Raw genomic sequence first — 61,355 nt, forward strand, 5'->3', positions numbered from 1 at the left:
GTTTTGCCTCAGGGTCACACAGTGAGTCACAGAGCCATTCTAACCTCCTTGATGCCCACAAAGCCCCAGGCCAGCTGGTGCAACGTGCAGCTGCTAAGATAATTGTCCTTGCCTTTCCTACTGCCTGCGCCAACCCCTCTATGCTGGCTCCTTCTCTTGTGCGGCACCCCGTTCCAGCTTCCTGTCTTTGTCTTACAAGCCCTTCATAGCTGTGTCGTCCCTCCTTACGTGTCCTCATTTCTTTCCACAGCATCCCCTCCACTCTGCCAGTGACACTTGCTCCTCTGCCCCCTTTCCTCTCCGTGGCTTGGCACGGCCTTCCTGCAGCGCCCACACAGCCATCACCCTGGGTGCGCCCAGGCCCAGGTACCAGAGCCCCGGGGATGCCTGCCAGGAGCTCGCCATCCAGGCCTGGGCGGTGGAGGCAGTGCTGGAGGACTGCGTATAATTCTCATATAAATTAAAGGCCAGCGGCGCTGCCAAGCATTGCATGGTCTTGCCCAGTGACATTTCTGACAGCGGGTCACTTTCTTTCCCTGAGAGCATTTCCCTCCTTCTCCCCTGACAACCTTCGTGGACAAAAAATCTGGTTTCATTCCCCCCCCCCCCCCCGCCATCAGATATATTTTTTTTTAAAGCAGCAGCAGCAGCCATTTTTTCTTCTGGTTTGTTGCCAACCCCTCCCCTCCCCCCCCCCCCCCCGTCAGCTGTGGGGGGTGGCGGGGAGACAAAACCCAAATCCTTGTTACAAGTGTGACAACAGTTTCATTTACATCACCAATTTTCATGGAGAAAAGAGATTCCCAGGGGGCTGCATTGTGTACATTCTGGTGGCACCTAGGGTCAGGGCCCAGGTGTGCCGGGTGCTATAGGAACAAGCAATAAGACAGTCCTTGCTCCAAAGAGCCCGGAGAGACACAGCATAGGAGGGAAAAGAACTTGCCCAGGGTCGCACAGCAGGAAGAGAAGCCAGGTCTCCTAACGCCGGTCCAGAGCACTATTCTGTCTGCCATGCAACCTTCCCTCCTACGTTGTACCTTTCCCCTGACCCTTTCAAGCTCTTCACAGCACGGGCCATCCATTCCTGCATGTTTGTACAGCACCACGCATGCTCTGGACACGATCGTAATACAATTAATAAGAGCTGGGCGTACAGCCCACTTATCCCGTCTACTGGTTCCTCTCTCCTCTGGGCTGTGCTTCCCCGTGGTCATCATCACTCGTATACATCTTTCAGTATGGTCTCAGGGCCCTAAGTTAGGTCTTGATCTCATCATGCTGGGCACAAAATGTCTACCCTTAAGAGACGGTGTAGTCACAGGCCAGGAGAAAGAATGGATTATCCCCATTTTATGGACGGGGCAGGGATGCTTGGAGTAGCTGTAAGCACGCATTGAAGCCAAGGAGATTACTCTCATGTTTTACGAGTGATGCCCATATGTAAGTGGTTTGCTGAACTGAAGCTGGATATTCAGCCTCCCTCAGTTCCCAGTGAGCCACATTTGGGGACAATGTATACCTTCAGATCAGCGGCACTGCTATGGGTACCCGCATGGCCCCACAGTATGCCAACATTTTTATGGCTGATTTAGAACAACGCTTCCTCAGCTCTCGTCCCCTAAAGCCCCTACTCTACTTGCGCTATATTGATGACATCTTCATCATCTGGACCCATGGAAAAGAAGCCCTTGAGGAATTCCACCATGATTTCAACAACTTCCATCCCACTATCAACCTCAGCCTGGTCCAGTCCACACAAGAGATCCACTTCCTGGACACTACAGTGCTAATAAACAATGGTCACATAAACACCACCCTATACCGGAAACCTACTGACCGCTATTCCTACCTGCATGCCTCCAGCTTTCACCCTGATCACACCACACGATCCATCGTCTACAGCCAAGCTCTGCGATACAACCGCATTTGCTCCAACCCCTCAGACAGAGACAAACACCTACAAGATCTCTGTCAAACTTTCTTACAACTACAATACCCACCTGCAGAAGTAAAGAAACAGATTGATAGAGCCAGAAGAGTTCCCAGAAGTTACCTACTACAGGACAGGCCTAACAAAGAAAATAACAGAATGCCACTAGCCGTCACCTTCAGCCCCCAACTAAAACCCCTCCAACGCATTATTAAGGATCTACAACCTATCCTGAAGGATGACCCAACACTCTCACAAATCTTGGGAGACAGGCCAGTCCTTGCCTACAGACAACCCCGCAACCTGAAGCAAATACTCACCAACAACCACATACCACACAACAGAACCACTAACCCAGGAACTTATCCTTGCAACAAAGCCCGTTGCCAATTGTGCCCACATATCTATTCAAGGGACACCATCACAGGGCCTAATAACATCAGCCACACTATCAGAGGCTCGTTCACCTGCACATCCACCAATGTGATTTATGCCATCATGTGCCAGCAATGCCCCTCTGCCATGTACATTGGTCAAACTGGACAGTCTCTACGTAAAAGAATAAATGGACACAAATCAGATGTCAAGAATTATAACATTCATAAACCAGTCGGAGAACACTTCAATCTCTCTGGTCACGCAATCACAGACATGAAGGTCGCTATCTTAAAACAAAAAAACTTCAAATCCAGACTCCAGCGAGAAACTGCTGAATTGGAATTCATTTGCAAATTGGATACTATTAATTTAGGCTTAAATAGAGACTGGGAGTGGCTAAGTCATTATACAAGGTAGCCTATTTCCTCTTGTTTTTTCCCCCCTTCCCCCCCCCAGATGTTCTGGTTTAACTTGGATTTAAAGTTGGAGAGTGGTCAGTTTGGATGAGCTATTACCAGCAGGAGAGTGAGTTTGTGTGTGTATGGGGGTGGGTTTTTGGAGGGGGGTGAGGGAGTGAGAGAACCTGGATTTGTGCAGGAAATGGCCTAACTTGATTATCATGCACAATGTGTAAAGAGTTGTCACTTTGGATGGGCTATCACCAGCAGGAGAGTGAATTTGTGTGGGGGGGGTGGAGGGTGAGAAAACCTGGATTTGTGCTGGAAATGGCCTAACCTGGTGATTACTTTAGATAAGCTATTACCAGCAGGACAGTGGGGTGGGAGGAGGTATTGTTTCATATTCTCTGTGTATATATAAAGTCTGCTGCAGTTTCCACGGTATGCATCTGATGAAGTGAGCTGTAGCTCACGAAAGCTCATGCTCAAATAAATTGGTTAGTCTCTAAGGTGCCACAAGTACTCCTTTTCTCAATAAGAGGCCAGTTTTTCCTAAGGGGTATCAAATCTGTCCCTAGGTGTCTCAGTAGAAACTGCTGGCCACTAAGCACTTTGGGAAATCCAGCTCTGATTTCAGAGCTGAGCTGTGGAAAATCCAGCCACACGTGCCAATCTGGCCCAAAGGACTTGTATGCACCAGAAAGTTCTATTGCTACAACAAACTCCAACTAATGTGGACACAATTAGACTGGTATTCAAGTGAGCAATTTCTGTATGAACCACACTGGTATAAGGTCCGTTATATGGGGAAAACTGGGTCCACCCTGAGGCTTTTACCAGTATTATTATTGTGGTAACAACTCACAGCCGCCTCTGGCATCATTCTAGCAGTAAAACTTGTAAGCCAGCCCGGCCAGAATGACTTGCCCAGGGTTACACAGGCGGTGTGTCAAAGCCAAGAATCAAAGCCCGATCTCCTGGGTCCGGGTCCAGTGCTCTGACCACCCAGTCTCTGTCACACACTCACTCACTCACACATCCCACCTATCGCACACACGTAGCCCATCTCGCTCACACACGCACACCCCACCCATCACACACAGCCCCTCTCTCTCGCTCGCTCACACACGCACACACAGCCTGTCTCTCTCGCTCTCACGCACACACCACCCATCACTCACACGCACAGCCCATGTCAATCATATACACACCCAAACCCCGCCCCCCTCACACACACTCGCACCCGCCCAGCCCGTCTCTCTCTTACACACGCGCGCGCGCTCCCCGGCTCGGCTCCCCCGCTGGGCTCGGCGCCGCCCCCTGCTCTCCCGGCCGCGGCCGGCGGTGGGCGGCGCTGGAGGCGGGCAGTTCCCTGGCCAGCCCGGCGCTGGCGGCCAGTCGGCCGGGGGAGCGCTGCGGTGCGGAGCTGCCGAGCCGAGCCGAGCCGGGCCGGGCCGCGCCGCGCCGCCTGGGCCCGCGGGACGATGCGCTGACGGGCCTGGGGCGGGCAGCCTGCGCCGAGCGCCGGGATCGCGGCTGTGCGGCCGGCGGGGCCCTGCCGGGGCCGCCCGGGGAAGATGAACTACCTGGTGAGTGCCCGGCCTGCGCCCCGCCCCGCCGGGGCCGGGGCCGGGGCCAGCCGGAGCCGCCCGCTGCGCAGCCGGGGGAGCGGACCGGAGCCCGGCTGGAGCTGGCGCTGGGGTCGGTGGCTGGGGGTGCCCGGAGCGGGGCCTCTCTGCCCGCCCGCCGGGCCCATCCCCGCTGCCTCCCGGCGCCCCCAGAGCGCCCGCGGCGGCCCGGGGGTGTCGCGCTGGGGCGGCTGGAGCTCGGCCCGCGGACGCCGCCGCGCGGAGGCGGATTCCCAGCCCCGCCCGCCTGCCCCGGGGAGCCGGACCCAGCTGCAGGGACGTGCCCGGGCCTGGGAGCTGCCGGGCGCCGCCCCCCGCGCCCCCCGCGGAGACAATGCGGAGCCCCCGGCGCTGGGAAGCCCGAGGCCGCGGCGAGTTTCCTGCTCCCGGCTCGCCCGCTGGCCGGGGCCCCAGGCTGCCTGCGGTTCCCGGCGCCCGCGGGGCCGGCCGGGCTGTGCCCTGTCCGCTGCGGTCCGGGACGTTCCCGGGATCGGCTCTGCCGGCCCCGGATCGTGCCCCTCTCGACGTGGCACGAGCCGCCCCGCGTGGCTCCTGCGGATCCTGATCTGGCCCCGGGCCGCCTCCCTGGTGAAGCCAGGGGCCAGGGCGGGCGCCTGGGTGGCAGCCATCCACAGCTGGCTCTAGTCCGGCCATGCCAGAGGGCGTGCGGGGGGCTGGGTTTTTCTCGCGGTGGGGGGCTCCGAGTGGCAGGGCTGCGGAGAAGTTGTCACAGCTACGGGCAGGGGCTGGTTTCTGTGCCGGGGGTCAGGATCTGGCCCAGCAGCCCGGAGGGGGTGGGGGACGGTGTTTCCGAGGTGTGGAGCTGCGCCTTTGTCCTTTGAAGGAGATCTGAAACAGAAACCAGTGGCTAAATCCCCTGGGCGAGGCTGTTGCCGGCCTGTGGCTGCTCAGGGACCTCCCTGTAACGAGTTTGTTGGGGTCTCAGGCCAGTTCCTGGAGGACCTGGCATGGCCTGCTCTAGAGCCCTCCATTTGCTCCCTTTGGTGCCCCCTTTGCCCCCGTGAGCTCCTCTCCCCCAGTGTCAGGGCAGGCACCTGCTGTACTTGCCCCTTGCATGTATCTGCCTCATGCCAGCAGTGCGCTAGGGTCCTCAGTGCTGGCTACCGTGGCAGCAGCGGGTGCAGGTCAGGTTTGCTTGGTGCTGCCCCTGCCCTAGGGGTGTGTCTGGGATGGGAAGCCCCAGCGCTGTCTGCCCAACATTGCAGTCCGCTCCGTGGATGTGGGTTTACAGCCTGGGTGACTGACCCAGGTGAAGGTGACCTGGCTGTGACATGGGCAATTAGCTGGGCTAAGCTGGGAGGCCAGGGGGCATATTTCCCCCATAGGATCCCCTCTCCCAGCAGCAGTATGGACCATTGCCCTGCCCCAGGCTAACATCGGCACCTAGCACCTGCCAGCCCAGGATCTCAAAGCTCTTAATGAGGTGATGGCCACCATCTTGGCTGAGAGGCCAGGACTCAAACTGATCACCTCCAGGGCTAACTGTGTGTGTCATATTCACCCATGACACTCAGTACCTTCATCTCCCCCATAGGGAGGGTCAGGGTCGGTATCCCCGGTTTACAGATTGGGACCTGCGGCTCGGAGAGGAAGTGACCTGCCCGGAGGTTGTGCAGCACGTCCGGCCAAGTGCCTTACTTCCAGGCCCTGCTCTCACCACCGGCCTGTGCTCCCTCCCTGACTCGGCCTCGTCTGGGATAGCACAAGACTCTAAGCAGGGGGCATTGCTCCCCACTCCCACCCTGCTGGTGTGTTCCTGGGTTACCCTTCAAACCCTGCCCCCCTCTTTTCTCTCTGCCCCCCAGGGAGCCCTTCCCACCACCGTCAGCTCCCTGTCATTGGGCTGCGAGTGCTGTCTGGCTCTCAGCACCACCCCATAATCAGCCAGGAGTGGGTGCCACAAGGCACTCCCAGCCCCTCTGTTGCTGGCCCCAGGAGCAAGGCCCAGGCCCAGCAGCACCCAGACCTCACTGGGCCACAGGGGCCAAGGAGGCGGGCCTGGAACCAGGCAAGCTGAGCTGGGAGTCTGGGGTCTAGAAGCATTTTACCATCCAAAACTGAACAGCTGGGCCTAGCAGGAGCCTGGGACTGTGCAGACTTGGGGCAGTGGGGCCCCAAGGCCCGTCAAGGACGGGTGCTGGATTTCGCCCTCCCAAGGCGAGGTTTACCATTGGTAACTGAAGGAGGAAGGAGGGAGCCGTTCCTGGGAAGAGGCCAACTGGGGGTGAATAACTGGCATGGCTGGTGGCTCGTGTGAGAGCGTAAGAGCTGTGCCTGTGCACGTCAGCCGGCCCCAGGGCACGTCGTTAATGATTCACCCGGCCGATAATCAGCAATCTCCAGGCCTAACTGATCCGGCTGTGTGAGTGCAGTACAGGGCCGGGAGAGCGGAGCGAGCTCCTTTCATGTCCGATTACAAGGCAGTGCTGAGTGGGGCGGCCGGAGCAGGGAGCCATGCGGCGCTAGCAAACTGTGAGAAGAGATGTGCCCTTGTCTCACCTGCCTTCCGCAGCGGCTCCCCTGGCATGCAGGTGGCATGCCCCTCAGGGCAGCGCCTGCACCTTGGGCTGGTGCTGAGCCATGCAAACCCACATGGGCCAGGCCTAGTGAGCGGGATCTTCCCCCAGGGCAGTGGTCTGTACACTCCCTTGCCGATCAGCGCTCCTGTGACACTGCACGCTATGGGCTCTCGTCACAGAGCGGAGTTCTGCGGTCTGGGAGTTTTTGGCTAATATACTGGCTGGTCCCCTTGCTCTGTTTAGCAGTTCTCTGTTTAACCCCTTCACACCCAGATTTGCCCAAGGTTTGCTTGAGCAAGAAGGATCAAACGAGTAGCAACTAGTGAGTGGAAAGGTGGGGTGGGCTGGTGGAGGGGGTGGGAGCCTGGGTTTGCTCCTGGCTCTGCCAGTTGGGTCCATTTCTTCTCCCACGTTTTGCCTTGTTCAGATTGCAGGCTCTGTGGGGCCGGGACTGTCTGTCACTGCGGGTACATACAGTGCCCAGCACAACGGAGCCCTGAATGCGCTTGTTACCATAATACACACCAATAATGAAGGGGGAGTTTGGGGCCTGTTGAGTTGATGGTCCCCCAAATGGAATCCATTCTTCTGCCTGGGCAGAGACGATAGACGCCTGTCAGAGGGCACGTGTTGGCTGCTAAGAACATGAGAGCGGCCAGACTGGGGAAGACCAATGGCCCACCTCGCCCAGTGTCCTGTCTTCTGACAGTGGCTAGTGCCAGGTGCTTCAGAGGTCATGAACAGAACAGGGCCATTGAGTGATCTGTTGTCCAGTCCCACCATTTGGCAGTCGGAGATTTAGGGACACCCAGAGCATGGGGTACAGTACAGGGGAGGGGAGCGACTCCTTTCATGTCAGATGACCATCTTGGCTAATAGCCATTGCTGGACCCATCCTCCATGCTGTACTAGCCCTCTCCAGCTGCCAGCAGCTGCCGTGTGTGGCTGTAAAACCAGGTGGCGTGGGGTTGTTCCAGGAACAGGGCGTGGCAAGTGCTGAGCTTATCTGTGTCTCTGCCTTTCGCTTTGCTGGGAAAGTGTCGCTCCCAGGACCTGGCTCTCCTGGCTGCCCCAAGGGAGGGTGAGGTGAGTGCTGGGTGTGAGGCTGAACCACAGTGCAGGCTGGGGAGGGACCTGCCATTTGTATGCCCCAAGGGTGCAGCTGCTGCACAAGAGCCTAAAATTGCTGGCGTGGGGCCCTGGGCAGGTCCTGACTGGAGGCTGAGCAGCACCCGCTTCGTCTCATTGGTTACCCTGCGCAGCTCCCAGTGGGGCTTGCTTCCAATCCCTGAGTAGGGCTCATGGCAGACCCCTCAGAGAAGGCAACCAGTGTGGCTAGTCTTCACCAGACAGCCGGGGAGAGCCAGTCTTGGTGAGGAAGGATGGCACAGTGGCTTAGTGTCCCAGACTGGGACTTGGGAGACCTGGGTTCAAATCCCTGTTCTGCCACCAACTACCTGGGTGACCCTGGTCAAGTCACGTAGCTGCTCTGTGCCTCAGTTTCCCCATCTGAACAATCAGGGTGTAGTGGGGGGGCAGCTGCCCCACTCCAGTAAAACAGGTTAAAAACAGGCCTGGAGAGGGCTGTGGCAGGGAAAAGCTAGGCTGATTGGGGAAGCAGCCACAGCTGTGGCCAGCTCAGTTAGGTTCCAGCTGGCCTGATAAAAGGGATGTGGGTCAGAAGTTGGAGGAGTCTCACTGTAGCCCTGGAGTGGGAAGGGCTAGCTGCCTGGGAGCAAGGTACCTGAAGAGGGGGAGTGCTGGGGAAAAGGGCAAGAGGAGCTCCAGCCTGGCAACTCCCCTGACTGCAGGCCTTGTTGAAGGCCTATGGAGGTACTGGGGCTGCAGAGGTGTAGCCTGGGATAGGCAAAGGCAGCAGGTCCTACCCCCTTGCCAATGATGAGTGGCCATTACAGACTGCAGTCTGCCCCAGTGAGCGGGGGCTAGATGATGACTGGCAGTAGCCACTGAGGCAAGGTGGATTTAGAGGGTTGGGGGTTTGCCTGGGAGGGGAGACCTAGAGTATAGGGGTACTGCTGGGGCAGAACACCAGGGTAAAGGGCACAGGGGTCTGGGAGGGACACAGGGCCAGCGGCAGGCGAGACACCAACCTGCAGAGGGCGTGCTGTAAGCTGGAAAAGAGCTAATTCCTAGATGACCAGCAGGAGGCGCTGCACCGGTGAGTCATCGCTTTGCTACAGATGGTGTCAGGGTTCCCTCCCCCCGCTGAACTGTGGGGTACAGATGTGGGGACCCTCATGAAAGACCCCCTAAGCTTAGCTTAGGTTAAAAACTTCCCCAAGGCACAAATCCTTCCCTGTCCTTGGATGAGTACTGCTGCCACCACCAAGTGAGTTAGACAAAGATTCAGGAAAAGGACCACTTGGAGTTCCTGTTTCCCTAAAATATCCCCCCAAGCCCCTTCACCCCCTTTCCTGGGGAGGCTTGAGAATAATCTACCAACCAGATAGGTAAACAAGGTGAGCACAGACCAGACCCTTGGGTTTTTAGGACGCTAAAAACCCATCAGATTCTTAAAAAACAGAACTTTATTATAAAGAAAAAGTAAAAGAAACACCTCTGTAAAATCAGGGTGGAAGGTAATTTTACAGGGTAATAGGATTTAAAACATAGAGGATTCCTCTCTAGGCAAAACTTCAAAGTTACAAAAAACAGGGATAAACCTCCCTCTTAGCACAGGGAAAATTCACAAGCTAAAACAAAAGATAAGCTAATGTATTTCCTTCCTATTACTTACAATTTGTAGTCTTAGGTGCTTAGTTCAGGTATGGCTTTAAGAGATGTATTTTCCCTGCCCTGGTTCCTCGCTGACCCAGAGAGAACACACAGAAACACAGAACAAAAATCTTCTCCCACAGATTTGAAAGTATATTCTCCCCTTATTGGTCCTTTTGGTCAGGTGCCAACCAGGTTATCTGAGCTTCTTAACACCTTACAGGTAAAGGAGGGATTTTATGCTACCCTTAGCTGTATGGTTATGACAGAGTGTAATAGCATGGGCCTGCCTCCCAGGGGTTTGGGAGGTTACATATGGGCTCAGGTGCTGTGGTAGTAGGGGCCAGATAAATACCATAGATAAGTGAGCACTTGAGGGTTTATGCACTGTGTTGGACCCTCGCCTGGTCACTTGCCAGAGGTGGTGGAGCAGAGCTGAGCTGAGGCCACTGGGAGGTACTTTGGGCCAGTCTCGTAAGGCAGGAGGTCACCTGGTCAGGGCAGGCTCTGCTGTGGTCTAGGGGGGCAATGGCCAGAGGGCAGGCATGGGGAGGCGGAGCTCAGCGTCTGCTGTGGTGTGGGACAGGACACACCTGGTGTGGGACAGTGCGAGATAGGCCCTGGTGGACCCAGCGCTGGGGGCAGAGGGTGAAGAGACCGAGGTACGGAGGCCAAGGAGCAAAGGGCAGAGCAGCTCCTGGGACTGCTCTGTCCTCAGGGGAGGGGAGGCAGCCCACGTGGCTCACAAGCCTCTTTGCGAAGACCTCCACTAGAGCCTCCTTGCAGGTGCTGCTGCTGCAGTGACAGGCCGCAGCTCGTGTGACGGGCCTAGTTCGGGGGGCGTGCTCTGCCCCTTGCACACAGTGGCTGCCCAGGCACCTGGCAGCTGCCTGCTCCCATCCCTGAGAGGGACATACTCTGATGGCGTGATGGTGAGCAGACTGCAGGCCAGGGTTGCCCCAGTCCCGGAGGGGTAATGCGGGGAGCAGCCTTTCCTAAACAAGGGTCCCACCCCTGGGCAGCAGTGTCTGAACGAAGCCCAGGGCTCCTGGAGGGCTCAACTCCAGGCAGTGAATGTGGCTGTGGGTGTGAGCCCACTCGTGCCAGGGCATCCCCAGGCATGGGTGATCAGAGACTTGGCTCCCCCATCTCTGTGTGCGGCAGCTGGGACTGGGTGCTGCTGGGGTGGGGGCGAATGGTACCTGGGCAAGACGCCCCTGGCAGACCCCCCACGGCCAAACTGCAGCCAGGAGGGAGCAGAGAATCCAGGGGGATCCCTGAGCAGGAGTTGCCGAGGCCCTTCCCTGCCTGGCGCTGGACTACGCCTTGCCCACGGTGGGCACTGGGACCCAGCACCCAGGCTCCACGTGCTCCTAGCCTGCAGGCGCAGGGCAGGGCCTGTCTGCAGGAACAGCTCCTGCTGCAGCTGGCGTGCTGAGCTCCAGGGTCATGTCTGGGCAGGACGAGCCGGTGGGGGGGTGGTGCTCCCATCCGGCTGCCTCCTCGCTCGCATCAGCTGGGCGCACCTGGGGCTGGGTGAGCTCAGCCTGCAGTGCCCACCGGATGGCGCTCTCCCACGGGAGTCCCAGCTGTGCTAGTGCTCTGGACGGGGGCCTTTGCGGGTGGCTCTGGTGGCAGGTGTTTGTATGTGGGGGACGAGGAGGGAGCAGCCGATGGGGGAGGACAATAAATCTGCAGCAGCAGCAGCTGCTCTGCTGGGCTCCTCCTGCCAGTCAGATGCAGGGGGGAGTGGGGAGGGTGAATACAGTGCTGTGTCTACACAGAGAGCAGGGCCCAGACTGTTCTGGGAGCATCCGAACTTTGGCCTCAGCCCTGCTGCGGCAGAGGAGAGGGGCCCTGCGAGGGGCTGGGACGGTTCCCCAGCTGCCATGGGAAGAGCACGTGGCTTGGCTGCTGTGATCAGCACCGTGGGGTGCTGCTGGGTCCCATCTACCCAGGGTGGGCTGCGTTAGCCAATGAACCTGGCTCGCAGGCTGCTCCTGGATCCCGCTGGGTGAAAGGCAGTAATGTCCGGAGGTGGCCTTGCAGCAGGAGGTTGTATCGTGACTGCGGATCTCCCAGTGGCCTGGCAGCTGGAGCCAGCCTGGTGTCCGGGGGGTACCTGCCCTCACCTGCCCCCGGGGAGACAATCAGGGCTCGGAGAAACCCCTGATCAGACCCAGAGCGTTGTTAGATCCCATCTCTAGAGCTGAGTCCGGGGAGCCACTTACAACACAGGGAAACACTTGTGTAGAGGGGACCTGGCCACGCTGCCAGCACTAGGCCAATCTGGTTACCGGCATGTGGTTCGGTCCATGTGTGATCCCACTGGGAGCAGGCCAGGGCACCAGTGGGTGCTCATAGGGATAGTGAGGCCTGGCCCCTTGCAGCGGGTACCCCCCAGACACCAGCTCCGGAAGGGGGCAGATCAGTTGCCAGGGTTTGGAATGATTTGGGCCTCACTTGTCATCATTGCAAAGCAAGACGCACATGAACCCATCCACCCGCAGGCGCCCCACACATGCACCCAACTGGAGTCCTTCGTTGGGGGCTGAATCGCCCTGGTGGGGCTGGGCAAGCTAAGGGCAGCCCAAGACACCGTTGCTCTGAGTTTCCCTCTGCTCAAGCCTGCCTCCGAGATAGGCCCAGACCCTCTGCTGCCGCCCCTAGCACGGCATGATAGGCTCTTCAGTCCTTCGTCCCCACCTGGCAGCCACTATGAGCACCCTGAAGGGGCAGGGGCATTACCTGGGCGTGGTCAGCAAAGGGGTTCTCTGCAGCTCGGTGCCCAAGGGAAGGGCTAGAAACCAGTCATGGGAGTGGTAGAGTGGGGAAAGGAAATGCCATTATGAAGGTAACAGACCTCCCCGAGGGTCATAGCACTGGGCTGAGCCCCAAGCTGCTACTGGATTGTGTGCGCTAATGCCCTCTAGTGTCCAGAATTGGGCCTGTTTGGCAATATGCCATAGGCCCTATACTGCTAATGGCTAGTGGAGAGTCTCCTGTAGCTCAAGTGGCAGAGTCCTGTGCAGGAGATTCTGGCTTCTCTCCCCACTGCGCCCAGCATGTCCTGAGTGGCTAGGGCGGGCAGCGCCATGACAACCTTCAAGTCTTGGCAGTGGGGGAATTGTTATGATACCAAACCCAGTGGAGGCTCAGGTCTTTCCCATGGGTTCCTTCTGCCCCGTTACCACGAGTGCAGTAGTGTTCTCCCTCCTGGGAAGCTTCCAGTCCTGCCATATGGCTGCTGTGTTCAGGGCCTGCAGCCCCATCTTATGCGGGGAAGGGGATGGCAGAGGCCCTGGGTTACCCTCATTGGGTTGGGACCAGCCCAGCGGTGTGGCATATTGAGGCCCCTCGCCTGAGCTCGGAGGTGAGGGGGACTCCCCCAGCAGAGGGACTGGCTGGCTGGCTTAGCAGATGGAGGATTTACAGCCTGTGAGTTTGTCCCTGCTCTGAGACAGCCAGCAGTGTTTGGGTGGCCATGTGGCCCAGCCAGCTAGGAGCCAACCTGGCCTCTGGTCCCAGCTCTGCCGTTGACTCACGTGTGACCTTGGGCAAGTCTCTGAGCGTGTGAACCGGGCTTGCCAACGCTGGCCTCCCATGTAGCTCCATCCCAGGGAGGGGCGTGGTGTTGTGCCCGATGAGCATTGGCTGTGAGGGTGTCTGGGTCTGTTAGTGCTGGGATCTCTGAGAATTGGGGTGGATCCCAGCACCATGCATCTGGGGAGCTGAAAACGGTTCCTTAGCCATCCTGGGGAAAATAATCATCCTTGGCTCTTGCTCTGCATTAATCTCAGTGCACTTTGCTGGGGGTCAGTGTCATCTCCATTTTACAGCTGGGGAAACTGAGACACAGCGGGGAAGTGACTTGCCTGTGCTCACCCAGCAGAGTTGGGAATAGAACCCAGGCTTTTCAAGTCCCAGTTGACTGCTCTGTCCACTAGGCCAGGCTGCCTTCACCCTTCTTGTGTTTTCCCGTTGTTGGTGTCTCAAGGAAGGGGTACATTTGGCCAGTGTTGGCTTTACCACGGCATCAGTGGCTCCATGGTGCCGGGCCCACACTCAGAAGGGGCCCCGGTGTCAGGACCGTGGCCCCAACTCCCCTCCCCACTCTGCCCCGAGGCCCCACCCAACGCTGACTCCTCTTCACCTGCCTCCCCACTTCTGGCCCCTGAGTGTGGGGCCAGTAGTGCAGCTGGGTTGGGCGGGCTTCTGGGGCTCACATCCCAGGGATCTGATCCACTCTCCAGCATGGCTCTGGCTTAGGCAGTCTCTGCTGCCTGCCATCTGTGAGGCCTTGCCCACCTCCCCAGGCCAAACTGCTTGGGACCAGGGCATGGGCAGGGCTGTCTTGGGCAATGCATGGGTCTTGGCTGGCCCCTCCAGGCAAGTGGGTCCTGAGGGAGCCCGGCCCAGGCAGGCCCCACTCCCGCTTTGTCCTTGCTGATTGCACTGCTCCTGAGGGGCCAGAGCGATCCCCGACCAGCCCCAGCTGTGGTGCTGTCTCAGCCCACACATGGACATAGTCGCTTCCCAGTGGGCGGTGAGTGTGGCTGGGGGACAGGCAGGGTGTGGGGGAGTGGGTCTCGGGGGGATCTGGGGCAGGGGTCTGTGTGTGTGGGCGCTTTGGGCACTGGGGGGGGTCTGTGTCGGGTACTCCTGGAGGAATGAAAACCGGTCCCCCTGCAGATTTCTTTGCTTCCTTTTAGAAAGTGAGGGAGAAGAAAAGGGAAGCAGCCCTTGGGAGGAGCGGGGGGACTGGGAATGCCCATGGGCATTGCCCCCAAACAGAGGAAGGTGTGGGGGGCCCACAGGGTCACATGCCACTGCCCCCCCTTCTGTGAGTGCCGAGTTGCCCAGCTGAAAAAAGAGGCTGTTGCTCCACTGACTTTGCAGCTGGACCCCAGCGTCTCGGCCTCCTGCTGGGTGAGCCCCCTCCCCCCGCGCGTTGGGAGCCCCCTGTTTTCGGTGTGACAGAGTGACCCCTGTGGGGCGTGGCAGGGAGCAGGCTGGGGAGGGGATGGAGCGGTGGGGATGGAAGCAGGTGGGAGGGGGAGGGGAGGGGAGGGGGAAGGAAGTGGAGGGGAGGGGATGGGGACGGAGCGGTGGGGAAGGGACAGGTGGTATGGGAAGCGGGAGCCCGGCATGCAACATCCCATCAGCAGCAACTGGGACTCCCCCATTAAGTAGGCCCATCACACCCCCACCCTGACAAGCCCCATCTCCCCTGCACCTGGACCACTGGGATGAGCCCCCCACACACTCCCACTGAGTCCCACCAGCTGCACTAGGACCCCCACCCAAATGAACCCCACCTCCTCTGCACCCAGACCCCCCAGCTGAGCTCCCCACACCTAGATACCCCCCGCTGAGCCCCAACCACCTTCACTTGGAAGCCCCTGCAGAGTCCCACGGCCCCTGCACCTGGGACATTCCCTGTGCATCCAGATCCCCCACTGAGCTGCCCGCACCCAGATTGCCCCACACAGAAACCTCTCACCCCCACCTGGATCCCCCCCACTAAGTCCCTCTGCACTTGGATCCTGCTGCTGGGCTGAGCCTGCTCACCCACCCCGGTGCGCCTGGCGCAGAGGGGCAGGGCTCCAGGGTGTTTCTGGGGCAGGCCTGGCCCTTTCGCTGTGTCAGGGTCGGGTGCAGCCTCACTGCCCAGTCCCTGTCCCAGGGCTGGGGGAGGCTGCAGGGTGATCTCCCACCTCCATGCAACCGGTGGCCTCTGCTCCTCACTGCCAGGCTGGAGCTTCCATATTTATTGGCAAAAAAAAATTGCGGAATTTTAAAATATTGTGTGCGGAATGAGGGGGGCGCTGGGCAGTGCGGGGGGCGCTGGGCGGGCAGTGTGGTGTGCAGGGCACTGTGCAGTTTTGGTCAGAGGCCAGCAGGGAACCTCTCTGGGCGGGGGATGCTGGGCATAGGGTCAGGTCTCAGTGAGGGGGTGCTGGGCATAGGGATCTGTGGCTGGAGGTCTCTGGGCAAGAGGGTGCTGGGCATAAGGGCAGGGCACTGGGCAGGCTGGCAGCACAGGGCTGGGCGTGGCAGTGTGCGTCTGTGGCTGTAAGTATGTAAATGGTGCCCTCTTGCTGGGCTGCACGGAGCGCGGCTGCTCCTGCCATGCCGTGGCCTGCCTCATTGTCCCCGGCCGGCCCCTCACTCTGGGGACCGACCCCCCCCACCCCACCCCATGCCATATTGCTCCCAAGGGGGCCCACAAATATGTTTGGCGCTGGGCCCAAAAAAAGTTAATCCAGCCTTGCACCTGGCCCCGACTCCCTGCAGTGACTCCCAAGTGGATTCCGCGCCCCAGCGTCTGCCTGCTGGCTGCCTTCGCCCGGCTGTGTCTGGGAGTGACACCAGTTGGGTTTGGGTCGGCAGCACAGGGGGAATCCTCAAAACTGCTTAGCAAACAGCCCTGTGGGGCTCAGGCGTGCCTCAGGCCTCGCCTGATGCAGCAATCCAGCAGAGCTTGGAGCTTCCGCCCAGCAGTTTTCTGTGCCCCAGGTTTGTCCTGGGCCAGAGGATGAATGCACCTGAGCAAGGAGGAAGAGGTGCAGGATTTCCCTGCAGGGCTGCTGATGCTCCTCTTTTGAGAGCTACTGGACAAGCCCTGTGGCACAAACAGACCAGCTGGTTGAAGCAGGTTGGTTGCTGGTCCAGCTCACCATGGGGAGGGGCTGCTATGGGGCCAGCCAAGGGCTGGGGAGTTGAGCTGCGTCGTGAACGTCTGGCGCTGCCCCAGGTGGAGCTGTGTGCCCAGCTTTGCTGGGTGCTGTCTCTGGGTCAGGTAGGACCATCCCGGTAAGAACTGGCCCTACCTCTGGGACTGGCTGACTTGCAGGGTTGGTGATGAATTCCAGAGCTCCTCCAAGCCAGGTCAGGACTGAGATCCAGCCCAGGGCAGCTGGGCTTCCAGGCTGTGTGTCACGAGTGGGGAGGGTCTCGGAGCAGATCCCTGTCACTGAGACCTTCACCGCCACAGCTGGCATCAAACTGGTCCCTTGGGGCAGCCAAAGCAGAGGGGGCGTGTGCAGAATGGAACGTGGCCGTTTCCGCCTCGCCAGAGGTAGTGGCGAGAGAGGGCATCAGACTCTGATTTGCCACCCTCTGCTAGCAAAGGCAGCTCCGGCCAAGTCCTGCTGGGATTTCCAGTTTTCTCCTCCATCGAGTTGGGACACAGGATCCTCAGCAACATCCACTCCTCCCTATTGCTCATTCACTGGCTGCCCCGTGATGCCCCTCAGGACAGCGCAGCCCCCTAGGACGAGACTGAACGCCCAGAATCCCCGTCCTTGGCTTGCCAGCAAGCCCAGGGCCAGCCAGTGGGAGTTCAGGCTGCACAGAGCAGGTGCACCTGGGTTGTGCTGCCCATTCCCGGGGGCTCAGCAGTCACGCTGTCATGGCATGGCGGTTTCCCATGTTGTCGTAATAAATCACCCTCCTGACATGTAGAGCCGGGAGCCCTCCTGGCTGGCCAGTGTGAGGGTAGGGAAGAGGCCGTTACAGCGAATGAGCAGTGATCCGGTGGCTAATGTCCAATTCTCCACCAATCACAAGCTGGGGGTGGGCAGGGAGCAGTTCTTCATTGTGTGACTGGGCCGCGTCTGGCTCCCGGATCCAGGAGGTTGCTCTACAAACAGCCGTTTTGTTGTTCTACGTGAAATGTTCTTGGGGCTTTTCTCTCTGTGTTTCTGGCCAGGCGCCTGCCAGCCTGCTCCCACCCAAAAGGCCTACTCACCCACAGGCATAACTGCTCCGCTCTCAAACTGTGGCACGTGGCATGGCCCTGCCTGGCACGCTCCAAGCCTCTCCACCCAGGAGTGTAGGAGACGTGACCTGCAGCCTTTGCTGCCCAGAGGGTGGGAGAGGGTCCCCATTCATCGCAGACTGCAGGGCCGGAACAGATGCTGCCAGGGCTACGTGTGACTCTCAGCCTGCCCGCCCCATGGCAGCGAGTTGATCAGCCATCCCCTCTCGCCTGTATGAACTGCTCTTGTGCCCTTCCCTGCTGTGCCCAGGCTGCTAGTCAGAGCCCAGCCTGCCCTGCCGCCTTTGCTGGGTCTGCCAACAGGGCAGCAGAGTAAAGAGTTGCCGGCTGGGCTGGAGTGTGGGAAGGTGTTGAACTCCCTGCATTCTCTCCTCCTTCCTTTGAACAGCAGGAGGTGCCCCCATGGATCAGGCCTCACCCAGTCTGATTGTTGTTGAGGGGCAGACGCGTGCTCCCTTCCTTGCAGCAGGGAGGCAACGGGCCCAGGCTTGTGCCCTGCCATGCTTGGGGCATGGGGGCGGCTGGCTTGCTGCTGGCCGGTGGTTCCCCAGAGAAGCCGTGAGGCAGGAGCATTAACAACACACACTTGGGTCATACGCCTGGAGGCCCCCAGCAAAGGTGTCTGGGGGACCCGATGGTCAGGGGGAGCGATTAGCAGGGGGAGAGCTCCAGCGTGACCCTGGTGTTAGCAGTGCCAGGGCTGGCATTGGGGGCTACCAGTGGTGTCAGTTTCCGCAGGGCTCTAATTCCAGCAGTGCCGCTCCTCGTAGCAGCCGTGCTGCCGGCTCCAGGGAACAGCCTCAGAGCTGATCCCTGGCACAAACATGCATTGTTCCACGGGGCTGTGAGCAGGAGGGTCCCCCCACCCGTGCTTGGGCCTTGTGCCAGCGAAATGCCCTCAGTTAATCCTGGGCTGGATTTTTTCCTTTCCAAGGGACCTGTGAATGGTCAGGGGGCAACTGAAGGACTGGCAGGTTGGGGGTACCATTGCCGAGGCTGGTGTCGCGCCAGCAGCTTCCACCAAGCAGGGCAGCACAGGGTGCGTTTGAGTCTTCCCAGTCCGGTAGCCCTGGCGTGAATCCAGGGGTTCGGCTAGTGGACTGAATTCCAGTGGCCTTTAGGAGCAGTTGCTTTGCTGTGTGGGACGCCAGCAGGATCAGGCAGGGGTGCGGTGGTTGTGGGGAAGGGAGGGGGACATACTTCGGACATCTGTGGGGGAGAGGAGGAAATTCCCCCCATGCGGGACCTGGAGACCCCTCTGGGCAGCCACGGGAAGTCCTATTCCACTGGGAAGCCGTTGTTCTCTGTGACCTCGGCCAAGTCACTTTCCCTTGCTGTGCCTCAGTTTCTCCGTCTGTTACATAGAGGTAATGACTCTTCCCTAGGGCCCAGCAGTGAATGTGAGGCTGGACTCAGTGATGCTGGGTGGTGCTTTTGAGATAACTGGGGGTCATCCCTTTAGACAACAACACCCCCCGCCCCCCATCTCCTTGGCAGAGCATTGGGTCATCCAGTTAGATGTGGATTTCTGTTTCCATCTGTTTTCATACAAGGATGCACCCAGGGCAAGCTGCTGGTGACCACCACCTGGCATGGAGCCTTCTGTGGCTCCGATGGGCGAGCTGCAGGAAAGTCAGGCTGGGGGAGGGGTGAGCTGGTGAGCACGGGGTGCTCTTCCTGGTGAGTGGCATGCTTCTTGCTAAATGCCTGTGGAGGGCTGGGGGCGAAAACCTGGCCTTGGTTGTAAGTGCCGCTCACATAAAAATCCGGGTGGGGACAGACGGGGCTTCTGGCAGGTTCCTTTGCAGCTGTCTCTTTCCAGTTTTCCGTCTCTCACCTGCCATTCTCCAGAGGGGTTCTAGCCCAGCTGTTGCTGGTTTTCCAGCAATCAGAGCGGGTATTGAGCCATACTGTGCTGCCAGTCTTTGGGGGTGTCTTAAAGCCCCAGCTCCTGGGAGCATGTGATTCCAAGAGAGTCAGCTTTCATTCAGAAAGATAATTAACTGTCCCGTCTTCGTGGTGGCAGAGAGAGCGGGAGCCGTGAAGGCTCTGAGACAAGACAAATGAAAAGAACCTGGCTTTTCTTATCTAAAATGGAACAATTTGTACGCCTGGTTGGGGGGGCCATGGATTTTGGTTGGTGATGCAGTGACCCCAGGGGTGAAAGGTGTTTTCATTTGGGATGAACGCTGGCTACAGGATCCTGGGCTGCTATCACAAGCCAGGGCCTCACGCCCACGCTGGGCCAGGTCTGGAATATTCCAGTGCCCCAAGCGCTGCTCCCGCTCGGCTACCCGCCCTACCTCCCTCGCCTGCTACGCTGCCATCCCTGCTGACCAGCGTTCCAGCTGCCCCTCCCACCATACCATGCTGTCCGTGGGGGAAGCACTTGACACTTGTACAGGCCACCTGCCCAGGCGGTTCCCAAGGTGCTTTGCCAGCATGAGTGAAGCCCCTGTGTCTGTGCAATCTATAGGTGGGGAAACTAAGGCAGCAGTTGGCAGCAGAACCCAGGAGTCCCAGCCCCTTGTTCTCTGGTCTAATCATTAGACACTGGTGCTTAGTGCTAGTGAATACACTGCAGTCAGCTTTAGAGAGTTACTGGGGAACATATTGGAGACCCTCCTCCCCCCAAAAAAAAAAGTGTCCGGGACAGGGGCCAGCTAGGGTCCCTGTTCTGCTCTCAATCACATAGGCACAATGCCCTGGACAATCAGTGAGACCAACACCAGAATTGGGCCCTTCCAACAGAAAGTCATTGGGACTGGGAGTCGGGATTCTGGGGCTCTCTGATTCTGGGGCTTAGCCCCCCCCCCAGTGCCTCAGTTTCCCCATCTGTAGCAGAGGGAGAATGATCCTGGCCTGACTTTCTGAAGTGTCTCCTGTTTGGGGGGATTGAGAGGTCAGTGTTACCATCCATGAACCACCCCTCCCCCGCTCCTCCTGTCTGTGCCCCATTCCCATGGCAAGGGGCTGCTTTCTAGTGCTGCTGGGCACTGCTTCATGGTTCCGTGAGTCTGCAGCCTCCCCAAAGCTGCCACCAGTCCCCGATGGTGTCTGCTCCCCTCTCAAACGGCTCGGGCAATGTACAGCCTGACATAGGGGGCTGGCACAGCCAGCCTCGGGTCTGGGGCATCAAATGGGCTCCGAGCCTCCTGCTCCCCCACCCCACGGGCCGTGCCTAGGCTGCGAACCCAAGGGGCAAGGTAGTGGAAATCGGGCCCCAATTCTCAAAGGGCCAGGCCCAGTGCACATGCTGCAAGTCCCGGCCTTCGACCACATTTGATCTACCCCCAGGAGGCTGAGGCATTGCCCCCCCACCACACCCCTCCTGGCACCGCAGGCAGATGGCGGGCGCCGGGCGGGGTGAGCCGTGGGCCCCATTCCCGACCAGAGTCTGGCCCTGCGAGGCTCGGTGTGAGCAGGCTGTGTTCTCTGGGGTCGGCTCAGTGGCTGGGCTGGAGCCGGGGAATTCTCCCCACGCTGACTCACTGCCCTGGCACTTCCTGTCCAGCGGGCAGGGGCAGGGGGAGGGGGAGCCGGGCACCTGAAATGGAAGCACAAGCCGGATGGGAGCGTGACGCGAGGGGCCTCGCCTGCCGGCCCAGCTCCCTTCCCCTCCCCAGCTCCCTTTCCCGCAGGCGACTCTGGAAGGATGCAAGCTCTTCCTGGCAGGAAAAGCAGGCAAAAGGCCATATTAGGGAAAGCTCCGTCCTGGCCTGCTCCCCTGAGCCAGGCCCCCGACTCCCACTGTAGCCACTGCGGGGGCTCAGCAGCGCTGTAACGACCCGGCTCTCCCCAGCAGGCTGCAATTGGGGTTTACACCTTTGCCCGGGGCAAACAAGTGACTCTGGCTTTTCATAGAATATCAGAGTTGGAAGGGACCTCAGGAGATCATCTGGTCCAACCCCCCGCTCAAAGTAGGCACAATTCCCAATTTTTTTTTCCCCCCTCAGAGATTGAACTCACAACCCTGGGTTTAGCAGGCCAATGCTCAAACCACTGAGCTATCCCTCATATGTCCTCCACCAGGCTCTGCTCTGTCTCCATATGGCCCCCCCAACCCAAGGCAGCATTGGCAGCCCCGGTGCTCAGAGCCTCCCGGGGATCACAAGATGGGCTTTCCAATGGGGAATTTCGGTTGGCTTGTTGTTTGGGGCTTTTTGTGATTGAGCATCTGGCTTTGGTGTATGAGTCGCGTTTCTGAGCTTTTCTCTGCCGTGACGCGGGCTAGAGACCGGCTGGAAATAAACCAGAGCTGGGATCCTGTCATTGTCACAGGACTCCCGTGGCTTGGGGACCGCCTTCCTGCTCGTATCCTGAACTGGCGCTAAATGCGTGAGAGCTGGGCCTACCTGCCTTTGCTCTCCCTCTTCAGGGCCTGCTGAGCCTAGCTCTGGAGGTGGGTTTGAAATCAGTGGGGATGGGATGTCCCAGCTGCTGGCTTTGCATCGGTCATCACTTCCGCTTGGCTTTACACCAGTGTCATTCCAGTGGGGTCACACCTGATGGGCCCATCCTGCTAAGTACTCAGCCACCGGGGGAGGCCCTCAGCGGGGTAGGACCCTCAGTCCGGTGTCGTTTCTGATCTGGCGCTAGCTGCTCCCATATGGGGATGGGGCCTGCAGCCCCACTCAGCGCCTTGCAGGGAGTGAGAGCAGGATCGGGCCCCTCTCTGGGCAGCCCTGGAGTGAAGGGTCCTTTTCCTGGCTCACTTCAATGCTGTGAATTAGCCATGCTATAGGAGGTCACTGGGCACTGTCCCTGCTGCTTCCCCCACTGCGCGCCTGGGCCCCTCCCTGCCCCTCTCAAGGCGCCTTTGCAGTGGCTGCTGCTGGAGGAATGGCTGACCTCCGGCATCTGTCTTCCTCTGGGCCCGGCTGGAGCCGCCCACTGGTCCCTGGTTCCCTGTATGGTGGAGCCCTGCGCCCTCCTGTTTTCGGGGGGAGCCCCCGGCTGCTGGGAACCCCCCTCTGCAGGGGGCAAGTGGGAAATAGAGCTGGAGAGTCCAGTGCTGAGCAGTTGGGCTCTCAGGAGAGTGCAGGGAAACCATGTGCTTCCAGCCTGGACAGGGCAGACAGGAGCTGGGCCTGCTCCCCCCAGACAGCTCTGCTGGTGTCCCTCATTCCTGACCTGTCTCAGCCCTGGGCTCCCCCCAGAAGGCTCTGCCAGTGCCCCTTGATCCCAACCCAGAGCCCCCTGCTATCCCATCCCTGGGCTCCCCCCCGCTCTGCCAGTGCCCCTCACTTCTGACCCACAGCTGCGTGCAGTCCCAGCCCTGGGCTCCCCTCACACAGCTCTGCCAGTGGCCCTCAATACTGCCCCACAGCCCCAGCTATCCCAGCCCTGGATTCCTCTCTGCTCCTGCCCCCCAGATCTGCCAGTGCCCCCCAGGCCCACTTGGAACAGTTTGTTTTGCAGAATCACACAGATGGAGGTGTGGCCCTTGGTGAGATGGGCAGATGGGACGTGCCCCCATTTGAGCCAGTCAGGTCGTTCTGGCTTTACCCAATGAGGTCTGAAGGCAGCTGGGTCTTGGGGGGGAGTCCCTTCCATCTTGGGACAGTGGAGGGGCCGTGTGATGGATATAGCTGTGCCCCTTGGGGGGCCGTGTGGAGGAACCTGCGTATGGGCTCAGTGCCTTGTGTTCCTCTTCCCGCCTGGATCCCAGCCCCAGGCCAGGAGCAGCAGCAAGCTGGGGCTGGCCAGGAAGCAGAACGCCTGCCTGCAGCATGGCATGGGGGTGACTAATCCCCAGTCGGCGTCTCTGCCTGCGAACGGCCGGGAGCAGAGTGACTGTGCGTGGCTGTGTGCTGAGGGTTCTTTCCATCACTCAGCCCCTGGACCAGGCTGGGTTATATTTGGAAGCATGACCAATGTGTCATGGGCCTGAGGAACGCTGGCGAGTATTGGCTATCAGCGCCCCCGGACGGGGGAGGGAGCAGGAAATGGCTCACCAGGAGCAGGCTGCTCTCTGTGCCTGGGGCCTGATCCGGGACACTGCCAGCCCTGCAGGAGCCCTGCCCCGGAGCAGCTGGGCATCCCCATCCCCACCGCCAGGTGCCTCTGTGCCTCTCACAAAGCCTGTTCTCTCCAGTGCAAGCTGCAGTTGTCACATTCTCACCTGACTCCAGGAGCTGGGGCTTTAAGGAAATCACCAAAGACCAGGAGCCTCGCTGTAAAACCATGTGAGCTGGCCACACTCAGTGTGCTACCACAATTGTTTTCCCTCTTTGGACCCTTTCCCCAGGTACCCTTCGATACAAGGACATCCCCTGAGCTAGCATGGCCCTTGGGGAAGGATGGGAGTGGGGATAAAGCACTGCAGTGGGGCCCTGGCTTCCAGGCCCAGCTCTGCCATGGACTCTATGTGGGACCCTGGACAAGTCATGTTGTGCTGGGGTTCGAAACCCACTCGGCTCCGATCCCCCACCCCTATGCACAACCCAGATTGCCAGAAGCTCCTGCCATGTCTGGCTGGCTGCAAAAGCTGGCCCTAGCCTCTCATGCCTCAGTTTCCCCATTTGCAAAATGTTCCTCCGTTCTGCCTGTTTTGGGTCCTTATTCTAGGCTCCCTGGGGCAGGGACTCCACCTGTGGTGTCTGGGCAGTGTCTGTGCGTTGGCTGAGGATGAAAAACCCAACAGCAGCCAGGCTAATGATTCGGGTTTGTTCTGTGGGTGTGGGCATCACCCACCATGGGTCAGCCCCCACAGGGGTTGGGCTGTGCCCCAAAGGATTTGCACTCCAGGGTGAGATTCCCACCAGGTGCAAATCACTGCAGCTCCTGTGTAGCCAATAGGCTAGATTCTGCAGTGGTGTGAATGTGCTCAGGTCCATGGTGGTTAGCAAGGCTCCGATCTGACCCTTAATGTCAGATTCCCCTGTGGGAGGGGGGTCTAAATTGGTGGGACTGGGATGGGGGAGGACACAGGATCTGGGAGCCCAGCTCCGGTTCCCTTCAGTAGGCCCTGGGTGTCCATCCACAGTGGTTTGTAAGCTGGCAGTACCCCATTAAGGGGCAGGCGGAACAGAGGCCCTGCTTGTCTCCCAGCAGATCTTGGGCACCCGCTGCATTGTACCTGGGGGGGGGTTCAGCAGAGCGCAGGGCAGGATGGAGGGACGCAGGCAGGTGCTGGGAGATGCTGGTGGAGCCCAGTTAGTGGGTTTCTGACCAGGGTCGCTTGTTCATGGGGGCAGCCCTGCAGCCGGACGCTGGCACGTCTGTGTCCTGCTGGGGCATGGCTGGACCGGGGCTGCTGGCTGTGGGCTGACCCTGCAGTTCTCTCGGGCCACTCAGTGTCACCACACAGGGTCCTCTTGCTAAGGGCTGCCACAAAGGCCTTTTGCCGGCTGCATGGGCTCCGTGGATATCGTTCAGGGCGGGGGTCACCCCGCAGACCTTCCAGCTGTCCGGGGAGCCTGGCAGCAGTGGGCACCTGTGGCCGCTTTGCAGGTGCTGGGGCGGGGAGCTGTGGCTGGGGATCCCTCATTCCCAGTCTCGCTGCTTTGGGAGGGTCCAGCCCGGCCCGTACGGCACTGGGGGAGAGGAGGCCAAGGTCTCTTGGTGCCCCGCACCCAGATTCCCCAGCAACGGCGTTGGGCGATGCGAGTGGCATGGGCTGCCGAGGGGCAGGAGGGCAGGGTCCCTGTGCAGCCAGCTCACCCTCCCTCGTCTCTCCCCCCCAGAATGTGCTGGCCAAGGCGCTGTACGACAACGTGTCCGAGTCCCCAGATGAGCTTTCCTTCCGGAAGGGCGACATCATGACAGTGCTGGAGCGCAACACGCAGGGCCTGGATGGCTGGTGGCTCTGCTCGCTGCACGGGCGCCAGGGCATTGTGCCCGGCAACCGCCTGAAGATCCTGGTGGGCATGTATGACAAGAAGCAGCAGGCGGGGTCTGGCCAAGGGCAAGCACCTTCCCACCAGCACGTGCTGCACCCCGCCGCCCGGCCGCCAGGGGACAGCATCTACCTGATCCCAGCCTTGAGCAAGGGGCAGCCGGGCCTCTACCCGGGCTCTGCGCCAGGGGCGCCCTTCCCCTCACCTCCAGCCAAGCAGCCGCTGGCGTATCCAAAGCAGCCACTGCCCCACGCCTGCCAGGACATCTACCAGGTGCCCCCGTCGCAGAGCCACGTCCCGGACGTCTCCGCCAGCCCCCCACAGGAGATCTACCAGGTGCCCCCGGCTGCGGGGCTGGGCCAGGACATCTACCAGGTGCCGCCGTCCTTGGACGTGAGGAGCTGGGAAGGGCCGAAGCCCCAGGGAAAGGTAGGACGCATCCCCACACGGTTCAGGGCCCAGCTCTGCTCTGCAGATTGCCCAGGGGCCCCGTGGGGGGATCCAGGCAGCTCTTCCAGTGCTGAGGCAGGAGCTGGAGGTGGGCACGATGGGCAGGGGATGTTTCTATTCCGGATACCCCCAGGATAGGTGGGAGCTCCCCCGGCCTTTGCTTTCCGGAGAGTTTGGGGGCAATCCTTCCCTTCTGGGGGTGCTGTGGGGCACTCAGGGTAATATCCCCACAGCCAGGCCCCCGCCCCTTTCAGGCTGGGTTTGCGCACTGTTGCCCTCACCAGGGCGTCTGGGCTCCCAGCATGGGATGCTGCGAGTCTCTGTTCCTCTGTGCCTGGAGTCTGGGGAGGGGGCCAGAGCGGGCATTAACCCCGTGACACCTGCCTGGTCTCCATGCACGTTGCTGCAGCCTGTGGGCTGCCCTCCCTTGGGCTTATTCCATGGTCCCCGAGGGCAGAGAATAGCCGCAGGGTGCTCTGGACACACCCCTGCATGCGTCCTGTGCCAGTTGTAGGGGCAGTGTGCCTGCTCCCTGACACTGGGGGCTCTCGGGGGGCCATCTCCACCCCATGGGGCATTGTCCCTGGATGGACACCACGTGGTGCAGGGGCCTGGCAGCGCCGTGTGGCGGTTAGAGCTGGGGACAAGGAGCGCTGCATGATGTGGCTGGGTGATGTGGCCAGCTCCGGGCCACGATGGATGCGGGGCCATGCTCTGACGCTGCCTGACTTCGTTAGACCCACTAACGAGCTGGGCAGGGACATGTGCCCGCCCCCCTGCCCATAGTGATGCCAGCACCCGCCAGGGGGCACCTCTTTGCCCAGCGTTATCTAGCAGGGTCGTTTGCCACAGGGGGCCCAGCAGCTGGGCAGGGCTCAGATGCTGCTGGCAGGGGCTGGCACACCTGGGCACCAGAGCCCAGATACGGCTTTTCCTTGGGCTGTTTTCCAGGCTGTCATCCTGCCCAGCACCCCCTGGGGGTGCAGCTGGGGGGCTGGCTCCAGGGTCTCCTTGGCAGGGGGGTGGGCAGCATGGCAGCTCTGGGGAGAGAGACCACCACCTGGGCATGCAGCACTCTCCCCAGCTGCCAGCCTAAGAAGTGGGTCTCCTGTGGGCCGTGCTACGAGGCTGGGGGGACAGGGCAGGCACTGGGAGGCTCCGGGAAACAGTGTCCCCAGACCGAGCTGCTGGGGCAGCAGGAGGGTCTGTGTTTGGGTGCCAGCTGGTCCTGGAGGTGGGTTTGAGTCCCACCCATGTTTGTGGCACCCAGCCCGTGGATGTAGCTGTAGGGGGCGAGAGGCGCTGGCTGGGCTGGGCCCATCCCTCCTGCCTGTCTCTGGTGGTTGTGCCAGCCGCAGGGAAGGATTCATGGGCACTATGCTACAGAGGGAGTGAGGGTAAATCCAGGGGCCCCAGCTTGCATCTCTGCTCCCAGCGGTGGTCTGGTAGATGCTGCTGCCAGGTACCCAGCATGCCCTTTGCTCACAAGGTCGCAGGGTGAGAGTCACGGCTCCTGAACCACGCGGGCAGAGTGCTGGTGGCCAGGCACAGGGCCTGCCATGCCCCAGCCAGAGGTTGAGGGGCACAGCTCAGTGAGTGCTTTGCTTCTTGGGAAATTCAGCCCCGCAGGCTCCAAGTCGCCAGGCCCTGGGCAGGGCAGAGCCCTGTCTGTTGAGAGCTTTGTGGGAAGCCCTGAAGAGGGGCCAGATTTAAGTTGGGGTGTTACAGACCTGGAACATCCTCCTGGACGGGGCAAGGGGGCAAGCAGGCTCTGTGGTCCGACCACAGTGCCGGGGAAACCAGCTGGTGCCCCAGGGCCAAGCCAAGCACAGCTGGCACCAAGCGACCCCGGTGGCCTGGGGGAGGGAAGAAGGCAGGAGAGCATGCGTGGATCAGGGAACTAGGCGCCTCTCTGCCGTACACTGGCCATGTTGGGGTGTAGGACAGCTCACATCTTGGCTCAGGATGAGGCCCTCTGCCAGCATCCCAGCAGTGACAAGCAACGGTTATCTTGGGGTTGCTGGCAGCTGAGGTCTGGCCTACTGCGCCCCGGGTCTGAGCCAGTGCAGTGAACACACGGCCCTGTGGGTGGGGAGCCCCAGGTTCTGTTCGAGGCTCTGCTGATGACTTCAGCTGCCACCCTGCCTCAGTTTCTCTACTTGTCAAGTGGAGGCCTTATCAAGCTCTGTGATGGGGAGTGGCCATGCCAGCCTCCTGGTCTGGGTTTACGTGCCGGATGTAGATGTCATAAAATCTCTGGTCATTTCTGTACAAGCGAGCGCTCCCCAGGGCTGGGCAGGCAGGAAGGGCCTGTAAGTTAGCGAGCTTTTTGCAGGGCCCCGTTAATGCAAATCCCTAGCTGGGGATCTCAAAGCGCTTTCCAGTGCAGGGTCAATGTTGTCATCTGTAAGATGGGGAAACTAAGGCACAGAGGGGGGACGTCACTTGCCCAAGGTCCTCCAGCCAGCTCGTGGCAGGGCTGGGAATAGAGCTCGGGTCTCCTGAGTCATAGGCTGGGGCTCTGGCCACTGTGCCTCACTGCCTACCCTTAAAGCGCCTCTTACTCCCGTCCCCAGTGAGTTCTGCTGTTGGTGAATTGTCAAGAGCCCTGTGCCGAGGCTGCCCCGGGATGGCTGGGTAGCCGACAAGTGGGGGCTGCAGCCTCCCAGCAAGTTCTGGACACGTGTGGGAGCCATGAGGGGGTTCGGGGAGTGGCGGGGAGGCTGTGTCCATGCCTGAGAGCTGTTGGAAAGGCTTGCACTTCTGGGTGAAGCCAGCCTCTGCTGGGAGTGGGCAGGAGCCTGGTTCAGCTTGTGCCATGGCTGCTTTGGGCAGGGTCTAGCACCTTCCTCTGCTGCAGGCCCCTGCCCTGGGCTGGGCTGAACCTCGTCTCAAGTCCCAGCCACTCCCAGCTCGGCCGTGGCAAGGTCTGGGCTGATCCCTGAGAGGCTCTGCCGGGGACAGACGAGTTTAAACCCCTCAGGGCTGGCGAACATCCTGGGACCTCCTCCTACCTCTGTGTCCTCAGGCAGAGGGTTCTGGGCGCTGGAGGGGCTCTGGTGGGACAGGAACTGTCCATGTGAGGGGGCTGGATCTCAGTGAGACAAAGTGGTGTGGTTCTGCTGTGCCCATCAGCCCGTTCCCGGTGGGTGCCCTGGCATAGCACCCTGGGTGCTGAGTTCACGCCACCCTCACCCATTGCAGCTGGCTCTTCTGGAAGTCAGGCATTGTGCAAATCCGGCCTTGTGTCCGGGGGCTAGCTGGGGTGCAGCTTACCTGGGGGGGGTGGTCTCTTGGCTGTGCTGAGCTGATGCCGCCTCCTCCCCCTTCTCCCGAGGAGACGCCCACGCTGGCCATGCCCATGGCTGGGTTCTGCTGGCTGTCCTGCTGGCTCGCTTGCCCGGGGGCTCCGTGCCAAGGCCGTGTGCCCTGTACCCAGTGCCCCCACCAGGGCTCTCCAGCACCTGGCAGAGGGTGTCTCGGTGGGGTTGGCTGGGGTCAGCGCCGTCGTGCCTGGGACCCCAATCCTGCACTGCTCTGGGGTCCACATGGCTGTGCCGGGGGAGGGCTCAGCTGTGGGCAGGATCAGGGCCTCGATCCTGGTCCCTAGGTGTGGCAGGAGCTAGGCCATCCCCCACCCGCCCTTGCCCGGCAGCCTGACCTTGAGGCTGGGCCTGACACCGCAGCTGCCAAGGCCGAGTACGTGGTATTGAAGCTTGGCCTGTGACCAGCCGAGCCTGGAGCCTGTTACCTTCCTGTCCTGCTCCCAGCAGCTGGCTCAGCAGGCGGGTGCCAGCTGTGGCAGGAGCTGGGGGGGCTCCCTCTTCCCCCAGCTCACACCACAGTGGGGGGTGGCTCCACCTGGCTGTACCACGACTGGCACTGGGTGGAAAGGTGGGGGGCTGTGGGAGTGAGGGGCACTGTCATCCCATCCCGTTGGAGATTCTCAGTCCCCCGATCCCTGCCCTGTGGGGGACACGCCCCTCTGCACTGCCCAGCCCGCAGGCACGTTAGAGCAGCCTCAGGGCTGCTCCAGCTTGTGCTCTGCTTCCTGGGGAGCCCAGAATGGATAGATGGGGGGATAGAGGGCTGGGGATGGGTGGGGGGTGGCTGGAGGGGTGTGTACAGAGGTGTGAATGGTTAGAGAAAGGTCGGGGGGTGGATGCAGGGAAAATGTGATGTGTCTGGATAGCTAGAGGAGTGTGTACGGTGGGCTGGGGGTGGGTGTGGAGGGCTGGAGGGGTGTGGACGGGGGCTGGGGGGGCAGCGGTGGAGGGGGATAGAGGGGTGTGTATGGAGTGCTAGGGCATGAGCCAGCCGGAGCGGCTGGGTGGCTTCTCATGCCACCCCCAGAGCAACTGGGATCCGAAACCCCTGGCAGAGCTGGGATACGAAGCCCCTGCTCCCAGCAGGCCTGGCAGCTGGGGTGGGGGGCAGTTCTGTGGGTGTTGCCTCGTGGCTGACCCCATCGCCCTGGTGCTCAGCCCCTCCATGTGCAGCCCCGGGCTGGGAAGGCTGCAGGACACGCCCCTTGCACAGGTGTGATTCGCTGCTGCCAAACCCTGCTCCGGGGTCCCCCGTGGGAGAGGGGGGCTGGAACCCTGAGCTCCGAAAGCCCCAGTCCCTCCCCCTGCAGCGAGGGGACGGGGCCCTTAGCTGGAGTGGCTAGCCGATCCCCACCCCTGCCCCACAGGGCAGCCCACGTGTGGTAGCACCGACCAGTAAGGCTGTGAGCTACACCCCAGAGAAGTGCCAGGGCAGCTAATCCATGCCAATCAGAGCAGCCTGGCTGAGCCTTTACAGGGGCTGGGGAGCAAAATCACAGGCTGGCAGCTGGCCTGGCTGCTGGTGCCCTCCGCAATCTCAGGAAGAGGCCGTCCCTGCCTCCAAGGGTTTGTCTTGCAGGGGAAGCAGCTGCTGGAGAAGGGTGGGGGGAATTCCCCAGTACAATCTGGGGCCAGAGGCTGCTGCTCCCCAGATCTGTTAAGCTTTGAATTTCTGGTGTCAGCTGTCACTTGAGAGCGAATGTTACATCTGCTGGTCGGGATCGAGGGGCAGATGGGGGTGGGAAGTCCTGGGCTAGGATGGCAGCGGGCTGCAGGTCGGGACTGAGGGGCTTTGGCAGGGCTGTGGGGGGAATCTTGCCTAGATACCTGCCCCCCTCCTCAGTGTGCAGGGTATGCGCACAGACATGCCCCCTGGGACTCGGGTACCCCCATGAACCCCCGCTGCTCAGGGGAACCCCAGCTACCTCCTGCCCCCAGGGCTTGCTCTGAGCCCCAAGCACTAATGGATCCCTTAGGTCCCCCCAGGGGAAGCAGGAGTCAAGAGGAAGGGGGGTGGAGCCTGCTAGGTCCATGCCTCCCTGGGGAGGGCCCCCCCGCCAGCCCGCTCTGGAGTTCTCTGTGCCATTCAGTATGTTTACAATGCTACAAACTGTCTCTTCTGCGAGACAGCTAGTGGTATCCCCACACCCAGAGCTGCGATGGTGCCCGACGCCCATTTCACTAGCTGCACTGGTGCACCCGTAAGCCACACGCAGACAGACGGCCGCCCGCAGATGTGCCCATGCCCAGAAGCAGGCAGGTGCGCACAGACATGCACACAGACACACGTGCGCACAGACATGCACACAGACACACGTGTGCACAGACATGCAGACGTGCACACAGTCCGACACAGACACACGTGCACACAGACACACGTGCACACAGACACACGTTCGCACAGACATGCAGACGTGCACACAGTCCAACACACACACACGTGCACACAGACACACGTGCACACAGACGTGCACACAGACACACGTTCGCACAGACATGCAGATGTGCACACAGTGACACACACACACATGCACACAGACACACGTGGACACAGACGTGCACACAGACACACGTGCATGCAGACATGCACACAGTCCGACACACACACGTGTGCACACAGACACACATGCACACAGACATGCACACACACATATACACGCAGACATGCACACGTGCACACAGACACGTGCACACAGACATACACGCAGACACACATACACGCAGACACACATACACGCAGACGTACACAGACACACGTGCGCACAGACATGCAGACGTGCACACAGTGACACACACACACATGCACACAGACACACGTGCACGCAGACATGCAGACGTGCACACAGTCCGACACACACACATGCACACAGACACACGTGCATGCAGACATGCACACAGTCCGACACACACACACGTGCACACAGACACACATGCACACAGACATGCACGCAGACACACATACACGCAGACATGCACACACGTGCACACAGACACGTGCACGCAGACACAATACACGCAGACACACGTGCACGCAGACATGCACGCAGACATGCACGCAGACATGCACGCACGCAGACGTGCACACAGACACACATACACGCAGACATGCACGCAGACACACATGCACGCAGACGTGCACGCAGACATGCACACACGTGCACGCAGACATGCACGCAGACATGCACACACGTGCACGCAGACACACATGCATGCAGACATGTACACAGACACACGTGCACACAGACACACGTGCACACAGACACATGTGCATGCAGACATGTACACAGACACACGTGCACGCAGACACACGTGCACGCAGACATGCAGACACATGCGCACAGCCAGACACACGCAGACAGACGGCTGCCCGCAGACATGCCCATGCCCTGAAGCACACATAGGCATGGGTGGTAGGCTGGGAATGCCTGCTGCTACAGGGATCGTGCCCCCAGGACCGAAGGCTCAAGTGCAGGGGGACACCAGGCATAACCCTCCTCCCGCAAGCCTGGGGCAGACTCCTCCCTGGTGCTGGCCAGGGAGCCAGCCTGGCCCGTGCTTCCCAGAGCAGGTGCACCCAGGCAGCAGCTACTCTGCCAGGTGCCAGCGTGGGCTGATCGTCCTTGGCAAACTCCCCGGTTTGGGGGCAGCCCTGGCAGCTCTGGGGCAGAGGCTGGCTCCAGCGCCAGGCTAACAGCCCACGCCAGGGATGGCCCTGGCAGCACCCTTGGCACAGGCACTGGGAGGGAGACACGACCTGTCTCTGGGCATGGCTTATGGGGAGTCCTGGCTCCGCCTGGCCCTCCAGCCAGGCGCACTGAGAGCAGGGCAGTCCTGCCGCCCTGGTAAGGCCATAAAGGCAAAGGGCAATCGGGATAAAATACAGCCCAGTTTTACAGCAGGGCAATCACTCTGCAGCTCTAATGGGATGCCAGTGAGGCATCAGATAGCACCCTGGGGGGCTGTTAGTCACATGGGAGGAGCTGGGGATTACCTGGGGAACTGAACGGTGGGTGGTAAGGAGCGAGTATCCCCAATGGCCGGGGCAGGCTCCAAGTCACTACCGAGGATTCTTTCCCAGCTGTCTGGCTGCTGGGTCTCGCCCACATGCTCAGGGTCTAACTGATGGCTGTATTTGGGTGGGGAAGGAATTTTCCCTGGGTCAGATTGACAGAGACTGCAGTGTGGGGCAGGGTCACTTGCTGGGTTGAACTAGAGTAAATGGTGGATTCTCTGTAACTTGACATCTTTAAATGAAGTTTCGAGGACATCAGTGAGTCAGCCAGAGGTTAGGGGTCTGTTACAGGAGTGGATGAGTTTCTGTGGCCTGCAATGTGCAGGAGGTCAGACCAGATGGCCCATTCTGGTTATAAGATCGGTGAGGAGCAAAGCAGGCTGCCGGAGCCGGGATTGCACTGGGCACCCTTTGACCTGCAAGCCAGCCCCGGGGTGCTGCAGGGCTCGCTCCCCACAGCCCAGGCCTTAGAAACGGGTGCAATCCCTCCGTCCAAACTGGCCACGGCCAGCACGCAGCAATGTGTACAGACAGCAGGCAGCTCCAGGCCCAGTGCCCCAGGCGGGAGGAGCCACACCAGGGCGCTGCCTGCCCAGCACGGGCCCATGCGCTCAGCTGTGCAAACACCGTCTGGGGGGAGCTATGCCAAGCGAGCTGCCTCCTGCAGGCCTAAGCCCCAGCCCCCCACTGCTCGCAGGGGCTGACCCACGTGCAGGGAGCACATTGCAGTGGAGGGACCGGGGGGTGCCTGGGGTTTTATCAGCCCCAAACCACTGGTTTCACAAAACAACACAGACACGCACACTGTCCTATCCCAGCCCTGGGCTCTCCCCAGCGCTGCCGCTGCCCGTCTACCCACAGGTTAATGTTCTTGTCACTTGGGTCCTGATATGCCCAACTCCCATGGGTCAGCTGTAGGCCAGAGTGGGGCCCAGGCCAGCTTTAGGCCCTGTGCGGCTGGTAGAACCCTGGCAGTGGTGTGTGCAGAGGACGGCAGCCCTGGCTGATCCTTCGCCTTTCAGCCACTGCCTTTTCTCCCACGGCTGGTTGCTCCTACCTAGGGCATGGCTACGCCCACTGAGCCGCACTCCCTGTGGCATGGGAGCACCTCACAGCCCCCGGGAGCCCAGGCAGGGCTCGTGCTCCCACTCAGCAGTAGGGGAAACTGAGGCACATCTCCAGAATTATCTGGGCATGTCTGTGGTCAATTTGGGGTTGGAACCTGGGTCTGCTAAGTACCTGTTTTCAGCCTAACCACCAGACTGTCGTTCCTTCTCCTGCAGCCCTCTCCTCACACTCTGGGCTGGGCCTGGGCATGGCAACAGCATGCTCCCAAACGCACAGCCCTCTCTCCCCTCCCCCACACGTACCCCCTCCCAGAAACAGTCCTGTCTCCTCCTCCCCTGTGCAGCCCCCTTCTCCGCCTCCCACCCGCCCAGGGAAGCTCCCTGCGGAGCTGGCTCCCATCTGCCGTCTGTTGTCCCATTCCATGGGGAGTGTTGCAGCCCCCCGTCCCACCCCCACCCCAGCTCCAGCTGGCTCTGATCAGCAGTTCAATGATCGGACCCCACTGGCATGTAAATGTGGGCTGGGTGCGGACCCTGCCACGGTGCCAGCTGGCCCAAGCCATGTGGCACGGCTGGGTGCACCTGGGCCCCCTGCCTCACTCTCGCCTTCATCCAGCCCCGCAGCCAGTGCATTCCTCGCCATGCCACAGGCAGACTCCAGAGGGCTACATGACCCTGTCCTTGCCCAGCCATGGAGAGCAACAGAGACGGGCACAGAGCCCTTTGCCCTCACGCCCTTCTCTGCCGCCCACTGGCTCACAGGGCTGGGGTAAATAGCGGGAGAAGCCGGGCTGGCTGTGCCTTGGGCTGATAGTGAGTCCCACCCACCTCCCATCGCCTCCAGGGAGGCTGGACTTGCGGCTGTGGCTCTTGGGCCACCTGGGTTCCTGGCTTCATCGCGGTCTCTCTGAAACACCCAGAACGTGCCCCGTGGTCTCTCTGAGCGTCAGTCCCCCCAAAACAGGGCGGCACTCCTCCCTTCGCCAGCCTAGCATGTGAGCTCTTGGGGAGGGGCTCTCCCACCAGCCCCGGGCTGCCAACTGGGGCCCTGGCCATTCGTGTGAGGCCAGTGGTGCCAGCTGCTGCTCGCCATGTGCCCAACTGCATTGGAGGAGCCCTGCCCGCATTGCAGCTGCCCCCCCCGGCCCCAGCTCCCACCCGCTGTCAGCACATCCAGGGAGCTCGGCAGCTGGCTTGTTTTGTTCCTCCGGAGGCATCCCACAGCTGTGACCGGCTCCCTCTGGCTGGCTGTGCCAGGCCAGCTGGCAGCGGCTGCGGGCTCTGGCATTGCCACTCCCAGGTGAGCAGGATGGGGGTGAGGAGCGGTTCAGGAGGCAGAGCTGGCTGCAGAACATCCGTCCCCTGCACCAATGTGAACAGGGGACACCAGGCGTGTGGGGGGGTTGCCCGTCGGCCTGGAGCTGGGATGGGGGCACTTACTGTGGGCACTGCCCCTTGTTCAGTGCCTAGGCAGGAGCTCCTGGGTGCAGAACCCCCACAGTTTCTCTTCTTTGCTACCCAGAGCCGCTGCCCACCCGTACCGGGGGAGACTCTACTCCCCCCGGGCTGGGGGCACCTGTGCTGCGTGGCAGCGACCTGCTCACCCCCTGTGCTCCCTTCCAGGTGGTGGTGCCCACTCGGGTGGGGCAGGTCTACATCTATGACTCACCCAAAGGCGAGCAGGACGAGTACGACATCCCACGGCACCTCCTCGCCTCCGGGCCCCAGGAGATCTACGACGTGCCCCCTGTCCGGGGGGTGCTCGCCAGCCAGTACAGCCAGGAGGTGAGGCCCTGTGCCGGCAGGTGGGCAGGCTGGGAGGCCTGTGTGTGTGGCCTGGCGTGGCTAGCTAGCTGCCCCTCCCCCTCCCTCATCCCATAGGTGCTCTCCCCATGCCCCTGACTTTGTCCACCTGGGCCTGGGGGCAGAGCTTCTTCAGGGGTACTCTGGCTCTTGTCTCCTTACTCATCCACCAGGGGTTTGACAAGCAGGGCAGGAGCTCTCTCTTCTCAGACTGGTCCAAGGCTCTCCAATCATAGAATCATAGAGTATCAGGGTTGGAAGGGACCCCAGAAGGTCATCTAGTCCAACCCCCTGCTCGAAGCAGGACCAATTCCCAGTTAAATCATCCCAGCCAGGGCTTTGTCAAGCCTGACCTTAAAAACCTCTAAGGAAGGAGATTCTACCACCTCCCTAGGTAACGCATTCCAGTGTTTCACCACCCTCATAGTGAAAAAGTTTTCCCTAATATCCAATCTAAACCTCCCCCACTGCAACTTGAGACCATTACTCCTCGTTCTGTCATCTGCTACCATTGAGAACAGTCTAGATCCATCCTCTTTGGAACCCCCTTTCAGGTAGTTGAAAGCAGCTATCAAATCCCCCCTCATTCTTCTCTTCTGCAGGCTAAACAATCCCAGCTCCCTCAGCCTCTCCTCATAAGTCATGTGTTCTAGACCCCTAATCATTTTTGTTGCCCTTCGCTGGACTCTCTCCAATTTATCCACATCCTTCTTGTAGTGTGGGGCCCAAAACTGGACACAGTACTCCAGATGAGGCCTCACCAATGTCGAATAGAGGGGAACGATCACATCCCTCGATCTGCTCGCTATGCCCCTACTTATACATCCCAAAATGCCATTGGCCTTCTTGGCAACAAGGGCACACTGCTGACTCATATCCAGCTTCTCGTCCACTGTCACCCCTAGGTCCTTTTCCGCAGAACTGCTGCCTAGCCATTCGGTCCCTAGTCTGTAGCTGTGCATTGGATTCTTCCGTCCTAAGTACAGGACCCTGCACTTATCCTTATTGAACCTCATCAGATTTCTTTTGGCCCAATCCTCCAATTTGTCTAGGTCCTTCTGTATCCTATCCCTCCCCTCCAGCGTATCTACCACTCCTCCCAGTTTAGTATCATCCGCAAATTTGCTGAGAGTGCAATCCACACCATCCTCCAGATCATTTCTGAAGATATTGAACAAAACCGGCCCCAGGACCGACCTCTGGGGCACTCCACTTGACACCGGCTGCCAACTAGACCCGGAGCCATTGATCACTACCCGTTGAGCCCGACAATCTAGCTAGCTTTCTACCCACCTTATAGTGCATTCATCCAACCCATACTTCCTTAACTTGCTGACAAGAATACTGTGGGAGACGGTGTCAAAAGTTTTGCTAAAGTCAAGAAACAATACATTCACTGCTTTCCCTTCATCCACAGAACCAGTAATCTCATCATAAAAGGCGATTAGATTAGTCAGGCATGACCTTCCCTTGGTGAATCCATGCTGACTGTTCCTGATCACTTTCCTCTCATGCAAGTACTTCAAGATTGATTCTTTGAGGACCTGCTCCATGATTTTTCCAGGGACTGAGGTGAGGCTGACTGGCCTGTAGTTCCCAGGATCCTCCTTCTTCCCTTTTTTAAAGATTGGCACTACATTAGCCTTTTTCCAGTCATCCGGGACTTCCCCCGTTCGCCACGAGTTTTCAAAGATAACGGCCAATGGCTCTGCAATCACAGCCGCCAATTCCTTCAGCACTCTCGGATGCAACTCGTCCGGCCCCATGGACTTGTGCACGTCCAGCTTTTCTAAATAGTCCCTAACCACCTCTATCTCCACAGAGGGCTGGCCATCTCTTCCCCATTTTGTGATGCCCAGCGCAGCAGTCTGGGAGCTGACCTTGTTAGTGAAGACAGAGGCAAAAAAAGCATTGAGTACATTAGCTTTTTCCACATCCTCTGTCACTAGGTTGCCTCCCTCCTTCAGTAAGGGGCCCACGCTTTCCTTGGCTTTCTTCTTGTTGCCAACATACCTGAAGAAACCCTTCTTGTTACTCTTAACATCTCTTGCTAGCTGCAGCTCCAGGTGCGATTTGGCCCTCCTGATATCATTCCTACATGCCCGAGCAATATTTTTATACTCTTCCCTGGTCATATGTCCAACCTTCCACTTCTTGTAAGCTTCTTTTTTATGTTTAAGATCCGCTAGGATTTCACCGTTAAGCCATTAATGATGCTGAAAAGAGGGCAGATTCCAGTGTGACCAGCCTGTGGAACTCCCTACCACATGAAGTGTCCAGGACCTAGACTGTAGCAAGCTTCAAAGAGATTTGTGGTTAGTGCTAGCAAAGGCAGAAGGGATACTAACCGATCAGGCTCAACTGGAGGCCATCTATAGGATGAGAGTGTTATGGGGGACAGATGACCCTTCCCCCGTCTCTCTATTGTGGGGCCCATGAACCTTCCTTCCTGGCCGCTGTCAGCCAGGCTCCTGGGCTTGGGGCAGTGGGGCTGAGCCATCCGACTGTCCTGGTATCCCTAGGGATACGCATGGCTACGTGCAGGTGCCCGGGCGTGCACAAGCCGCAGGAACCAATGCCATTGCTTGCTGCACTTGCAGGTCTACGACACCCCCCCAATGGCAGTGAAGGGCCCCACGAGCCGGGAGCTCGGCCAGGAGATCTATGACGTGCCGCCCAGCGTGGAGAAGGCCCTGCACCAGGCCCCCCAAACTGTGAGTGGTGCCGAGGGGGTCTGAATGCGGGCAGGAGAACATAGGAATTCCTTTGGGAGCCCAGCCCTGGGGCAGGCAGTTTGTGGTCCCTGGCATGCCCCAGCACTAAGCCTTGCCTGGCTCTGCAGCGTGGTGGCACCATGCCGGCCCCCACATGGGAGGAGGCAGGGCACAGCACAGGATTTCCTCCAGCCGAGCTCCAAGGTGGGGTCAGCACAGCGTTGGCTAGCTCAGACGGTGCCGCAGGCAAGCAGGGGTGGGTGCCTGGGGTTGCTAGAGCAGGGGGCTCAGTGGGAACTGGCAGCAGGGACTGGGGGGCAGGTCCCAGCCTCCAAGAAGTGCCAGGCAGGCCCCAAAACCAGAGTGGCTTCAAAGCCACCAGATTTCTGAAAAATAATAAATATCGGGCAGTTTTCTGACCCCTCGGGGCTTCACCACAGCGTCTGTTCCGACACCAAGAAGGGGCATGGGCAGGCCTGGGCACTGACAGCAGGAAGGGGCACGGGAAGGTAGGAAGGGGCACGGGCAGGGCTGGGCACTGACAGTGAGAAGGGGCACAGGCAGGTAGGAAGGGGCACGGGCAGGGCTGGGCACTGACAGTGTGAAGGGGCACGGGCAGGTAGGAAGGGGCACGGGCCGGGCAATGTATGCAGAACAGGGCGTGGGAACGACCGGACTTTACATGCAGGAAGGGGCACGGGCAAGGCTGGGCGCGGGCAGTAGGAAGGGACACTCACAGCGGGAAGGGGCACGGGCAAGGCTGGGCGCGGGCAGTAGGAAGGGACAGTCACAGCGGGAAGGGGCGCGGGCAGGGCTGGGCGCGGGCAGTAGGAAGGGACACTCGCAGCGGGAAGGGGCGCGGGCAGGGCTGGGCGCAGGCTGTAAGAAGGGGCGCAGGCAGGGCCGGGCGCTCACAGCTGCTGTCCCCCATGCAGGTGTATGACATCCCCCCATCCGTGAGCAAGGACGTTCCGGACGGCCCATCCCGAGAGGAGACCTACGACGTGCCCCCCGCTTTTGCCAAGCCAAAGGCGCTGGACCTACCTCCGCCGGCCCTGCCCGAGGACGTGTACGACGTGCCGCCAGTGGCAGGGAAGGGCGCCCCCGAGGCCCCCTTCCCGCAGGAGATCTACGACGTACCGCCCGGCCTGCGGAAGCCGGTGGGGCCTGCGCAGGACGTGTACGATGTGCCCCGGGAGCTGCACGCGAGCAGCCTGGATGCCGAGGGCGAGTACGTCTACGACGTGCCGCCACAGGTGGACCGGGAGGCCAGGGCGGGCGATGCCAAACGCCTCTCGGCCTCCAGCACAGGGAGCACCCGCAGCAATGTCTCCAGCTCCTCGCTGGACGTGGGGCCGGGCAAGGAGGCGCCCAAGGAGCTGGGCCTGGACCTGGACGTGGCCATGGAGCTATTGACCCGGCTCCAGCACCACATCAGCGGTTCCGTCTCCTACCTCATGTCCTTCATCAGCACCGGCTGGCGTAGCCCAGAGCAGCTGGAGCTCCATGCACCCAGCCTCCGGGCAGCAGCCGAGGGCATCAAGGGGGCACTGCGGGACCTGCTGGAGTTTGCCCGCGGGGCCGTGGGCAATGCGGCCCAGGCCTCCGACCGTGCCCTGCACGCCAAGCTCAGCAAGCAGCTGCAGAAGATGGAGGACGTGTACCAGGCCCTGCTGCGGCACAGCCAGGCGCTGGATGGCTGTGGCTGGGCCCCCAGCGCCCTCGTGTCCAGCAAGCCAGGCGGCACCGATGACCTGGACCGCCTGGTGATGTACTCGCGGGGCATCCCTGATGACACCAAGCAGCTGGCGTCCTTCCTTCATGGCAACGCCTCCCTGCTCTTCAGACGGGGTAAGCTGCCGGCGGACAGCCCGGACGCCAGCCTGCTCCTCGCCAGCCACCCCCCGCTGGCGCCCGTCGACAAGGCCAGCAGCATCCAGTCGCGGCCCCTGCCCTCCCCGCCCAAGTTCCTGGCGCAGGACTCACCCGACGGGCCATACGAGAACAGCGAGAGCGGCTGGATGGAGGACTATGACTACGTGCACCTGCAGGTGGGCAGCAGGGGGGCACCCCAGAGCAGAGTGTGGGGCTGGGCTTGCTCTGGAGGGAGGCCCATCTCACTGGGGGCACCCCAGTCCCCCCTGACTGAGACAGTCCTCCCCCATTGCTCCTCCCCCTCCCACGAGGCCTCTCTTTCTCCTGCCTCTCTCTCCAGCACTGCCGCCTCTGCCCCGGGCACAGAGCTGGTGCCCCTGGGCGGGGTGTCTTGAAATGTACCTGGGCCTCACCCACTCGGAGCCCCTGTGCCCAGCCCCGGCGGGGGAGCCGTGGGTCCAACTGGGACTGACTCCTGGGAAGGCCGTGGGAGCAGGGACTGGTGCCTGCTGCTTGCCACCACCCAGCACTGTTGTTTCCTTCCCTGGCAAACTGGCCTGGCCCGGGGGTTCCCACGTCCCAAGCCGGGTAAGGGGGTCGCAGGGTGATCCTGGGCTGGGCAGGTTCCCTAAGGCCCAGATGCTGGGCACCGTGGCGAAAATAGGGTTCCTTGCCCCTTTGACAGTCCATAGGCCCATGCTTGTTGGGCTCTCTCCCCCTATTTGGGGGGCTGAAGGGGGCCTTCAGTCTGCTGGGTCCTTGAGGATCCCTCTCCATGTGCCCCGTAACTGCCTCCCAGGTGCCCACACGCTGGCTGCGCTTCCTCCACAGCAGCCGCTCCCGGGGGGCCGTGTGGACACAGCCCAAAGCCGCTCCTAGCACCAGTTACGGGGGGGGGGTGAGCCTCCATCCCTCCCTCCATCCCTCCCTCCCTTCCGCCTGGCCGGGTCCTCCAGCCCAAGTCCTGTTGGGCATCTCCCCTTGGTAGGCCACAGGGCTGGGCACCCAGCCAGCCAGTGTGGTTTGACGAGCTTGGCGTGTGCCATCTGGGACCCATGGGTCTCAGCCAGCCTGGGTGGGAGTTTGGCCAGCCACCGTTCTCCAGCTGTGAGCCTGCAGCGCCACTGCATGGCCTCCTGCAGGACTGCACCCGGGCTGCAGCACTAAAGCCAGCTATGTGTGTAGCGGGAGGGCTGGGCATGCTGGTCCCACCTGCCCCATGCCCTGCTCTGAGGGGTGGGGCACTGCATGCTGGAGCTGCAGAGGGGCAGCTGCCTCTCGAGTTCCTCACGGGGTGGCTGCAATCCGCCCCCTCGCGGGAGCCCTCATTACCCACCTGGGGCTCATGGCAGGCAAGCTGGGCTCCCAGTCCCCTTGTCACCACGGAGTCCAGGGCATAGGCAGCCCCCCAGGGCTGGTAGCTGGAGAGCCAGACCCTGCCCGTTCTGGAGGAGAGGGGCATGGGGAGGGGCTAGGAACCGGGACATAGAGCTGTCACCCAGGGTGAGGGCTCCCCAGGCCGGGAGAGGGTGACTGTGCCAGGCCAGCCACATTCATCGCGTGCTCCGTACCAGAGAGAGGGCATCCTGGATCTCTGCCCTGGTGTGGGACGGGCTCCCTCCAGGGGAACCCCGCAGTGCGCTGTGATGAAGGGACCCTCCCCACTCATGGCCATTACTCACCCCCTGGCCTCCCTTCTTCCAGGGCAAGGAGGAGTTTGAGAAAACCCAGAAGGAGCTGCTGGAAAAAGGCAACATCATGCGGCAGGGCAAGGGGCAGCTGGAGCAGCAGCAGGTACCAGGGCCCAGCCCTCTCGGGGGGGCTCCCGCCCCCTTGGCCCCCTGACAGGAGCTTGGGGAGCACAGGCAGGGGCTTGGCTAGCAATGGGAAGCGCTCTCTGCTGTAGATGGCTCTCCCCGAGCAGGGCCCAGCTCTTTGCCCAGGCCCCTCCTGACCTGACATTGACGGCGCAGCCCCCGTGTCAGGCAGATCCACGCACTCGTGTGTGCGCCCCAGCTCGTCCTGTCTCCTGAAGGAGATCCTCTGTCTTTGGGGGGAATTCTCCTGAAGGCAAAAGGGGCCTGAGGCTGCCCTGTTCCCAACCCTAGGGGCTGGGTAATACAAATAATAAACAATAACGGGATCCAGCCCCTGGGGAACTCTGGGCCGAAGGATGCTATCAAGCCAAGTCCAGACTCCAGCGCACACAGCAGTTCCCTACTCCGCCCCTTTGACTCGCTGGGGGCAGTGCAGACATTCAGGAGGCAGCTTTAGCCATTCTGCAATTGGAATTAAAGCTGTGGACGACGTGTGAGGCAGGTCAGACTCCGGCTCCCTCCCCCATGGCCAGGCCTGCCCTGCCGGGCCCACAGGGGCAGACTCCGGTTCCCTCCCCTGTGGCCAGGTCGGCCCTGCAGGGCCCATGGGGACAGACTCTGGCTTCCTCCCCCGTGGCTGCGCTTTTATCTGAGCCTCGCTGCTCCCCTTTCCCTGGGTGCCTAGGACTGGGGCTCTGAACATGCTTGCAGCGGGGTGTCTGTCCATGCCACAGTCGGTGAGTAGCGCCAAGCCTGGGCGTGCCAACCCCCCTGCTGTCAGCCAGGATGGACCTGGGGCCTTTGACACTAAGAGATTTTCAAGAACGATGGGGGTTGGCTCCTAATCCCCTTGGGCAGCGTTGACGTGCCAGGCTGCAGCGCAGGTGCGTGGTAGTGACTCCTCTGGCTGTGTCAGTAGCTGTTGTGGGAGCCAGCCGCTGGGGGAGGGGGCCCTTTGTCGCACCCAGCCAGGCCTGGCCACACCCTGTCCCTAACGTGCTGTCTGTCTCCCCGTAGTTGAAGCAGTTTGAGCGGCTGGAGCAGGAGGTCACGCGCCCCATCGACAACGACCTCTCCAGCTGGACACCGCCGCAGCACTATGCCCAGGTGCAGGGCGGCAGTGCCCTGTGCCCCTCCGACCGCCAGTTGCTCCTCTTCTACCTGGAGCAGTGCGAGGCCAACCTCACCACACTCACCAACGCCGTGGATGCCTTCTTCACCGCCGTGGGCACCAACCAGCCGCCCAAGATCTTCGTGGCCCACAGCAAGTTCGTCATCCTCAGCGCCCACAAGCTGGTGTTCATTGGCGACACCCTGTCGCGCCAGGCCCGGGCACAGGACGTGCGCCACAAGGTCACCCACTATAGCAACCTACTGTGCAACATGCTCAAGGAGATTGTGGTGACCACCAAGGCCGCTGCCCTCCACTACCCGTCCCCCTCTGCCGCCAAGGACATGGTGGAGCGGGTCAAAGACCTGGCCAACAGCACGCAGCAGTTCAGGATGGTGCTGGGGCAGCTGGCGGCCATGTGACGGCCTCATCGGTACACACCACACTGGGAACTCCTCGGAGAGATCAGTCTACTATTAATGACTGCCTCTGTGGATGCGCAGCGGAGCACGAGAGGCGTGTAAATGGGCTTGTAAATATTTAAAGAGACTCCCACGGGGGGGATAAAGGGGGGGACACAAAACAAGCGACGACGCTGGGCTCCTGTTCGCTCCTCCCCTTTTCCCCAAAGAGCAAGATAGTTTTTAGGCTGCGCCAGCGATTCATTAAGGGTGCTTCGAGGTGAAAGGCTGGAGAGCCAGGACAGAGGCTGTACCCTCAGAAAGAAGAGGGGCCCCCCGTAACGAAGCCACGGAGGCAAATCATCATTGTCCGTGATGGATTCGGGGCACGTTGGACCAATGGGCGATATTTAAAAAAAGAACTAGAATTTGACTGGGAGCAATGCAATTAGAGCGGGCGCAAGCAATCGAAGGGAAGTCCAGTAGCGTCAGCCAGCAGTTAGGGGCGAGTGTGATTTCCATTGACTTTGGGGCCTGATCTAATTATCGAGATCTCTCTCTGCTAATTGACAGACATTTAATTGTGCAGAACGAATCAATCCAATGGTATCTGGGTGGAGATGAAAAGGAAACTGGTCAAACTGTAAGCCGGAGGAGTGTCTGTGTGTCCATGCTGGGCCCGACAGACGGCCCCTGGGGGTGACAGGATGGACGCAGGGAGGTGCGCCTCACCGTGGCATATCACAGCTGGGGTTTGCTAAGATCGGCTGTAGCAGAAATGCTAAACGAAATTGGTGCCTTGAAATGTGCGGGTTCTCTCCTGGCCTGTTGGGATACTCGTTGCCATGGAGCCTGCTGGCATGGCAGCATAAAGGTTTGCCTAGAGCCCCTCTGCCTTGGTTGTGTTGGGGGGGCTGGTGTGTGAGCGTTGCCTGGACTGCGGAGGAGATGGGATCCCACATTCTCACGGCAGATGGAGACGGGCGAACACCTCTTTTTCCCCTGGGAGCTCCTAAGGCGCAGGCTGGAGTCAGGAAGCCCCCCAAGTGCCTGTCTGATGAGGCCATGATCTCAGTGCCCTCTGTGGTCCCTCGGTGCTCACCGGCTAAGCAGTGTGGGGCTGGGTCACTATGAACGGGAGCCCCACTGGCGGTGGTGGGTCCCGGGGGGTTGCCCATCTTGTGGAGTCCATACCAAGCCCATACCCCAGCCCTGAGTACCAGCGGGTGCTGTGCTGCTGTGTCAGCTCTCGTGAGATGCAACACAGAGGCTCTGGCTAAGGGGCCACTGCAGCTCCTGTTGCACTCCGCAAGAGATGCGTGCATTCCACTCGCCTCTAGGATTAGCCCCCGGGGGTGTGGCATTCCTGTGTGCTGATAAACAGCTGCCAGTTTCCACCCCAGAGGTGGCTGCATGTTGCTAGCAGGGAAGCAGATTGCTGCATAGAGCTTGCCAAGGGTTTTGTGATCCTATGAGGGTGAAAGACACTGTGTAAATGTCGGGTGTTATTATTCTTCTCCGTCCCTAACTCCTGTGGCCACAGCACTTGACTAGAACATCTCATTGAGGTTTGCCCAGCTCCCAGCACTCTCCTCAGCTGGGTTCTTTCCTGCCCATGGTTAATCAGGACGTAGGCCCTGATCCCCTTAGCCCATGCAGAGTTGCTCTGGCCTGCAAGGGGCACTCTGTGGGCACAGGATTGGCATATGCTGCTGCTGCCTGACGGGAACTGAGTGCAGCCTGCTTGTTCGTGGCTCTCAGCTGAGGGAAATGGGGGTGAGCAGAAAACTCAGTGGAAAGGACCAGGGCACCCTGGGTAAAGATTTGGGGGTCATGGTGCATAATCTGCTGAAATGAGCTCTGCATGTGGCCAGAAGGGCTCCTGCCATCCTGGGGTGCAGAAGTGGGGGAATCTCGAGCCGGAGCAGAGAGGTTCTTTGATCTCTGCATGTGGCCCTGGTGCAGCCGTTGCTGGAATCCTGTGTCCAGTTGTGGTGTGCACAGTTCAAGAAGGATGTTGATAAATTGGAGAGGGTCAGAGAAGAGCCATGAGAATGATTAAAGGATCAGAAAACCTTGAGAGTGATAGACCCTAGGACCTCAGTCTGCTTATCTTAACAAAGAGAAGAAGGTTCAGGGGTGACTTGACAGAGTCTGTAAGTAGCCGCGTGAGGAACAAATACTTAACAATGGGCTCTTCGATCTCGCAGAGAAAGGTCTCACACAAGCCAATGGCAGGAAGTTGACACTAGACAAACTGAGACTGGAAATAAAGTGTCAGTTTTTAACGATGAGAATAATTAACCACTGGAACAATTTACCAGGGGTCCGGGGGGGTTCTCCATCATCAACCATTTTTAAATGGAGATTTGCGGCTTTTCTAAGAGATCTGCTCTAGGAGCACTAGCTGGACAGGGCTCTGGCTTGGGCTGTGCAGGGGGTCAGACTAGATGATCACACTGGTCCCTTCTGCCCTTGGTTCTAGGGATCATAGAATCATAGAATATCAGGGTTGGAAGGGACCTCAGGAGGTCATCTAGTCCAAACCCCTGCTCACAGCAGGACCAATGCCCAATTAAATCATCCCAGCCAGGGCTTTATGAAGCCTGACCTTAAAAACTTCTAAGGAAGGAGACTCTACCACCTCCCTAGGCAACGCATTCCAGCGTTTCACCACCCTCCTAGTGAAAAAGTTTTTCCTAATATCCAACCTAAACCTCCCCCACTGCAACTTGAGACCATTACTCCTTGTCCTGTCCTCTTCTACCACTGAGAATAGTCTAGAGCCATCCTCTCTGGAACCACCTCTCAGGTAGTTGAAAGCAGCTATCAAATCCCCCCTCATTCTTCTCTTCTGCAGACTAAACAATCCCAGCTCCCTCAGCCTCTCCTCATAAGTCATGTGTTCCAGACCCCTAATCATTTTTGTTGCCCTTCGCTGGACTCTCTCCAATTTATCCACATCCTTCTTGTAGTGTGGGGCCCAAAACTGGACACGGTACTCCAGATGAGGCCTCACCAATGTCGAATAGAGGGGAACGATCACGTCCCTCGATCTGCTCGTTATGCCCCTACTTACATATCCCAAAATACCATTGGCCTTCTTGGCAACAAGGGCACACTGCTGACTCATATCCAGCTTCTCGTCCACTGTCACCCCTAGGTCCTTTTCCGCAGAACTGCTGCGTAGCCATTCGGTCCCTAGTCTGTAGCTGTGCATTGGGTTCTTCCGTCCTAAGTGCAGGACCCTGCACTTATCCTTATTGAACCTCATCAGATTTCTTTTGGCCCAATCCTCCAATTTGTCTAGGTCCCTCTGTATCCTATCCCTACTCTCCAGCGTATCTACCACTCCTCCCAGTTTAGTATCATCCGCAACTTTGCTGAGAGTGCAATCCACACCATCCTCCAGATCATTTATGAAGATACTGAACAAAACCGGCCCCAGGACCGACCCCTGGGGCACTCCACTTGACACCGGCTGCCAACTAGACATGGAGCCATTGATCACTACCCGTTGAGCCCGACAATCTAGCCAGCTTTCTACCCACCTTATAGTGCATTCATCCAGCCCGTACTTCCTTAACTTGCTGACAAGAATACTGTGGGAGACCCTGTTAAAAGTTTTGCTAAAGTCAAGAAACAATACATCCACTTGCTTTCCCTTCATCCACAGAACCAGTAATCTCATCATAGAAGGCGATTAGATTAGTCAGGCATGACCTTCCCTTGGTGAATCCATGCTGACTGTTCCTGATCACTTTCCTCTCATGTAAGTGCTTCAGGATTGATTCCTTGAGGACCTGCTCCATGATTTTTCTGGTGAAGTCCGAGCCCCGTGAGGGCAGTCAGGGGCATTTTACTAATGACGTCCATGGCCCCAGGATTTCGCCCCCCACAGGGAGCAATGTGTGAAACTACCTCAAGCGGCCATTTTTGTGGGGTCATTTTCAATCAACCAAGCAGCCTAGTGTATTCCACACGCACCTGGGACACAGGGGAGCTGGGCTTCATTCCTGCCTCTGACCCCAGCCTGCAGGATGATTGTGAGCAATTCACTCCCCCTGTCTCTGCCTCAGTGTCCCCAGCTGTAAAATGAGGAGGATGTAGGGTGCTGAGAGCTCCGGTGCCGGTAAGCGCTGTGGAAGAACTGGCCTCTTTCCTAAAGTGACACAGAAAATTCAGGGGGTTTTGTAGGGCTACCGTTGTCATGTTGCACAATGGAGCCTTGATCCTGACCAGGTCTCTGGCCGCTAACCCCATGCAAAGCCTTAATACTAACAATCTTTGGGGCTAGTCAGCCCTACTCCCTACCCCAGTAGCTTGGCTGGCCCCGCTCAGTTTGTGTATGGTGCAAACACCAAGGAGGCAGCAGAGTCGATCGTCTGTGTTGGCCCACCAGGGTCTCACGGGGGGGGGGGGGGGGAGCGGGGGCAAGGTCAGAGCTGTTTGCAACATCCCCCCCCCAAAAAAATTCTATGAAAATGAAACAAACTTTTGGGGGTCTGGGAGTGAGTGGTGGGGTTGGGTCACTGGGAAGAGCGGGTGGGCTCAGCAAACCAGAGGTGGAGAAGGGGCTGTGGAGAGGGTAGAGGCGGTGACTCCAGGGGTGACCAGAAGCTGGATTGGGTCTACATGGTGCAGCACTGGGGAAGGGAGGAAACAAGCAGCCAGCCAAGGACTTGCGTTTCTAGAGGGCTGTCCAACCCCGAGCACCAGCCGCTAGCCACCTGGATCGTTCATCCAGCACTGAATTGCAGCCACCTTAGGCATGGAGCGTGGCGGCTGGGTAACAGCAGATGGGAACACTAAGCACTGGGGCAGGCAAGGAGGGCGGAGCACTGTTTTCTACAGAGGGCTCTGGGCTGCTTGCAGAGCTGGGCGAGCCACACAGCTTCCACTATGCTAGCGCCCGGAGAGCTAGGGGAACCCCTCCAAGCAGCTGGGCGAGCTGGGTCTGAGCGCCACAATCCTGAGCCCGTAAGCTGCCACCCCCTTGCACAAGCTGTGGGGGCTGCCCTCTGGTGTGCAGACCCAGTCCTGTCTAGGCCACCGGCTGGCGCAGCTCTGAGTTCAGCCCCCACACGGGGCTGTGGCTGGAGCCATCCTGGCCCCCACCCTAGCTCTGGGAGCCCTTCAGTCATGGATTTAGTTGGATTGTTGGTGTCGGTCCTGCCATGAGCAGGGGGTTGGACGAGATGACCTCCTGAGGTCCCTTCCAACCCTGATATTCTGTGATTGTATGGATCATCTTCCCCGGCTCCACACCAGTGGCCACAGCCTGGCTGACCACCTTGCCTTGGGTACAAAGCTCAGTTGGGGGAGCTGGTGTGGGCCCTGCCTATGCGCGGTGGGTGTCAGCAACCCCTGCTGGGTCAGCTGGCACGCGGTGCCCAGGCTGTGCCAAGTCTGGTGGACACAGTGTGCTGGTGCCCCGAAGATGCCAGGAACCCAAAGAGGCGCCATGCTGCACAAAGGTTTTATTGGAAGGCCACAGGGCTGGCTTTGACCCAGGTGGGACGACGTCACCCGTGGGGAGAGAAGGGTGGAGAGCTGCAGCCGCCGATCTGGGGCCTAGGGGCTAAGACCCCAAGCAGGCTCAGTTGCTGGCCATGATGCTGTCGGCCCATGCACGGAGCAGGCTTACGCGGGCGTAGACGCCTGGCATGGTGGTGGCACAGCGGCTGCTGCCCCAGGACACGATGCCCACTAGATGCCAGACTCCGTTCTCCTGGCAGACAAGGGGACCGCCGGAGTCACCCTGCAAAGCAGATGGAGAGGCAGGTTCAGCCACCAGGGCTGTAGAGAGCTGGGCACCACGCCCTCCAGGGCAAGCCCCCTGCCCAGGCACCCTGCCGGGTATCCTCCCGAAGAGGGGCCCCTGCTAGCCTGGATCTCATCCTCCTGTGCCACGCTGGAGAGACCAGCCCAGGAGGACTGACAGGCGCCCTCCCCTGCCTATAGCAGAACGCCCGCCCTCGCTGCCAGAGGGACAAGGGCCCTGTCCCTGGATTGGCACATTCTCCCTGGCCTGGTACCCCCAGGACATGGGGGACCACAGCCAAGTGCACACGCTCCCCAGCTTCCCACCCCTCTGCAGCTGGCGTCTGGGCCACAGGCCCCCTCCTAGCCAAGCAGCAATGGCTGGGCCAGTCAGTGCCCTGGGCAATGCCTCTATGGGCCCGTGAAACAGGCATGAGGGTCTCGCACCCCACCAGGGATCACTACGCTCTCCCCCGGCCTGGGGAGCAGGGCTCAAGCCAGGTAGCCGTGCGTGGCAAGGCCACTGGGCCAGTAGAGGTGCAGAGCGGCCAGCAGAGGGCATGAGCTCACGCAGGGGGCGGAAGAAGGCCGGCCAGCGGGGCAGCCCCAGCCCTGGGGCCGTACCATGCAGGAGGAGGAGCCTGCTGCTCCAGCACAGATCATGGAGTCCAGGATGTCACCGTTCCAGTACTTTTTACACTCCTCATTGGTCAGCAGGGGCAGCGCCGTCTGCTGCAGTTTGCTTGGGGTGCTTAAGGCTGGAAAGGGAGCGGAGAGAGGGCAGGGTCAGGGCTGCGCCCCAAGGAGCCGCCACACGCATTCCACATGACATGGTGCACGGCTTGTGTGGCTGGCATGTGCCACACGTGGGAGCTGGGTGCACTGCTGAACACACCCTATGGAATGGGTGAACTGCACAGGAGCCTCCCACGACCAGCCCGTCCTGCTCCCGAGGCACGGCCCTCTGGCTCCCCAGTGGGGCTGGGCATCCCATGCTCCCTGCTGAAAGCTGGGGCAGGCAGCCCAAAAGCAGGCACAGGATTTCCAGGTCCCAGTCATTGCAAAGCCTGGAGATGCCCAAGGGCCCTGGCCCAGGTGGAGGAAAAGGCCCTTTCACCAACAATCCCCCACTTGCCCTGGCTCGCATTCCCCTGTGTGCGCACGGTGAGCTGGCCAGGTGTGCCCAGGCAGCATCCCAGCACAGCCTGGCAGCACTGGGCTCACAGGGGTTGGCCTGCCAGCTGGCCAGACAGTGCTTTGCCTGCTCTTCGGGGCTCTGGTCCATGTCCTAGGACCCCTCCCCCAGGGCTAGCTCCAGCCCTGCTCTGCCAATGCCCCAATGCACGGCTGCCTCAAGCTCTGACCTGTTGCTCCCCCAGGCCAGGCCATGAGCCCGGCATTTGGGCCGATGCCCACGGGTGGCTCTAAGTGAGCACCAGGCACATTGGGTCTCGACCAGATGCATCGCTAGAAAAGGGCCACAGCCCGGGGCCTTACCGCCTGCATAGAAGGGGCTCGGTCCAGCCCAGACTGGTGACAGGAGCAGAGCTGAACTATTTCTCATGCCTCCCGCCCAGCTCCAAGGAGTGCTCTGCACACGGCAGGGGGGCAACACACCCCGATGCCAATGAGGGTGTGAACCCCGGGGGGCCGACAGCTCAGTGCTGCCGTGACTGGGGAGATGGTTGTGGGAAAACTCACATCCCACTCCACCCATGGGCGGGAAATCCGTCGCTCCCCACGCTGAATGTGCTTTGCAAACACCAGTGTGCACAGCATCGCAGCAGGGTACGTCAGCATTACTGTCCCCCACCCACAGGTGGGGAAACTGAGGCATAGGGTGGGTAACTAACCACCCTTGATCTCGCGATTCCCAGTCCTGGGCCCTACCCCGCAACGTGTGTGAGTGACCCAGCTCCAGGGGCTGTTCCAGCCAAACTGGCCATTGAAGTCATCCCCAAGGCCATGCAGGCTCCTCTCACCGCAGTGCCAGGAGGACGTACCATTGTAGCGGGTCCTGCCCCAGCCAGAGGTGACGCAGAGCTGGCCACTCTGGTACTGCTCCCCGGCGGCTGCCAGGCACACCGGGGCCACAGTGCTGCCCAGCTTCACGGCCGTGGCCAGCTTGATGAGCGCGATGTCATTGTTGGTGGTGCGGGAGTTATACTGCGGGTGGGTGAAAACCTGTGGCAGAGACATGGGCCCATGAGGACAGGTCCCTGCAGCTACCCCTCCTCCACGGTGGGGGTACTCACGTGGGCCCCCTTGCCGCGTTGCCTGGCCCGGTACATTCAGCGAGCACTGAGACCAGCCGGCACCACCAGGCCTGGGGCAGCCTCTGCGTCAGCTCCTTAGAGCCAGCAGGCAGCATGTGGCAGGGAACCTCCCACCGCTCCCAGTGCCCGAGGCACCCAGAGTGGGCTGCTGGGAGCTGCAGTCTCAGGAGGGCTCCAGGTCCCCTGGGCGCAGGCTGCGTCAGCACACACTTCCTGTGTGGCTGGAGCAGGGCAGCAGATCTCTCGGGGGCCAGGCTGTGCCCAGCAGAGAGCAGGGGAGACAGAGCTGTGGCCGGCAGAATTGGCTGGCTGTGGAGGGGACCCCCCACTGCACCCCTGCAGGGGAAGTTGCCCCAGCTGGGCTCCCTCAGCTGGTTGTTGTGCCCCCAGGCCTGGAGCAGATATGCTCACACAGGAGTTCCCAGCTGTGCCCCATCTCACCCCGGAGAGCTCAGCCCACAGAGCGGGGCTGCACAGAGGCAGCGAGCAGACAGCAACCCTGGGCGCTCATGGCACCCCACCACAGGGTTGTGCCCAGAGACTCAGTGTCTGTGCCTGGCTCCCCCTCCTGCCGTGGGTCAGCACTGGGCGAGCGCTCACCCACCTGCTGGATGGCCAGTTTCTGCACTTTCTCTTGGGAGGAGCTGCGGTCGTGTTCCCCGAGCACCACCACGTTGGATTTCCTGGGGCCGGAAGAGGGGGCAGTTAGTGTCCAGGGAGAGCTGAGATCACCCCCAGCGAAGGGCGATGTGTGGGGCACTGTGGGACGGGGAACTAGCAGCCATTGGGCCCATGAGCTGCAGCTGGTGCATTTGGCCATGCAGCGGGGGTTCCTGCCGGCCTGTGGCTAGAGGGTGAGAAGCCCCGGTGGGCCAGCCTCTATTCCACCTTAGTCCCGAGGTGCGCCGGGGATATCAGTTGGCGGCTCCTTCACGGGGCCGTGAGCTCGGGCGTATACTTGGTGCGGTTCACCCCAATCCCGGACACCTGCCTCTTTTGCGGTGTGAGGGAAACCCTGGCGCACGTCTATCTGGAGTGCGCCAGGTTGCAGCCCCTATTCTGGCTCCTCACGAATATTTTGTTAAGGTTTTGGTTGCACTTTTCCCCTCACCTCCTGGTCAACCTCCTCCTGGCTAAAGTGGCCATCTATAAAACCAGGGTGAGGAGGTTGGCCGATAGAGTCTCCTGCGACTGCGGGACCTATTTCCGATCCTCTGTCTGTTCACGCCTCCGGGCAGAGTTCCTCTGGGCGGCGTCCACTGCCTCCCTTGATGCCTTTGAGGAGCGGTGGGCACTGTCCGGGGTTCTCTGCTCGGTGTCCCCGTCCGGTTCCCTTCGTTTGACCCTTTGACCGCGCTCCCGTCCCTATTGTTCATTAGTTGTCCCCCGTAATTATTTGGTTTCCCAGGTCCTGTGGATCTCCCCCTTAGGCTTCGCCCGCCCACTTCCTGGATCCCAATAAGGCTAGCGCCCAGGTGCACCCAGGGCTGTTCGCCAGTGCAGAGGCAGCCTTCCCCTGTGCACAGCGGGGCAGCGACCTGGCTAGACCAGGCACGGTTTTCCCCTTGGCGTAGTTGATGGGGTAGCCCATGCAGCCTGGCATGTTGGGGGCAGCCCAGCATCACAGGGTGGGGGGCTGAAACAATCATCTGGGCGCTAGGTGTGATCTCGAAGGGCAAGGGGAGGTGACATCTCCACGGCTGGGACTGGAGCCTGGCCCTGGGCTAGCAGCTCCCTGCTGCCCCACCGCCCCCTTCAGGCGACACCAGACAGGCCGCTAAGCCATATCCCTGATCTGCCCCCCCCGCAGCCCATCCCCAGGGTGGTCCCCACTCACGTCACTCCGCAGTGTGCAGCTGTCACCACCCAACGCTCGCGGACCAGGGAGCCGCCACAGAAGTGCCTGCTGTTCGTCTTCGACTGCTGCAATTGCCAACCGGGGGAGGCTGTAAGGCCCTAGAGATGCCAGCCCCAAGGTATCACCAGCAAGGGCCAAATCACCCCGAAAACAATTGCCAACCGGGGGAGGCTGTAAGGCCCTAGAGATGCCAGCCCCAAGGTATCACCAGCAAGGGCCAAATCACCCCGAAAACAATTGCCAACCGGGGGAGGCTGTAAGGCCCTAGAGATGCCTGCCCCAAGGTATCACCAGCAAGGGCCAAATCACCCCGAAAACAACTGCAGTGCCCAGCTCAGGCATGGCCCTGGGCAGCTAGGAGGGCACCTTTCCTTGGCCTCAGCCACGAGCTCCCTACAGCCTCCCAGGGACTGAACCTGGCACTTCTGCTTCTATTAGCAGGAGCCACTACTGCCAGAGCTACATGGGCATGTGCTTGCCCTGGGCAGCCACAGGCTCATAACCCCCCTGGAGCGCCCCATTGGGTGGGCGTGGGACAGCCCAAGAGCCACCCTTCCCACGAGCCCATCCCCAGTGTCTGGGCTGCAGGAGTCCGGCCTCTGGGAGCTGAAATGGGGAAGATGGGCTTGTGAAATGGGGGCGGGGCTTGGCGATGGGGCAGATCCATGGGGGCAGAGCCAAGCGAGGAAAGCGTTTGGGTCACTGCTGGGGAGAGGGGGGAGGGGCATAAAGGGAGTAGCCAGGGTCCCGGCACCGATAGGGAGACTTCCCCACCCTCCTTACTTGCAGGGAGGCCTGCCAGGGCCAGGATCCGGGAACCGCCTCCTCGCCATTCACAATGCGGGCATAGCCACTGATGGTGGGCTGGATTTCCTGCACACCACAGCCTGGAAGGGAAAGCGGGTCAGCCTGGGTCTCCACCCGCTTCCCACTGGCACCCTGAGGCTGCAGCGCCAGCTAACCAGAGACAGCTCCAGCCCGTCTCCCTCCCGCAGTCTGGCGAGAGCATGGGCAGTGACTGGCAAAATGACTGCCAGAGCCGGGCCCAAAAGGGGACATCCGTTACATGGAGGAGTCTGAGCCTGGGGAACTTTCTGATTCACAATGAAAACCCAGAGACCCTGTCTGGGAGTCATGGCCCTGGGGCAGCCTGCCTGGCACCCTGCAGCGTCACCGACCCCCGTGGCACCCGGGCATTTAGTTTATATACACACAGCGATGGGGTCTAATTTAGCTGGTCCACTCATGGAGGAGATCTTGGAGTCACGGTGGAGAGTTCTCTGAAAACAGTCACTCACTGTGCAGCGGCCGCCAAAAAAGCGAATGGAATGTCGGGAATCATCAAGAAAGGGAGAGATCATGAGACAGAAAATACCCCGTTGCCTCTGTATAAAGCCATGGGGCGCCCACACCTTGGATACTGCGCACTGTTCCGGTCGCCCCGTCTCAAACGAAACATAGTAGAGGTGGAAGAGGTGCAGAGAAGGGCAACAAAAATGGTGTGGGGTCTGGAACAGCTTCCGTATGAGGCAAGGTTAAAACGTCTGGGCCTTTCCAGCTTGGGAAACCAGATGACTGGGGTCGGGGGGAGATGTGAGAGGTCTATAAAATCATGACTGGGGAGAAGAAAGTGAACAGGGAAGGATTATTTACCCCTTCACTTCACACACAAACCAGGGGTCACACAGTGAAATTAAGAGGCAGCAGGTTTAAAACAATGAAAGGAAGTATTTCTTCACACAACACACAGTCAACCTGAGGAACTCCTTGCCAGGGGATGCTGTGAAGGCCAAAACTATAACAGGGTCCCAAAAAGAACTAGATGAGTTCATGGAGGACAGGTCCATCGATGGCTATTAGCCTGGATAGGCAGGGATGCAACCCCATGCTCTGCTGGCTAGAAGCTGGGGGCGGGCCAACAGGGCGTGGATCATTTGATAATTGCCCAGTCCTGTTCATTCCCTGTAAAGTGCCTGGCCCGGCCACTGTCGGAAGACAGGATACTGGGCTAGCTGGACATAAGAACGGCCGTCTGACTTAGTATGGCCATTCTTATGTGGCAAATCTCACCCGATCAGAATGGCAGCATTCCCCGACCCTACCAGGCTCAGGTGTCAGTGACGACACGGGGGCCCAGGCCAGGGAGGGTGAGAGCTGCTGGTCAATGCCCTAGGCCGGACGGGTGCAGCTAGGCACATAAAGGCCGTTTACAGCAAGAACCTTGTATTTATACCCTGCTTTGCACGCCTGAAAGCAGCTGAGCCACTTTCCCACCAGGCAGAGGCCAAACCTAGGCTATTCCAGCTGCCCAGCGTGAGCTTCAGAGAGTTACTGCACACAACTGCAGGCAGGTGGTGAGAGCGGCAACCTTATCTACAGCACTCATTGCCGCTGTTACAGCTGGCACTGCACATCGCTTGGCCTGCTGCTGAAATGCAGCCAGCTCTGGTGTGGAATGTAGCAGTTGCTTAACAGCCCACAGCAACACCCCCCTCACACACACAACATTTTAGAGACAGCACTGAAGACTACTGTCTCTCTTAATCACACAGAGGGGCACTGAAGGAGGCACAAAGTAACTAGCCAAACAAACCTGGTCTGGCAACTGGTACAGCATTTTGGCTGCTGGCAAGTGCAATAGCGGCACCCTGAGACCCCCTCATGTGCAGATTCAGGACTCAAGGGCTCTTACTCAAATGAGATCAAAGTCCTTTACAAAGAAGATCAAGATCATGGCTGCTCTGTGGCTGCCCCATTTTACAGAGGGGAAACTGAGGCACAGAGCAGGGAAGTGATATGTCCAAAGTCACCCAGCAACACAGTGGAGAATAGAACACAGATCTCCTTGGTCCTAATCCAGTGCCCTGTCCCCCAGGCCACACTGCCTCCCAGCTGATGCAGCTAAAGGGGATTCCTGGACACAGCCAACCCCTGGGTGTCTCGCTAGCTCCCAGCCTGACCCCCACAATCTGCGCTGCTGTGTCCTCACACAGGGTCTCCAGAACCCAGATGAGGCTGTCACCTAATGGATTATGCAGCCCAAGCAGAGAAGGGCCCGCCTGGCTTACCGTGAGCCGCGCCGAGGAGTGCCAGGCAGGAGAGCAGCCACAGAGCAGCCATGCTAGCGACAAGGCTGAGGCATGTAGATGGGGCGGACAAGGCTGCAGGTCTTTTATCTCCAGCACCAGTGTGGGTTGGAGTAGGGCCAACGAGGGGGTTAGCGGCCATGGGAACACCTGCTGCAGGGCAAACACGCCGCCCCACCACCACCTCTGTGATACCGCGATTGATTACTGTATTGGCAGGAGTTGGGAGCACGTTTTTTGTGAGGCGGATGTATTTTTAGAAGCAGGGCAACTTGTTTGCTTTCCAGGCTGGCTCCTGTGGCAAATGGAGGGGTTAGTCGCAGTCAGGGAGGGCGATGGACCTGGCCCATTTCCAAGAGGAAAATGGGCTTTTCCTCTGCATTGGTATGAGACACTCTGCATGTGCCCTGCTGGCAGCTCAGTGCAAAAGGGGAACCAGAGCCAGGGGTTAGTACATCCTCCCCACATTCTGCTCCCCCGCTGCCATTCCATCGAGCATCACGATCAGCCGCTTCTGGGGCCCAGGCAGGGCCCGGACTCATCTGGGTGAGCAGGGCTCTCACTGCAGGAAGCTAGACACCCCAACCTGCACCTGGAGAGAAGGGGGGTCGGGCCAAGTAACCCTCTTGCATTCTGTTTACAATACTGCCGCTCTAGTGGGCTGCATTGCACGGGGGTGCCAGTGGGCAGTGTACCCCCCCAACACCCTCTGACAGGGGCAGGCCTGGGCCAGCCTCAGGGACCTTTTGGGGAGCTCTGCCCAGCCTTCATAGCGCCCAGGAGGGGAAATGGTGCCAGTTGGTATCACAGCCCCGGCCAGCAAGGTCAGTTCTGCGGGTCTAGGCCAGGATGCCGATGCCCCAGGACTGTGGCTCAGGCCCGTCCCTGATGAGGGGCATTTGGGGGAGGGGACCTCTCCTTCTTTCCACGCCAAAGGTCGCCATCTCCAGCAACACCCTTCCATAGCTGGTGGCACCTCTGTCACCCCAGCCCCTCCCTGCTCCCTGTCCCTGGGTCACCAATTTACCAGGGCATGGCCGATAAACTCTTCTCCCCCGCTGACCCCACTGCTCTCGGAAGCAGCTGCCTTTCCCAGCCTTATCGAGTGTGCAGTGCACACCTGCGGTCCACAGGCAGCAGGGATGAGATACCGCTCCTGGCCTTCACACCAACACCTGCCTCCCTGCACGGTGCTTCTCATGCCCAGCGGGCTTCTCAGCGGGCCTGACGCAACAGCTCCCTGCCAGCGGGATGGAGCCGGCAGCCCTCAGGCCCAGCCTGGAAAAGAGGCCATTCTTATGTGGCAAATCTCACCCGATCAGAATGGCAGCATTCCCCGACCCTACCAGGCTCAGGTGTCAGTGACGACACGGGGGCCCAGGCCAGGGAGGGTGAGAGCTGCTGGTCAATGCCCTAGGCCGGACGGGTGCAGCTAGGCACATAAAGGCCGTTTACAGCAAGAACCTTGTATTTATACCCTGCTTTGCACGCCTGAAAGCAGCTGAGCCACTTTCCCACCAGGCAGAGGCCAAACCTAGGCTATTCCAGCTGCCCAGCGTGAGCTTCAGAGAGTTACTGCACACAACTGCAGGCAGGCGGTGAGAGCGGCAACCTTATCTACAGCACTCATTGCCGCTGTTACAGCTGGCACTGCACATTGGGGCTATCCAGACATGCTCCCTCCCAGCCTTCGATGGGGCAGCATGGCCAAGCAGCCATGGGCACCGCCCAGACTTCGCAGACTCGGGCTCTGTCCCTGCTCAGCCACACACCTGCTGCATGGCCCAGGGCAGTCCCTTCCCTTTGCTGGGTCTCCCATTTCCCTCCCACCCTTCGCTTTGCCTAGTGAGACCCTTAACGCTTTCAGCTCTCAGTGCGTCTGGCCTGCACTCAGCACAATGGGGCCTCACCTTGATCCGGGCAAGATTCTACTGTAGGCTAAACTGACAATGCTAGCAGGTACCAGACCACGCCACTTACACACTCTGTTCCTGGCTCATCGGCACCCTGCATGCAGGCCCCTAGGCTGGGGGCATGCGGGAGGAGTCATTTTACCAAAGGCTGCAGGGGGTTTTCCTATCCTGAAATAGCTGGGTGATCTCAGAGGGTGACGCTATGGCAGCTTTCTGGGGCAGAGACCGGTTTTTTGTTCTGTGTCTGTACAGAACCTAGCACAACGGGGCCATGGGCTGGGCTCCTAGGTGCTACCGTAATACAGTAATTAATGTACAGCACATAGCGTGATGGGGTCCTGGGCCATGGCTGGGCTCCTAGGTGCTACCGTAATACAGTAATTAATGTACAGCACATAGCGTGATGGGGTCCTGGGCCATGGCTGGGCTCCTAGGTGCTACCGTAATACAGTAATTAATGTACAGCACATAGCGTGATGGGGTCCTGGGCCATGGCTGGGCTCCTAGGTGCTACCGTAATACAGTAATTAATGTACAGCACATAGCGTGATGGGGTCCTGGGCCATGGGCTGGGCTCCTAGGTGCTACCGTAATACAGTAATTAATGTACAGCACATAGCGTGATGGGGTCCTGGGCCATGGCTGGGCTCCTAGGTGCTACCGTAATACAGTAATTAATGTACAGCACATAGCGTGATGGGGTCCTGGGCCATGGCTGGGCTCCTAGGCGCTACCGTAATACAGTAATTAATGTACAGCACATAGCGTGATGGGGTCCTGGGCCATGGCTGGGCTCCTAGGTGCTACCGTAATACAGTAATGTACAGCACATAGCGTGATGGGGTCCTGGGCCATGGCTGGGCTCCTAGGCGCTACCGTAATACAGTAATTAATGTACAGCACATAGCGTGATGGGGTCCTGGGCCATGGCTGGGCTCCTAGGTGCTACCGTAATACAGTAATTAATGTACAGCACATAGCGTGATGGGGTCCTGGGCCATGGCTGGGCTCCTAGGCGCTACCGTAATACAGTAATTAATGTACAGCACATAGCGTGATGGGGTCCTGGGCCATGGCTGGGCTCCTAGGTGCTACCGTAATACAGTAATTAATGTACAGCACATAGCGTGATGGGGTCCTGGGCCATGGCTGGGCTCCTAGGCGCTACCGTAATACAGTAATTAATGTACAGCACATAGCGTGATGGGGTCCTGGGCCATGGCTGGGCTCCTAGGTGCTACCGTAATACAGTAATTAATGTACAGCACATAGCGTGATGGGGTCCTGGGCCATGGCTGGGCTCCTAGGTGCTACCGTAATACAGTAATTAATGTACAGCACATAGCGTGATGGGGTCCTGGGCCATGGCTGGGCTCCTAGGTGCTACCGTAATACAGTAATTAATGTACAGCACATAGCGTGATGGGGTCCTGGGCCATGGCTGGGCTCCTAGGAAATACACCTAATAAATAATGTACAGCACCCAGCACAGCGGGCGCCTGGCTCATGGCTGAGCTCCTAGGCGCTACCGTAATACAGGTAATAAATAATATTAGCAGTAATAAATGGTCCATCCTAAAGTATTTTCCCGTCTTGCAAACTATCCCGCTACAAAGGACAGATAGGAAGACTAGTAAAATGCCATGGAGCTCTTGTTGCCCTTGTTGCCAAGAAGGCCAATGGCATTTTGGGATTTATACGTAGGGGCATTGCCAGCAGATCAAGGGACGTGATCATTCCCCTCTATTCGACATTGGTGAGGCCTCATCTGGAGTACTGTGTCCAGTTTTGGGCCCCACACTACAAGAAGGAGATGGAAAAATTGGAAAGAGTCCAGTGGAGGGCAACAAAAATGATTAGGGGACTGGAACACATGAGTTATGAGGAGAGGCTGAGGGAACTGGGGATGTTTAGTCTACGGAAGAGAAGAATGAGGGGGGATTTGATAGCTGCTTTCAACTACCTGAGAGGTGGTTCCAAAGAGGATGGATCTAGACTGTTCTCAGTGGTAGAAGAGGACAGGACAAGGAGTAATGGTCTCAAGTTGCAGTGGGGGAGGTTTAGGTTGGATATTAGGAAAAACTTTTTCACTAGGAGGGTAGTGAAACACTGGAATGCGTTACCTAGGGAGGTGGTGGAATCTCCTTCCTTAGAAGTTTTTAAGGTCAGACTTGACAAAGCCCTGGCTGGGATGATTTAGTTGGGGATTGGTCCTGCTTTGAGCAGGGGGTTGGACTAGATGACCTCCTGAGGTCCCTTCCAACCCTGATATTCTATGATTCTCTTTAATGACCTGAGGAGAAAAGGAATCCTACAGAAAGTGGGAACAAGGACCAATTGCTGGCTGAAAGGCTGTATTCAAAGAGTAGTTATCAATGGTTTGCTGCCAAACTGGGCCGGTGTATCTTATAGTCCTGTAGGAGTTAGTCCTGGGTCCGGTACTAGTCAGTCTTTTCATTAGTAACTCGGACAATGGAATGGAGAGTATGTTTATAAAATTTGCAGGTGACATCACGTGGAGAGGGGTCACAAGCACGCTGGAGGACAGGGTCAGAATTCAAAACGACCTCAGCAAATCAGAGAATTGGTCTGAAATCACCAAGATGAAACTCAATAAAAACAAATGCAAAGTACTACGCTTAGGGCAAA

The 61,355-nt window shown here is 59.6% G+C and overlaps 2 protein-coding genes across 3 annotated transcripts; one reads left to right on the top strand and one right to left on the bottom strand.

The window, feature by feature from the left end:
• The first annotated feature begins 4,155 nt into the window (after positions 1-4,155).
• Positions 4,156-44,695, top strand: BCAR1 (BCAR1 scaffold protein, Cas family member). 2 transcript variants are annotated; one of them, XM_077831261.1, is made up of 7 exons: positions 4,156-4,295; positions 25,082-25,663; positions 35,713-35,874; positions 38,493-38,606; positions 39,542-40,657; positions 42,186-42,275; positions 43,316-44,695. In XM_077831261.1, exons 1-7 carry the CDS (start codon positions 4,284-4,286, stop codon positions 43,829-43,831), a joined length of 2,592 nt encoding a protein of 863 aa, XP_077687387.1. In that variant the 5' UTR covers positions 4,156-4,283; the 3' UTR covers positions 43,832-44,695. The 2 variants fall into 2 exon arrangements, with proteins under 2 accessions (XP_077687387.1, XP_077687388.1); XM_077831262.1 differs by lacking the exon at positions 42,186-42,275.
• A 4,714-nt stretch (positions 44,696-49,409) lies between these two features.
• On the bottom strand, positions 49,410-56,827 carry LOC144272764 (chymotrypsinogen A-like). The gene is made up of 7 exons (XM_077831074.1): positions 56,776-56,827; positions 54,491-54,594; positions 53,687-53,769; positions 52,454-52,532; positions 51,577-51,757; positions 50,198-50,331; positions 49,410-49,571 (listed from the first exon to the last, which is right to left on the bottom strand). Exons 1-7 carry the CDS (start codon positions 56,825-56,827, stop codon positions 49,410-49,412), a joined length of 795 nt encoding a protein of 264 aa, XP_077687200.1.
• Between the last annotated feature and the right edge of the window lie 4,528 nt (positions 56,828-61,355).

Source organism: Eretmochelys imbricata, chromosome 12 (genome assembly GCF_965152235.1).
Source record: "Eretmochelys imbricata isolate rEreImb1 chromosome 12, rEreImb1.hap1, whole genome shotgun sequence".
NCBI classification, from domain to species: Eukaryota; Metazoa; Chordata; order Testudines; family Cheloniidae; genus Eretmochelys; species Eretmochelys imbricata.

Excerpts from the sequence above, each read along its gene's own strand:
- BCAR1 (XM_077831261.1), top strand. Across the intron at positions 40,658-42,185 it reads ATGACTACGTGCACCTGCAG|GGCAAGGAGGAGTTTGAGAA; the intron begins GTGGGCAGCAGG and ends CCCTTCTTCCAG. Across the intron at positions 42,276-43,315 it reads GGCAGCTGGAGCAGCAGCAG|TTGAAGCAGTTTGAGCGGCT; the intron begins GTACCAGGGCCC and ends GTCTCCCCGTAG.
- LOC144272764 (XM_077831074.1), bottom strand. The coding sequence starts at position 56,827 with ATGGCTGCTCTGTGGCTGCTCTCCTGCCTGGCACTCCTCGGCGCGGCT. Across the intron at positions 52,533-53,686 it reads GCTGCACACTGCGGAGTGAC|GAAATCCAACGTGGTGGTGC; the intron begins GTGAGTGGGGAC and ends TTCCGGCCCCAG. Across the intron at positions 50,332-51,576 it reads GGGCAGGACCCGCTACAATG|CCTTAAGCACCCCAAGCAAA; the intron begins GTACGTCCTCCT and ends CTCCCTTTCCAG.